Source organism: Chenopodium album, chromosome 4 (genome assembly GCF_948465745.1).
Source record: "Chenopodium album chromosome 4, dcCheAlbu1.1, whole genome shotgun sequence".
In the NCBI taxonomy this organism is placed as follows: domain Eukaryota; kingdom Viridiplantae; phylum Streptophyta; class Magnoliopsida; order Caryophyllales; family Amaranthaceae; genus Chenopodium; species Chenopodium album.
The window spans coordinates 75,479,630-75,543,460 of record NC_137837.1 but is presented as its reverse complement, the minus strand read 5'-3'; the positions used below and the strand labels follow the sequence as shown (position 1 = coordinate 75,543,460).

Here is a 63,831-nt window from a genome sequence, read left to right as displayed (position 1 = left end):
GAAAGCAGGTCATCTGTGCATCAGCAGCCTCTCACCTCCGCCTCACGTTCTTGAACAAAATTCCAGGCATAGTCGTTTCCTAAAGAGTCAGGTTCAGCAAGATTCCGTTAGCATTCAAGTTGGGAACAACATAATGTCAGTGTAACCCGGATAAAAGCCTTTCAATGGTCAAAGGAAAAAAAAAAAAAAAAAGACTCAGAATTCCAAATGAAATTGAACAGAGTGGTCCTTTGTTGTATTTACATAGTGTTTGTAGTCACCTACATGATAGATGGTAGTAGTACATTCTGGGCAAAAATGAATGGACTTTGAAAAATCAAAAATAAAATTGAGGTATGCAAACAATCATCTTGAAGAAAAAAAATTAAGTGGAGTATTAATTTAGATTCTTATACCTCAATTCCCTTTCTGATTATCCAAAGTCCATTCATTTTTGTCTTCACAAATTACACTTCTACTGTACTCGCTTGCTTAGTCACTAAGTCACTAGTCATCAACTGGACATATTTCATGCTTTAGCCACTTGTTTCCCCGCTTTTTCATCCTTTCTTTTCTTGCATTGTTTAGTGCGCAACTAGTGACCATAAAGAACATTAAAGAACAGAAGTAGTAATGATCAAGAAAACTACTCGAACCTCAATTATATATTTTGAACTCTAATACCACACATATCACAATACCATACATCAAATTACCATTATTAAACCTAACAGACAAGAGAGAATTTGCAATGAATCTATCAACAGGTATACCGACAGACATTAACTTAACAAGAAGCTTGTGTGATAATATAGAGATCATTAGAAATGCAGCATCCATACAAACTGAAAATGCTTTAAAAAAACGTTCTCAAGCTCAAAGGAAATAATGCTGGCCAACACAGGTTTAGAAAGCATGCCATCAATACAACTATAGTGACTATCACCGCAGCAACAGTATCCACCTTAGACCTTGCTACTCCAAACATTTTGAAACAATATAAAGTTTATCACCATGAAGACAGCGATATTAGCTTCAAAAATGTGCATTAGAATAGGGTCAACAACTTTGCATAAGCAAAAATAATGCAGTCTAAGCCTAATAGCTCTCCTTCAACAAAACATCAATGAAACACAACAAGTCCAGCGTTCGGTTTCAAATTTGAAGAATCAAACACTAACTAGGTAACACAACTAATTTCTGAGATAAACGTATTCGCCACATATATCTTAATCTACTTCTAATACTATTCTCCGATTAGTATAAGCAACCAATATAGCTTATTCATTTCTAATTTTCGAAACGATTAAGCTTATCCATTTCTAATTCTAGCAACAATTAAATTTTTTCGAACCTAATTGCAGCATATGAGCAGAAAATCATAGTCCAGATTCTAAAAATTAAAAACCCTAGCACTTTAATCTGAACTTCAATGTCAGGATTAATAGCCCTAATCAAAGAACAGTCATAAGAGATCGCACCAAATGATGATACTCTAGCAAAATTTCCAGACTTGTGCAAAAAGAAATTTCAAAAAAAAAAAAAAATAATAATAATAATAATAATAATAATAATAATCCAGCCAGGTTGTACTATGGGGACCATACCTTATGGTCATCTCAAGGGGTGCAGCAGGGTGATCCCCTTGGTCCTTTGCTTTTTTCTTTGGTTTTACAACCCCTGGTGTGTAAAATCAGAGAGACTTTTAATGTATGTCTTCAGGCTTGGTATTTAGATGACGGCACGATTATTGGTGACACTTTGGTGGTGGGGCAAGTTCTGCAGTTGATTATGGAGGAAGGACCTCGTTATGGGTTGTGTCTTAATGTGGAAAAAACTGAAGTTTTCTGGCCTACAGAAGACCCTCGAAGCAGGCTGGTGGGTGTCTTTCCACCTAATATTGCTCGACCTTTGCGTGGTGTAAGGTTGCTTTGAGGTCCCGCTAGTTCCGATTCTAGTTTTGGTGGTGAGCTTGTGATGCAGAGGGTGACCAAGACCATTGCCCTTATGGATAAGGTCGCTATACTCGATGATCCTCAGTGTGAGCTGTTGTTACTTAGGGCATGTACTGGAGTTTCAAAACTCTACTTTGCGTTACGTACTTGTCCTCATAGTACTTTTGAGGTGGCTCGGCGCACTTTTGATACTGCTCTTCGATCTTCCTTGGAGCGTATTGTTACTACTTCGGGGCCTGGGTTTGGTGATTGGCGGTGGCGACTTCCCACCTTACCATTTGCGTTTGGAGGGCTTGGTGTTTATTCTGCAGGTGATGTTCGTCACTATGTTTTTCTTGCTTCTCGGTTACAGTCAGCTGGGTTGCAGACACAACTTCTTCGGCATGCTGGCATTGTTGGTCTATTACGAGCCTTTGAGGATGCGTTGAGTCTGTTTAATGGAGCAGTGGAGTCTGACATTTTGAGTAATCCTAGTGAGGTCGCTGCCCCTAAACTCATGAAGAAATTGGCAGATATATATTTCACAAAGGTTACCGCTTCTGCAGAATCTGCTTATTCTTTAACTCCTCGACAATCAGCATTATGGAAATCACAGCAGGGTGATCACACCTCTGCTTGGCTTCGGGCGGTTCCTATTTCAGGGTTGGGTCAGACGATGAACGCCAAGACTTATCGCTGTGTGTTGTCCTATCGGTTGGGTGTTCCATTGTTCTCTATCTCAACGTTGTGCTCTGCTTGTTCGAGAGTTTTTGCTGGAGATATTTTCGGTGATCACGCGGTGTCTTGTGCTGGTATTGTGGGTATTAAACATCGGCATAATGTTGTTCGGGATACCCTTGTTGATGTTTGCTATCGTTCTGGGATTTCAGCGAGAAAAAAGGTTGACATTGGGTTGGCCGGAGGGAACGACGAGGCCCTCAGACCCACGGATGTGTTACTTTATTCATGGGATCGTGGTCGTGATGTCTGTGTTGATTTGACAGGGTCTTCTCCTTTGACACAGTCAGGGCTATCTGACTTCATTCCTGGGTGGGTTGTTGCTGCATCGGAAACGGGTTAAGTATTAAGCTCGATGTCAGGCGATTGGATATGGTTTCATTCCCTTCTCCTTTTCTTCGCTTGGGGAATTAGAGAAAGAGGTTGTTGCGTTACTAAAGCGGGTTCAGAGGTTCTCGACGACGCAAGACATTGGGGCTCGTGCTGCAGCTCATATCTTCACTAGGGTAGGATTTGCAATAGCTAGAGGAGTGGGGGCCCATATTGTATCTCGGCTTCCCACTAATTTATTGTAGGTTGTATGACTTTTGTTTTTGAGATAATAATAATAATAATAATAATAATAATAATAATAATAATAATAATAATAATAATAATAATAATAATAATAATAATAATAATATAATTTGAACAAAAAAAAACCGCAAATTATAAAAAAAAAAATGTATAATTAAAGGATAAATTGAATGCATACGGCATACCAGAAGATGTTTATGAGCTACACTAGACGACGATAATCTGCCGAAATGAGTAGCCGGCGATGGCGGTGAGAAAGAGCAGAAATGGAGTTCTAGTGGAAAAACAGGAGAGTTGAGAAGAGAGAGAAGCGCCAATTTTATTTTCTCTGAGCGCCAAAATGAAAATGCATTTTAAGGATTCCGTAATCCGTATAGACATTTTAAAATTGAACGGAATTAACAAAATATGGTGCGTTCTATTCACCTGATTTTTAGTTATCTGAACTTAGTAGAACAATTTTTAGTTATAAATTGAATTTGGGTACTGAACTTATCTTTTCTAAACTTATCTTATTTGAACTTATTAACCCTGATCTGAACTTATTTTTTCTTAAATGAGTGAAAATAAGGTGAATAGAACAAGGTCTTAGTTTCAGGCTTTATTCCAGTCCGGTTAAAAACTCTTATATAAATAAATTATATAAAAATTATTATTGGTATATACAAACATAATGTGTAAGTACATTTTTCTCATTTATGTGCGAAATATTTTACATGGTATACTCTTTTTTCAAACAATTTATTTTGTTGGCATTTTTTGCAGATTTTAATGTAATATTGTTACATGTATATGGATTTGATTCCTCAATTCGGATGATCCCCATGAAAGTCGTTCCAATGTTCAACATTCACCAATTCTAGATTCTTCCACAATTCTCCGTCAATTTCTCAACGTACTAAAATTTTCGAGAAATTTTTAGTCCTTAAAACCTAATTTATTGGGCTTATGCAATTAGGGCACTTCATTGGTGATACGCACAATAGAAGCCACTTACTTGTCTTAGCTTTCTACCTATTACACCTCTTTGTACTATTCATCTTCTATTTGTAAATTTTCTATTTCTAATTTTGTACTACTCCCTCATAAGTTCATATAGTGAGAGTTTTCTTATACTACTTATCCTTTCAAGGTTCTTATATTCTCTTATTTTCATATAGTGGATTATTTGAGATAATTTTGTAGACCACATTATCATATAGTGGATTATTTCGATGCTCGTCATTTGTGGGTTTTTTTTGTCTTAGTTGAGACTTTTTCCGATGTTAAATATTGTGTGTCTATTTGTATTTACCATTTATCTTATTATATAGTATATACTACTATTCAATCTCTACACCTTAAATATGTTTTTGCTACGCACTTACCAACCCTAACAAGTGATATCAGAGTCAAGGTTGATTATTTGAGTGTCTGCACATTAAAGATGTCTTCACTTACGAAGTTCAAGATTGATAAGTTTGATGCAAGATTAGTTTCAACATTTGGAGAGTCCAAATAAAGGTCTTTCTCACACAAAATGAATAAAAACAGGTACTTTATGGCAAGTAAAAAAAAAAACCCATATAAGCTATGATGGACAAACAATGTCAATAGTTGGATGAAAAAGCATTGTCCACGATCCAACTATGTTTAATGAAAGAGGTTTTACGCGAGTCATAAAGAGACAGTAGTCGGTTTATGGTTAAAGTAGATAGGAGTCTCTCTACATGACTAAAAGTCTCGCCAACAAACTTCGTCTCAATGAAAGGCTTTATATAACTTGGATGGGCGAAGACATGTACTTATGTTCGATCTCATCTCAAATAATTAAATTCTATTATAATTGGTCCGGAAAATCTAGATGTTAAGATTGAATGTTAGGATAAGGTTGTATTGTGTTATTAATTGTCTCTAGCTTTCGCCTTCATAAAAGCCCTTCAAGGATATCATGTTACATGGTAGCAATGATTCTTTTCCTTTTAGGGCTGCTAAATCAAATTCACGCTTGAAAGAAAAATTTGACCTTGAAGTAGATTATGATGAAAATAAATGAGGTTATATGTAAGAGGGAGATTACACGAAAAAATTAGTACCAATAATCAGGCCATATCTAATGGGCATATAAATCCAAGGATTTGAGGCATGGGCACAATGTTTTTAATTGCCGAAAGTTAAAGAAAAAGCTCGAAAGAGAATAAAATGAGAAGAATGCCAAGGATTAGCATTCTTCTCATTTTCTGATGATGTTCTTTTGGCTACTTCTCTACAAAGAAGTAAGACTTTTTACGGGGTACTTGATTTCGGTTGTGCCTACCATATATGTTCGACTTTATTGACAACCGACTAGTAAAGAACATATTTGTTTCTACGGGAAATAGGTCTAGTCGCAAAGTTCATGGCACCGGCTTAGTGCAGATCAAGACATTGATGGTAAGATCAGGACTTATCTAATGCTCAACATGTTCCTAATTTAAATCTTAGACTTAATAAAGGAAAACATATTTAATGTGTAAACACTCTAATTAATCTTGGCTCTGATATCACTTGTGTAGGGTTGGTGAATGCACACCAAAAGCAAATTAAAAATCGAGAAAGTGAAAAGTATAATTAGGGAATTAAACAAAGGCAAAATAAATAGTAGAAGAAAAATGGGCGTGGTAACAAGGATATGCACCTTGTAAATTCGTTCCCTTTGAACCTTGTAAAAACCACACCATATAAATGTCTTACTAGTTCGATGAATATCACCCACCATCCATCTAAGATTGATATCAATAACTTTTTCCTCCTTGAGCATCCTAACCAAAAAAAGTAGAGTATGAGTTAGATACTGATCACATGCAATCCATTGTGACATTGGGTCTTGGGTATATATAATTCTGTCAATCCATTAGTAGCTCAACTTAGTTACCAATTGTTAGGGTTTATATTAAAGTACACTACAAGATGTTGGTAAAATATCTGTTGATTCCAATAACAAAATAAAGAAAATGAGAGGGAAAATACTTGATTGAAGATCTCAATAATACAGTTGTGTTGCAGAACAAAATCTACTACATTAGAAGTGAAATTCACCACCGCTAGTACATGTTTCCAGATGACGCCCGCGCCCCCAATGTTAGCACAACTCTCCCGTAATTCATGTACCCGAACCCAAAGAGTGGAGTTATTAAAGAATTGTTCAGATCTCAAAGGATAGGTTTGTGTTTAGGGTTTCATAGTTAACAAAATTGTATGTCCCAATTTTGGGTTAAGAGGGTATATATATTAGTAAACAAGAAAAGGAAATAAAAGAAATATCTTTTCTCATACTCCACGCGAACACGAGCAACCGAGTTATCGCTCGCATGATAGATCGGCCCTTACGCACACACACATACACCTGAGCTATAGCTCGGCCGCCTTGCCGCAACTTTGTGTGCAATTGACCTATCGCTAGCTCGTCTGTGAGCTATAGCTCGACCTTGTTCTCATGTGTCATCACCAAGAGAATGATAACTCTCTAGGTAGCGCGGTGATAACTTATTCCAATTTGCATTATACTTGTCATAACTCCAACACAACATGATAAACAATTTGCTGCTCCTCAGCTAAGTAATGTTCAATCGCAAAAATAAAGTAACAATTATTGGAGTAGTAACCAGTGTTTGAAAAAGTGAGCGCAAGACGATATGGGGTAAGTACCTTTTTTGGCCCGGGCGAGGCAGATTTAACGAGGCACGCATGAGGCGCACCTGAAGAAAAACTCTGCCAATTTTTTCCAACTGTTTATATTTATATAGTGCACCTCACTTCAAAGAGGCGTTGCATAACCCTTATCGCTTCAGCGTGCCTTGAGCTTTTTTATACATTGGTAGTAACTCGCAAACCTATACTTTTGTTACCATTTTACCAATTTGTTTTTTGATGTGGGCTAATATTCCTCTCATATACATATGAGAATTTCCTAATAAATGCAATTTGATCCGGCCAACAAGAATTGAAAGTTATGTTATAAGCAATCTACAAGAAAATTAAAAAATCCAATTAAAAGGATGATTAAAGTCACCTTATGTCCTTTGTTGTTCACCTTTCTTTAGGAAAACTTAATTATAATAAGGGTTAATCTCTAAATAAGATACAATAAATAAATTTAGAAAACATAAACTCGGATAAGTTTTGATAAGGGTAGTTAATCACGTAAATAAAATACTCTGTACATGTTTTTTTTTTTTTACGGTTTTTTCACCATATACATCTGATTTTTTTATTTATTCACCATCATGAAAATTTTAAAATGTACCATATACTTCTGATTTGATACTAAAATTCACTATATAACCCAAATGACAATAAAATGAGTGAATTTTGATTAGTTAGGCATCAAAACCACCTTACACCTATCCTTTCATCTCCAAAACCACTTGTCCAATCCCTGAAACTACACTAAATCTCCATACTCATATTTGTATGATCGATTTTGAGAATGAGAAAAAAGAAATTTGGGGTGGGGAAATGAAATGGGGGTGATTTCAGAGGTAAAAGAATATATTTAGGGCCTGTTCTCATACGTTAAAATTCAGTTCAGTTCAGTTCAATTCAGTTCCTAATTTCCTTCTCTTATAAAATATTCATTTTCTTTCAATTCAGCTGAGTTCAGTCAATGAAAACAGACCCTTAGGGTGGTTTATGTATAGCATTTTGTAAAAATGAAAATAGGTTTTTATTTATTTATTTATTTATTTTTTTTTAATGGGATTCACGAATCATAAAAATGCTCGTAGACTTTTTTTTTTGAGATAAAAATGCTCGTAGACTTGTGAGTTATAGGGACCAGCACAAAAAGCACAGAAAAACATATTCTCTCCCAAAAAAAATAAAATAAAAAAAAAGGTCGGCTAAGCTCGCATCTCATTGGTCCAAATAAAAGCACACGGATCACCACCAAAACTGTCATAAACCCATCCAAATCCGTCGATTTTCATCAAATCTAACGGTTAAAAATCTCTGAAAAAAGTAAAGCCCACTATAAAAACAACAATTTCACAATTAACCACCCCATCACACTCGAAAATCTTACACATTTCATTTCAATCTTCTTGTTCATCTTCATAAATTAGGAGAGAGAAAGTAAGAGAGAGAAAATGGATACAGGAGGAAAAGCGAAGAAGGGAGCCGGAGGAAGGAAAGGAGGTGGGCCGAAGAAGAAGCCAGTTACAAGATCAGTTAGAGCTGGGTTACAATTTCCAGTTGGTAGAATTGGAAGGTATTTGAAGAAAGGAAGGTATGCTCAACGTGTTGGTACTGGTGCCCCTGTTTACTTGGCTGCTGTTCTTGAGTACCTTGCTGCTGAGGTATCATTCAATTCTCTCTCTTTTGACCGTTTCATTTCATTTGACCTTTTGTTTTTGGGATTTTGGAGGTTTGATATGATGGGGTTGTGATGATTTGGAGGTTTTGATTTGGGGGTTTTTTTAGGTTGTTGATTTTGTTTATCTGGGTTTTGTTTGATTTTGATGGGGGTTGGATTTTGGTGATGAGATTTGGGATGGGAAATGTTAGGGTTTGGGTTGAATTGTATCATATAATTTGGGGTTTTTTTTTGTTGGTTTTGCATTCTATTGCCTGATCATGGATTCAATTTCATTTTGATTTGACTTTTGTAATTTGGTGTGAAATGAGGTTGGGGTTGATTCTGGAGGTTGTGATTTGGGGGTTTTTGGTTTGATAATCTGTATTTTGCTGGCTGAATTTGGGAATTGGTTTGTTGATTTAGGCGCGATGATATCTGGAATGCTTAATGTTAGGGTTTGTTTTGTGGTATAAATATTGTGAATTTGGGATTTTGTTTGTTGAAATTTCATGAGTGTAGCCTGATTTTGGAATCAATATGCTTTTTTTTTGTTGCTTTCATTTTTGAGATTTGATTGCATGTGTTAGGGTTTCATGATTTTAGATCCATATCATTATTTTCTCTGATTAGCCTTGCGATTTAGTTCGATTAATCTCGTGTAATGAAATTCAGCTACAATTTGAGCTCTATTCATGTCAATCACGCCAATTCAGACAAAATCCCCAATTCAGTTATTTCATAAATAGCAATTTTGTTCAATATTAGAAAACATAGAATGGATGATTGAATAATTAAAATTGAAAGCTAAATACATCTTGTTTTTCAAATTGTAAAGGTGTTGGAATTGGCCGGAAACGCTGCAAGAGACAACAAGAAGAACAGAATCATCCCAAGGCATGTTCTACTTGCTGTGAGGAACGACGATGAGCTTGGAAAGCTTCTTGCTGGAGTCACCATTGCACACGGAGGAGTTCTTCCGAACATAAACCCAGTGTTGTTGCCAAAGAAGACTGCTGAGAAGTCTCCAAAGGAGCCGAAATCTCCCAAGGCTACCAAGTCCCCTAAGAAGGCTTAGAATTATTAGTGGGTTTGGGCTTTCCCATCTCTAGTTTGTGTTTTCTGGAATCTCTGTATGTAATGTCAGTAGATGTTTTTAATTAGGTTTTCTTTCTTTTTATTTGAAAAAAATGGGATGATGGGAGGGTTGTAGTTGAGGGTTTCATCTGTGAATTAAATCAGGATAATTTGATTAGATTCACTGTTCTTTGTAATGTTGTTGGTATCAATGACATATTCTAAATTTCATATCCTTTTGTCTCTAATTTGCAAGTTTGTGCAATCCAAATCTTACAAATATGAGTATCTCAAGCTGAATGTGTTGGTGATTTTTGTTCTGAATTCAACTTAAACATGTCTGAGAGAAATGTGTGTTTGGAACTCAATCCCTTTGTTGAGTGCAGCTTGAATTGGTGAAGATATCATGTTTATCTGATGGTTTTTTAGCAGTTTGCCTGTCTAAATGATAAGTTATACGAGTAATACAGTAGCCATTTTCGAGCAGCATTTCTTTGATGAATATAGTTTCAAATTTGTTTCATCTGCTAGGCAAGAATGTCACTGGTATAGTACAAGTGAAAAGTTAATTACTTTTGTTGCATTGAAGTAGAATATGTAAAGGACTCTTGAAGGGCAGCTGCAGGAGTATGAATATGAAGAGTACTCTTGGCACTTCTTGTGTCGTTAGGGGTAAAGTTTGTATAAATTTTGAGTATACTTGACTTGCACCCACTTGCACCTTGTAAACTAATTATAACTATTTGTATTTCGTTAGGGGCTTTTAGTAAACAAATTACATACTGTATTGTTTGTATATTGCTTACCTCTATGGCTCTTTTAGGTGCTGCTTTTTGTTAATGTCAGGACTGAGGGCAATGAAATTCAAGGTAAAGCATTGCTCCGTTAATAGATACAAGGAACGTGGTGTATCTGAACTTTTGAAGTCGGTAGATTTTTAGAGCATCAAGTCTTTAGACTGTGAAGCTGTCTGGTAATTTGAGCAAGTACATAAAAGTTGAGTTGAAATGTTTGGGTTTTTGACTTTGTAGTAAGATAATTCTGTGTCGGGTGTTTTCATTTGCATGATTTTATAACTTTCTTACACATCTTGTTTCCTGGCCAGAAGCAATTATGGTTATGCCATTATGAAGGATTGGAGGTCCTGGCCAGAGGATAGCGAATGACCAGCTTGCAGACTTGATTATTGATGGTGAAGAAGATGCCGATACAGTATGTCTTATTAACCATCTGCTTCACTGATTGTGTTAAAAACTTTTATCTCTTGGGTTGTTCAACATTTCTTATGGACTTGAGGTTATGTTCTAGGATGAATGTTGTCCATGCCAATGTTGATTCAGCCTGGTGTTTTGTCCAATGTAGCATTTCAAGGCTGAAGTTAGATTTTTTGCATTTAAGATCATGCTTTTGTTCTAAAGTGATGAATGCTGTATGAATTGTCTGCTAATTGTCAATATCTGAAAACTCAAACTAATATTCCTGCTGCGTATTGTTGGGGTTTAGAACTTTGATGCTGCAAGATGTCTCTGCTTTGGGATGAATGTTGCTGACATATCCATACCTTGATATTTTTTTTCTTCTTTTTCATATTTGAACGTGCTAGATAGCAGTGCTCATAATTTGATGGTGAATTGGTGATGAACTGATAGCCCTTTCACAGTCTCACTAGGGTCCCCTCAATGGGCCTATTTGCTTCGATGAATGAAGGAATCAGTTCAATTTAGGAAGTTCTATTCTTTTTGTTTGATTTCGTCTTCGGTCTTCCATATCATGAAGACAAGAACAGCCTTCTTGTCAGTCCTTTTCAAGTCATCCCACTTTCTCAAAACCATTTTGCTTTCATAAAAATTGCCAAGCATGGATCAGATTTGTTGATGACCTTTCTGATTTCTTAAGAGACTACTCTTGTATCCCACTGAACACTGCATTTTTTCTTAGATTGAAAAGGTTACTCTTGCTTGTTACAATATTAGAAGTGAGTAAGCTGAATCCTTATTGCTTGTTCAAGGGGTACTCAGATAGTCTGATTGCTCCAATTAGGCCGGTCCCATCCATTTGTCTCTGCTCAATTCCTTTCTGATTGCTCTGCAACTCGAGTTATAGCCCTTACAGGTATTCAGAATTTTTTAAAGCCTTTTGAGTTGTGGAAACTTATGCATAGTATAGATAATTTCAGATCAAGGCTAATTTGTTCAGTTATCATCATTAATATCAAGATTATCAACAAGATCAAAAGTTTGTTTAGCCAAGGATAAGTTAGTTTAGATAAATTTACACAAGGAGTTTTCAGCTTAACTGTAAGAAGCCTTATCGGCAAATACTATATCTCTATTTACAAAGCGAATTAGGGATTATATGACGGTATATAGCACATTAGCACTATAGCAGTATAGCTAGAGAGATTTTCAATGACCCCCTTCTCGTGCTCTGCTCGGGTTTCTCTACAACACTGCAACTTATCAGCTCATCAGTTGTATAGAGATTTTACATAGGCAATACTCAAGGGAATTGTAGACTGCAATCTCTTGAAGAATTATTGGTACATCTTAAGGGAACTGTAGACTTTATAGTACAGGTATTAAAAAGGAAGCAAGAAAACACTGATTTTAAAAGCCAAAAGTTCAGGTATGATGAAAACTTTTTCACGTGAGATTTACATATCCATTGGGTGTTCTTCATATTATCGTATGCATTTAATTGTAGTTTTTAATGCTTAAGATTTTTAACAAAAACTACTGAGTACAAATTTTTAATGACAGTCTAGCAGATGACCAAGTTATTTCCATGCTCGCGGATCTTGGCCGAAAACAGTAGAGGGGCCGGAATTTAAAAATATTTAACCTCTTCCTCAAAACTAATCACTATGTCCCAATATTTTATAAGTAAATATAGGTTATTTTAGTTTATTTACTAATTAATTATAATAATTTATGGGGGCAAGGCTCCGAATAGCTCCGGTGGAAGGTCTTCCTTTCTCTGGCCTGCATCACTGCGTTTTTCATTATCTTTCTTAGGATTTGACTTCCTCTATTCTGAATTTTTCAGCTACATTTGATCTTTTGTAGTTTTGTTGATCATAAAAAAATTTTGAACCCTGATTAATTTCTCAAATTGCAATATTTTGCTGTGATTTTTTCTTTTTCTTTTTTTTTTTTTTTTTTGAATTGGGTTTCTGATTTATAATTGTGCTCAAAACAAAAATTATACTGTAATTAAATTCAATTAATTGTTTGTATCAAAATTTCTGAACCTTCAGACACAAAAATTAGATGATTTGCCTAATCTAAAATTGCTGTTGAAGCGGACAGAGTAGCAGTCCAGTTTAACCTTTCACAAAATTTGGCCCCTAAGATAAAAATATTTTAAACCGTGTTTTCTAGAACTTCTGTATTTTCCTGTCAAAAAAGAAATTCTGTATTTCGGTAAAAACAAAAATTAATAATAATAAACCTTCTGTCATTCTGTATTTTCTCTGTAAATACTAGTATTTCCTAATCTTATTGGGTTTATTAGGACTAGTATCATCTGAAGTTCGTAACTCAATAAATACTCAACGACATAGATTTCACAATTTAACACGTATTAATATCATTGATTGTCTTTTTTCTCAAAAAATAATTTTGATTCTGACTTTGTGACATATCTCAATTCCCTGTTAATCTAAAAAAAATCTCATTATTAATCAATACCATAGTCTTATTGGTTTGTCAAGAATGGGTACATCAACAGCTGTGAGCGAGGTGAAGGTGGAGGATTACGTGTTCCCGGCAACGGTGAAAGCTCCCGGCTCTGTTAAGTCATTTTTTCTTGCTGGCGCAGGTTAGTTATCCTACGTTAATTACAAGTTTATGATATATTTGTACTTTATGATCAATCAATTGGTTAATCAATGACCGCTGTCACAATGTCACACTTTTTGATCATTTTCCATTATTTCTCTGGTTTGGTTTGATTTCTATATGGGATGATCCTTTCTTCAACAATTTTGTTGAATGAATAAAAAACTTTTAAAACGCTACTATGTTCGTTGTTAACAACACAAGGCTATGATTATTAACACTATATACTTATACATATACAATGGAATTTTTTTTAATTTAAACTTAGAAATTGTAGATATGACGATTATATCAGGTTCTTTCTTTACATTTACGATTGATTATGTTCAGAACACTTTAGTGATGTTTATGTGCTTAATATGTTCTCGTGCAGGGGTGAGAGGTTTAGAGATACAAGGGGATTTTGTAAAGTTTACGGCAATTGGAGTGTATTTGGAGGAGAGTGCAGTTTCTGCGTTGGCTAGTAAGTGGAAGGGTAAAACCTCTACTGAGTTGGTGGAATCTGTTGAATTTTACCGTGATATAATAACAGGTATTATATGCTAATGTTCATATTACATTCGAGTGTAAAATTACATGATTTTTACAACCTTCTCGACTTTTAATTATAAGTTGTACATAAGCCATGAGGAATATGAAAAGATGTAAAATTACAAATGATGATTTAATAAATCAGTAATGTTCCCCTATATGGCTGATATTGTGATTTCGTGAGACTGATGTTAATTAAGGTTATAAAATTTGTGCTTGAGGTAGATTGACTAGTAGGTAGCATAGGTATGTATGCATAATTAAAACAAAAAAGGAACGGTGAAGTACGTTTAATTTCTATTATTTTTAAGTTGGAGTCTAAAACTTGAAGTTTGGTTCATGATTCAATATTTTATAACCTTATGACTTCAATAATGGTTTAATAACGTCTTATTGTCAAATGTAGTTGTTAACTTGATGCTTGCAAACAATTTGTAGGTCCATTTGAAAAATTTACACAGGTTACCATGATCGTCCCATTAACAGGACAACAATATTCAGATAAACTGACAGAAAATTGCATTGCATTCTGGAAGGCCATCGGAATCTACACTGATGAAGAAGCAAAGGCGGTTGAAAAATTCCTTGACATCTTTAAGGACAAGAAGTTTCCACAAGGGCATTCTATTTTGTTTACACAATCACCTCTGGGATCACTAACGGTTAGTAACATATATTATGTTCGATAAAATTAATTTAAGTTCATGCAATGTGGATGTTTTAGTCTAAGAATTTAGAACTAAATTTGGTGTGTATCTTGAATTTCGTGTGTTTAACAGATAGGATTTTCCAAGCATGATAGCATTCCAATTGTTGGAAATGCTGTGATAGAGAACAAAAACTTGGCAGAGGCTGTACTAGAATCCATCATCGGCAAACATGGTGTTTCTCCTGCAGCAAATCAAAGTATTGCTGCTAGAGTTGCAGGATTATTGAGTCCAGAAAAATCAGAAGCAACTGCAACGATTGGAGTCGGGAATGAGATGAGTGCAAAATCGGTTTCTGCAAAATTTTCTGGACAAGAGTTACGAAGAGAGGTCAATTATCTGGACAAGAGTGTCAATCTCCCAAATATCCCACAACAATGCAAGGAGGTTTTTTGAAGTTGAGCGCTGTCAGGAAGCAATTTAGATTCACTCATACAAGACTAACACTTTGTTTGGATAGGAAGAAATGGAAGGAAAAGAAGAGAAGAGAAATGGAGGGGACAAAATCTCTTGTTTGGGTAAAAGATTGGGGGAAGGAAGGGGAAGGAGAGGGAGGGATCCATTTTCCCTCTCTCTTTAATAACCATAATCTCTCCAAAATTGGAGAGATTTGGAGGGAAAATGGAGCTCACCTCCCCCTCCCTTTCTTTTCCCTTCCCTTCCTCCATTTTCCCTCCCCTTCTTTTCCTTCCTTCTTTGCTATCCAAACAAAGCGTAAGGGATCATATCATCTGCTAAACACACATGATTTAGTTTTATTGGCAAGAAAGTAATCTAAGGCGAAAATGGAACTCAGGTTCTCTCCCACCACTTCTAGAGTCCTGGAAAGATACCATATTGCAGCAAGCAGTGAACAAGCATAGCACTTAAGGACAGACATATTGGCTATACGAAACTGTTACATTACATTTTCAACGTAAGTTAGGCTCTCTGATCCACAGCTTAGCCGCAACAAGTTAATCCTCTTCTGTGAGCAACTATCAAGGTTCTAAAGGCCTGAAACTGTCCATTTTACTTGTGTCCACTTGTTAATGAGTGCAGCTTAGCAGAGTTCTCATCAGTTAAAATGGTAAAGAAAGTTTAGAGACTACTCGTATAATCATATTACTGTGACCAGATATACACACGAGTACTACAGAAGAACAAGAAGGTCAAATGCTCAAAGCCTATTTTACAAACTACGCCTTTGTAGTGATTTAATTTTTGAAGTTGAAGTTTGCACCAGATGTCTGCTTTTGCTCATAGCAGGGCACTGAATTTCTTTGCAGTTTAGTCAAGTTTGGAGTATATTACTTCATTATTTTTTTAGTTAGGAATATTGCTAGTAGATGTTTCATCCTTTTACAAAGGAAAATGCATCACAATGTAAAATTTTAGATGTAGCTATTGTATTTTAACCAATTAAATAATAATATGTAGTAGTTTATTACAAAGTAATTGCAAATAAATAAACATATCCAATTTTTTACTAACTTAATACAGCTACTTACCTCTCACTTTTACACACTTGTACTTAACAATCACTATATGACAACTTGGGTGCTAATTCTCTGTTTATAATACCACAACAACTACTTTTGCCGAACATGCTCTAAATTGGCCTAAAAAGTTGTCCACCACTTGTTCTAATGAGCAAATCAAGGGGACATCGGTATTGCTAATTTCACAAAAAATGCTGCCCCTATCACAGTATTGCCTTTGGAATCACTCTTACAGGCCACAGTGCCACACCACTACAGCATAGCATGCTCTGAAAGGATTCAAAAGATTGTTGGAAGATGCATGATCCCCTATCAGCTATCACTGTGTTGGACTCACAATGTCACTTTGATAATCCGGGCCGGGAGGACCTGTGAGAGGTTCTGAATCGGTAGGGCCCTTCTCCTTACCCAACAAAAAAAAAATGTCACTTTGATATGAATGAACATTGTATATGCCGCTAGCTAACCACTCGTCCACCTTAAATATCTATTGCAACAAAATTGTACATAATAATAGTAGTGTCTTACGCAACTTAAATTTTTGCCTTGGTGTGCTATAGGCGTTATGTACTGCCTTAATGCAAAATGCATGCTACCACCAACTGACTTAAAGATACCTATTGAAATTCAAATACTAATGGCATCACCAATTCATTTCAATTACAAAATATCTATGTTGATTAATTAAGAGATGTATTTTGGTTAATAAGTTCTGCTTGTTAAAATTACCTTCAATACTATATCAAATTCCAACTATAAAGGGTACCCAACACCACATGATTTCGTACGTTTATTGTACTCTGTATATAGTAACGAGTGACATATTCATGTAGGTAATTTTTTGCATAGCTGAAAAATGAAAACAAGTTAAAATTGTAATTTACGTGTATATAAGAGTTTATCCTAATTTTGTGCCTTTGTAATTGTATTATGTAATTTTTTATTTTTTTTTTGAGAGAATTGTATTATATAATATGATTGTGGGATGTTGTGCATTTTGCCATTTGTTCTGTTTTGCCTATTTTATGATTTACTTGGTGGATGGGGTTAGGGGTTGTTGTGTAACGAGTGGAGCAGAAGAAACCAAGCATCAATTCACGAATTCATTAAATTTTGCATATGATAAAGCTAACTTTACCACAATTGCAGGAACTACTACGTATTAAAAAAAAATTATTGGCCCAAAAAGATCATTTTATACAAAGATATAATAGGAGGGAATAATCGGGAATCTCGTTTTTAAACACTTTTATTTTTATGATCATAGCGTTAAAAGTTCTAAAAATTAGAATTAAATCATTAATTTAAAGTCGACTCTTAATCATATATACAAAATGGTGTATCATTAAAATCTACTTAAACTAACATATAAATTCCTTGGTGTTGACCATCTAGAATTTGAAATGAAAAGAATATCAAATTAATTTATACGGAGTAGTAATTACTCAAATAGAATTAGATTAGATATATTATAATTGAAATGTTTTATAGCTTACTTTATTTTATACACATGCTAAAAATTAATTTATTTTTGTAAGATTCCAAAATGGAGTGCTAGTCGTATATGGACGAAATAATAAAAAGACAGTAAAAACGTAATAGCATTGACTGTGACTTTCTTCCCATCACCACCCTCCTAGCTATAAATGCGGTTCTACTCCATATTGCTCTACTTAGGAAGTTAGAAATATCACAAATCTATCTCATCTCACCCTTGATAATATCAATAATCTTATTGGTCTGTCAAAAATGGCTACATCAACGCCTGTCACCGAAGTCAAGGTGGAGGATTACGTCTTCCCGCCAACGGTGAAGGCTCCGGGCTCCGACAAGTCATTTTTCCTCGGTGGCGCAGGTTAGTTATCCTACGCCTGTAATATCGATATTTAGTTTTTGTTAGAGATATGAGATATAATCAATATTTGTATTGAGTTTTGACTTTGTTGTAATCTTGCTTTTTTTATCAAATTATGGATGTAGCTAAAAATAATATAAAATGGCTAGCATATACTTTGAGTTTAATTTGATTTTAAGCTTATTAAAAGCTAGAGAAATGTTGCTTATAGAATGCACTTTACCAAATATATCAAAGCTAACTTATTGATCCAATAATAAAACCAATAAGTTAATTGTGAAGTGTGGTCAAGAAAGCCTATTGCATCACGTTTAAGAGTTTTAACTCGGAAATATAATTGATCAACCCAAAATCGACCATTGTGTTTGGTATCAATCGAGTTGGGCAGTGTTTAGCGGATTGATGGCAAATTAGAGATTTGACCACTCAACCCGCTAATATGAGGTGTTTGATAATTAGCATTTAGTAGTTTGAAAGGGGGGATTTGGCCCAATCCATTGGTTTAGAAAAAACTCCTTATACCTTCTTTTTCAAAAGAAAAGACTTTTATTTACAGATAAAATTACATTTTTGTCCATATTTTATACACTCTCCAAACTTGAAAAATTGACACATTTAATTTCATTATAACTAAGCTACTACGGCTATAAATTTAACTACTAACTATTTTTGTAACTAACAATTATATTTGAATCAACATGTAACTACTTCCTAATGCGGAATTATAATTTATAATACTTGTAATTTTTTTTTTTTTAAAAAAAAACAAACTTGTGATGTTTATATGGTTAATAATTTAATATAAACTTGTGTAGGGGTTAGAGGATTAGAAATCCAAGGGAATTTTGTGAAGTTCACAGCAATTGGAGTATACTTGGAGGAGACTGCAATTTCAGCTTTGGCTACTAAGTGGAAGGGTAAAACTTCGAGTGAGTTGGTCGAATCTGTTGAATTTTTCCGTGATATTGTTACAGGTAAATTGTATTTCACTCTATTTACTGAATCTTATGAGAAAATTTTGCTACACAATTATGCTATAAATAATCATCCATAGACAAACATATTGATTAAATTTGTTAAATATAAAAATTTAATCTTCTTAAACCCTTTTGTAATTAAAAATTAATGTTCAATACATATGTCCTTATTTAATAAACGCATATTAATAGTAATCTCACACTTGGGTACAAAATTTTAAAATTAACTAGCCTTTTGGCCCGTTCGATGCACGGGTTCTTATCTAGGTTATTTCATATGTAGGTATATTTTTCAATAGTTGAAACTTTTGATATGAAATACGAAGTAATTGTTTCATTGCTAAAACCTAAAAGGAAAAAAAGAATGAGGAGGGAACTGTAGAAAAAGATAAAGGAATTTAGATACGTATATATACATGAAGATTGTAGGATATGAAATGACATATTGGTTTAAGTTATATTTTAAGTTTATTAGTTGAAAAGACAATTTTTATATAATTAAATTCATATGTTTTTTTTTTTTATGTATATTAATTGGTTCAACTTTATTTTATTATGATGGAAATGAAACACTTCATTTTCTTAATTGAATTTGCAAGTTATAGAATGTATAAAGACTTAAACAAAAAGATCAAAAGGGGTGACATGTGTCATATGTGATTGTGAGTGACTTGTGATGACATGTGTCATATGAAAAATTATGGTTTGTGTTTTTAAATACTAAGTATAGATAGATATATATATAGATGTTCACACTCGCGATGAAATTAATTAAGGTTATCAAAAATGTGCTATGGATCTATTGTGTTTGAGGATTGATTGACTAGTAGGTGGTTTGTATATTGTTATTGGTTGTTGGCGCAAGAGGCAAGTCTTACGAATCTTCAACCTTGTTTAAGGTTGACTACTTGATTGGTAAGTTCAATGAATTGTAGCTCACGACAACCACCGTTTATTCCAAGTTCACTTAAACTTGAATTAGGGAATTCACATACGTTGAAATTCAGTTCATTTCAGCTCAGCTCAATTCAACTCCTAATTTTCTTCTCTTATAAAATATTCATTTCAGTTCAGTTCAGCTCAGCTCAGCTCAGTTCAGCTAAATTCAGCCAATGAGAACAAACCCTTAGATTGTTTTAACATGCACCCAATAATTAGGCCATAACAAATTGCACCTTTAGTCATTTAAAGATTAAAGATTTGATTTCTTGTCTCTTCAATCAGTAAAATCATCTTACTCTGTATTTTAAATTAATGGGTGCACTTTAGTGATTTGACTTTTTATATTTCAGAATGATACAAAATTGATTATGTTTTATAGGAATTTAATAATGTGCTTTTAAAACTTTGTACTCCATATCTTTCTAGATTCAAATATTTGAATTTTAATTTTTAAAAAATTCTTTGTTTTTGGCATTGTTCACATTTTCTGAACTAAGGGTCTGTTCATATTTACTGAACTGAGCTGAACTGAACTGAATTGAACTAAACTGAACTGATTGGAGTTGAACTGAACTGAACTGATTGGAGCTGAATTGAACTGAACTAAGCTGAAATGAATATTTTATGACAGAGGGAAATTAAGAGCTGAACTGAACTTATTGGAGCTGAACTGAACTGAACTGAAAATAAGTAAATATGAACAGGCCCTAAGTTGAAATGAAATAAACTAAACTGATTGGAGATGAACTGAACTAAACTGAACTGAACTGATAGGAGGTGAATTTAACTGAACTGAATTGGGCTGAAATGAATATTTTATGAGAGAAGGAAATTAGGAACTGAAATAAATTGAACTGAACTGATTGGAGCTTATAACGCTTGTAAACATTCCGCCGCCTTATCTTGGTGTTGGCGATTTTATTACACCTTAATAGTGTAGAGTTTGACCCGATGCTTGCAATTAATTTGTAGGTCCATTTGAGAAATTTACTCAGGTTACCATGATTTTGCCATTAACGGGACAACAATATTCAGAAAAGGTGACTGAAAACTGCGTTGCATTTTGGAAGGCCATCGGTATCTATACCGACGAAGAAGCCAAGGCCGTCGAAAAGTTCCTTGAGACCTTTAAGGATGAGAAATTCCCACCAGGACACTCTATTTTGTTTACACAATCACCTCATGGATCTCTTACGGTTAGTATCAAATCCTATGTTCGATAAAAATAATTTAAGTTCAAACAAGTAAATATCAAATTGTCTATCATTTACTCTAATAAGTTTTATAACTCACATTGGTGTGTGCTTCGAATATCTTGTGTTAAACAGATAGGATTTTCCAAGCATGATAGCATTCCAACTGCCGGAAGTGTTGTGATAGAGAACAAGAACTTGTCGGAGGCTATATTAGAATCCATTATTGGCAAACATGGTGTTTCTCCTGAAGCGAAGCAATGTATCGCTGCTAGAGTTTCAGGATTATTGAATCCAGATAATGTAGAAGCAAATGCAACGAATGGAGTCGAAAATGAGAAGAGTGCAAAGGTGGATACTGAAAAATTGTCCGGACAAGATGCATAAAATCATAAAGCTAAGAGATGTATCTTATGCTACATATTGGATATAACATCATTGTAGTGTCCATGAAGTTGTACTTGAGTTGCTAAATAAAATAAAACGTTTTCATCTCTGAATCCTTATACTCTGTTTTGTCAAAGTTTCAAACAAGTTTTTTAAAATCGCTAAAAGGGTAAGAAAAATAGTCAATATGCAACTATAATCCTAACTTTTGCATTTTTTAAAAAAAATATTTTTATGTATTTGCAAGAAAGAATTTTTTTATCAATGAATCAATCTATTGTGAAAATAAAAATTGCTATAAGGGTCAACATCACCAAAACTAGTCTACTCCAAAGTCCAATTTGTTATTGTCAAAAGAGCTCTAAGAACTTAAGAAGTGCATGAAGGGTTAGATAAGTGGATCCAATCATATTGAACAAACTCCAAAGTGCATGAAGGGTTAGATAAGATATGAACTCATAAACCACACGAATTCTAGATTAGAGATCCCATGCCTTGTTAAACCAAAATTACCTTTCAGACTAATCAACATTGTGTAACCACATAGTATGTTTTAGGTCAAGTTTTATTATTAGGCCATTAAACTGAAATAATCCCACTTAACATGAAGTGTCCAAATACAAATTGGGTTATAAAATTTTGGGGCCACTCCATAATAAAATCAAATAAATCATGTTAAGACTTAAGACTTTCAAGTAACGTAAAATATGGCCAATCACAAATCGACCTAGCCCAATAAGAGGATTTTCCTCTCCTGTAAGGCTGTAAACACTTCTCTTCTCCTCAAATCGATCTAGCTCATAAAATGTTCATTGAAGGTTGTCAATAAGCATATAAAATTTACACCGAATGCTTAGATACATTTAATCATATTTGTACGAAAACAAGATGCACTTAAATTCTTGAATATTATATCTCTAGGCGTTTTCAACCATCAACTTAGGGCTTGTTTGACATTATTTTTTGAAAATTTTGTCTAGAACTACCCTAAAGATAGGGTCATTTGTGAACAACTACCCATTTTTTTTCTATTTGTTTAGAACTACCCGAAAGTTACAAAACGTTTGGGTTGCACTACCCATTAACGTTTTCCGTCCAATTAGGACGTAATTAGGCCTAATTTTTCACTTTTCCGCTTAATTAACTCCCCTAAATACCCTAATTACCTTCTCTCTCATCCCTAATTAACTTCCCTCAATTCTCACTCAAAAAATCCAAGAGCATATACTCAATCAATTGAACACAAATTCTCAATTATTCATGTTATGTTTCACACTTACCTTTTAATTCATTGTTTGTTGTATTTGTTTACAAGTTTTAATTGAGCGCAATTAACATAATTACAGTGTAAATTAGTGATTCGGATTAGGGTTTATGGGTTCAAAAAAATTGGGGGTTTTGATTTTTAAGGTTTAGGGGTTCAATTGAGTTGTAGGTTTTGATTATTTTGACTTTAAGATTGATTTAATTGCATTTTAATAACTAATTGGCCATTGTAATTGGTAAGATGTCTAAATTTGAGGGTTTTGATTTCTATGGTTTAGGGGGAGTTAATTAGGGAGGAGAGAAAAGTAATTAGGGGAGTTAATTAAGTGGGAAAAGTGAAAAAGTGGGTCCCATTAACGTTTTTTTGACGGAAAACATTAATGGGTAGTGTTACCCAAACGTTTTGTAACTTTCGGGTAGTTCTAAACAAATAGAAAAAAATTGGTAGTTATTCACAAATGGCCCTATCTTTAGGGTAGTTTTAGACAAAATTCCTTATTTTTTATTTTTAGATTTCTGTTTTTTTGAAAATAAAAAACCAAAAACAAGAAACAAGAAAAAGGTGTTTCCACTTTTCTGTTGTCAGTTTTCAAAATTATGATTTTAATAAGTTTGTCGAATTTTTGTTTTATTATATGACATAAATCATATGAGTTTAAAAATAAAAAAACAAAAAACTACAGCGATCCCAAACTAACTCTTAAGTTTTTTTGGTTGAATAGGTCCTCTAAGGTACACTGTGGTTGAAGAAAAGAGAGTCAAACACTTAATAAAGATAAGGGGCTAAACTTCCTATTGTTATATGGTTTTGAAATGGGCCTTTCTTTGGACTTATGGAGCTGGCCAATAATGAGTCACCCTTCAAAAATTTCAGGATAACAATTAGCTCTTGGGTTGAGCTTAGCTATTCTCAAAGTGCTTGTATCAATAATCATATAACTAATCTATAAAGCTAAACTTTTAGCCAGTTCACGAGGCATCGACACTTGGCGTTTCAACTTTTCGCCAAGTGTCGCGCCAGCTTATATGGATTTAAATAGATGATTAAAAAGTTAATTTAAAATTCTATTTAGATATATAATTTTATGATAAAATTGTTAGTTTAGAGTTTTATTTTCAATAAAATACCAATATTTTAGAGGTACAAATTGAATTATAATTTTGTTAAATTTTTTTTGATAAAATATAGCAAATCGTCACATCAATTCCTAACTAATTTTGTATCAATGATATATTTAAAATTTTGACATATAGATTAAAAATTTATCTTCAATAAACAACCCGTGCATCGCACGGGATACAAAACTAGTCAGTCAATCAATCAATAACTATATACTAAAAGACACACCAGCAATGACACGTGTCATCTCCTGGTGTGTCCTTAGTTTTTTATTTCTTTTTATTTTTTAAGAAACAAATCTTATACAAATATAGCTCTCTAAATTTATACAATATAATTACTTAAAATAAAAAAAATTTTTGACATATCTTTAACACAAAATATTTTTATAGCTATAAAAAAGGCATTATTAACATAAGTTTGATAACTTTTTATACATTTTATACCTGTAATCCCTTATTTTGATCAAAATTTGTCAACTATATTTTTAGATTTTATTTTATTTGATTATAAATTATAACAATAGTTTAAAAATGATTATTAAAAATTTCCATATAAGGCACGGGAACTAACCTAGTTTTTACATAAGGCACAATCCAATACCATTTACAACCATTTTTATTGATTTTTTTTTGGAATAAGAGGAGTAGAAGGCAAACAACTAAATTAATGGGCCCAACAATATAATGTTAATTCGTGGAAGATTAGGGAAGTTACCAAACAATACTCCTTTCTTCATCAAAGCTTTATTCTTTTCCTATTTTGGACCTTTCCTTTTCATAATAGAAAAATAAGGAAAAGTAGAGATATGGATAAGCATATAAGCTTAGAAAATCTATATCTAATCCCACAAATTTTTTTTAATGGATGGCTAATAATTATCTATTTTATTTTAATTTTTTAATCCTCGAAAGTCACGGCAACGGCATTATTATTATTGGGTCCCACGGGCCACCTATCAACTTGCAAACTATCGTCACACCTACTGTTTGATTAGACGGCCCAACTAACGGCAACCTATAGTATGACCAATAATCATATACTACGTACTAGTATACTACCAATACCAATTCAACTAAACAAGCAACTCTTTAATCACCGTCAGATCCTCCAACCTCATGATCTCCGTTTGATCGAAATATCTTGGAACTGAAATTCTTTTGTAGTGCTTGATTGATAGATACGTTAGACCTTAATATTGTCATCACCTAGATTGACACATTTGTGGAGGTATAACTTGATTATTAATATATTTAATTGTCGTACATTTGTACAAAGTACATTTTAAGTGTTTTTACTACTTATATTTATACTACATTCGTTACATATTATTTGCAACGATTAGGCATTTTTACTCTATATTTTATGTCAAACCGTTGCAAATAATAAAAAGAAGGGTAATTATGTAAAATATTACTCTCTCCATCCCTAAATTACATTACTCCTTTATATTTTGGATATTACAAAATTACATTCCACCTTTTTATTTTAAGTAAGTTTTTTTTTCTATATATTCCAAATACGCTCTCTTTTTCAGTTGTACTTTTAATGTATAATTAATGTATTTACATTCCACTTTTATTGTTTGGTTGACCAATGTACTTTTTCTGCCTTTAATTTTTCAGAATCCTTGTGCCAGATTACAATGAATATGATTGGTTAAAAAATTTCAATTAGGAGCATGTAATTGGTCCTTTTTTTTTTTTTTTGCAAAGGATTGATGACACGTCATGAGCAATCACTAATCTATCTTTGTTTTATGGAAAATTTGTCAAGAATAAGCCAACCTTTGTCCGGTTTGCTCAAAATAAGCCAACCTTTCAATTAACCCAAAATAATCCAACCTTTATAGGGTATCTACTTTAAATGAGTCAAGTGACCTGCAACCGGTTATTAACTGGTTATTAATGTTAATTGTGACACGTGTCAGAATGTGGTTTGTCATTTTTCTAATAATAATTAATTAGGAATTATTATATGCTTAATTATTAAAAAAATCTATTAATTACAAAAAAAAACCCAACCCAACCCCCCCTCACCCTCCCTTGCCAGCTCACCCCCTCCCCTGCGAGGCCGCCGGTGGCCGGCGACCACAAAATTCCCCGGCGCCGACACCGACGACCTCTCCCCCCACCCACGATGCTCCCACCCAACCCCTTCCCCTTTCCCCACTCTTTTCCCCACCCCACCCCGACACGGCACCACTCCCCTTCACCCCTTGCCGGAAACGCCCCCCTCCCCGTCTCCCTGCCGAAGTCGACCCCTCCCTCCCCTTCCCTACCGTCAGTCCACCCCCCAAACCCTTAAACCCACCCTAACGAAATCCTAACAAAATCAAAATCGGGGTTTAAGTGTTTTGGGGTGTCGATTGATGGTGGGGAAGGAAGGGGAGGGAGGGTCGACTCCGACAGGGGGTCGGGGTGGGAAAGGGGAACGGGAAGAAGTGGGGGTTGGGTGGGGGGCATCGTGGGCGGCGGTCTGGCAGGGGAGGGGGGTTGGGTTTTTTTTTTTTTTTTTTTTTTTTTAAATTTATAATTATTAGATTTTTTTTATAATTAATCATATGATAATTCCTAATTAACTATTATTAGAAAAATGACGAATCACATTCTGACACGTGTCACAATTAACATTAATAACCGGTTACAACAAGTTTTGACTCATTTAAAGTGGACACCCTATAAAGGTTGGATTATTCTGAGTTAATCGAAAGGTTGACTTATTTTAAGCGAACCGGGCAAAGGTTGGCTTATTCTTGACAAATTTTCCTTGTTTTATTCAAAAACATTATTTAATGTTTTGTACTTCCCATTGCATTATCTAATTATTGTTATTTGTCTTATTTTTTCCTCCTTAATTCCCGTTAATTTAGAGACGGAGGGAGTACAGAGTAGATAAGTATTAATAGAAATTTTCGTATTGGAACATGTAATTATTTATACTTAAGGTCAAAGTCAAGCAAACACATTAACTAATACGTCAAGTTTTTTTTTTTTTTTTTTTTTTTTTTTTTTTTTTCAAGTCATTATTCTACTCCATACTCGCTAGGGGTGAGCATGGGACGGGTACCCGTACCGTTAGTACTAACGGTTCGGGTACCCGATAACCAAAATCACTAAAAGTGATACCCATAACCGGAACCGATAAGTTCGGGTACCCGGACTTCGGGTATCCGGAATTTCGGATCGGTTATCGGGTACCCAATAAGATATCCAATAATTATGATTAAACTTGATTATGTAGTTATTATGATATAATTTACAACTAATTAACAACAATACCATATGATCTTGACCAAATTATTAATAATATTACTAATCATTGATATTATAAAGTGATTATGAAGTAAAGTAAAAGTTTAGATTTATATTAATAGATTTAAGTAGGGAAAAAAAGCAAAAAAAAATGCTTATCGGATCGGATCGGGTAACCGTTAATTTTATAATGATACCCATAACCATACCCGATAACAAATTATCGGAACGGGTACCCGAACCGTTATGGTTATCGGATCGGGTACCCTAATTTTCGGAACGGTTACGGATCGGTTTTTCGGGTTTTCGGTTTTTCGGGTACTTTTGCTCAGCCCTAATACTCGCTACATTTGAAATGCGAATATATAAAAATTTGATATTAAGAACAATTTTATTATGGATAATGCTATACATAGCCCTTAGGGCGATGTATAAGCATTAAAAATAGGTTTGAAAATGGTATAAAATTAGGAATTCGTGACAAAAACACGCGTAAATCAGTGTAATTAGTGTGATTTTGTCCTGATTTTCTAAATTAAAACAATTTTCAAGAGGTTTTTTTTTTCCTTTTATGTAACTCTAAAAGCTATGTATATAATTTTCCTTTACTTATATCTCCGTTCTTAAATAATGTACTCGTTTTTCAAATTTTATGATTATTAAGGAAAATAGAAGGAATATGAGAATATTGTAGGGTAAATATAAAATGTATGAAGTAGAAAATTAAAATAAAACACTTATGGAGTACTCTATCCATTTTAATATGATAGTCCCATATGAAATCAAACAATAAAAGAAGAAAAGGAGAATATTTGGAATGTATTATTAAAGTAAAAAAAAAAAAAAAAATCATAAATAGTTTCGCCTTATTTTATTGGAAAAATGGAATCTAAAAATCCAACCTTTGGCCGGTCTGACAATAAAAATCCAACCTTCGTTTAATCTCACAAAAATCCAACCTTTGCCCCCTACCTTCTTTGACAGATCCATTTGACCTTGAACCTGTTAAACAGGTTAAAAAAAAAAAAATTTCCTTTTTTTTCTTTCTCCTTCCTCCTTCCTCCTTCCTTTCTCTTTCCTTCCCCTCCATCTTTTCCGATCACCGACCCAAAACCACCCAACCACGACCACCCAACCCCCTCCCCTTCACAAACCGACCACCTAACCCCCTCCCCTTAAAAAACCGACCACCCTATTTTTTTTTCCTTTTTTTTCTTTCTCCTTCCTCCTTCCTTTCTCTTTCCTTCCCCTCCATGTTTTCCGGTCACCGACCCAAAACCACACAACCACGACCACCCAACCCCCTCCCCTTCAAAAACCGACCACCCAACCCCCTCCCCTTCAAAAACCGACCACCCTAACCCCCTCCCCTTCAAAATCCGACCACCCTACCCCCTCCCCTTCAAAAACCGACCACTCTAACGTGGTAGTGGTGGCAGGGTACGGTGGGGATGGGGGTTCTCTGTTTTTTTTTTTTTTTTTTTTTTTTTTTTTTTTTTTCTTTTAATTTTTTTTTTAAATAATTAAAAAAATAATTAACCAATTAATAGCTGACACGTGGCATGTAACTTACAAAAATCGGTCATCAACAGGTAATGGATCTGTCAAAGAAGGTAGGGGGCAAAGGTTGGATTTTTGTGAGATTAAACGAAGGTTGGATTTTTATTGTCAGACCGGCCAAAGGTTGGATTTTTATATTCCATTTTTCCTATTTTATTTTATTTTTTTAGGAAGCATTAGCATAATTGCATAAATCGAGGGGTAATTTCTATATTACGTATTTAGGGCCTGTTCTCTTACGTTGAAATTCAGTTCAGTTCAGCTCCGCTCCTAATTTCCTTCTCTTATAAAATATTCATTTCATTTCAGTTCAGCTCAATTCAGTTTAGTTCAGTTCAGTTCAGTTCAGCTGAGTTCAGTCAACGAGAACAGACCCTTGGAGTCATGTCATTAATTCACTATCAATTGATCTAACCAATCAGAATTTAATATGTACTCCGTATAAAATAAGAAATAAAAAATAAATTAAAAGTGAAATACATTCAATATGGGCAAGTTTTTTAAAACGCCCAAAATTGTATATGAGACTAAGGGCCTGTTCATATTTACTTATTTTCAGTTCAGTTCAGTTCAATTAAGTTCAGCTCCAATCAGTTCAGTTCAGTTCAGCTCTTAATTTCCCTCTCTCATAAAATATTCATTTCAGCTTAGTTCAATTCAGTTCAGTTCAGCTTTTAATTTCCCTCTCTCATAAAATATTCATTTCAGCTTAGTTCAATTCAGTTCAGTTCAGTTCAGCTCCAATCAGTTCAGTTCAGCTCAGTTTAGTAAATATGAAATGAGTTTAAAAAACGGAAGGTGTACAATCTAAAGCGTGTTATTGTTAAACAAGGGCCCACCAAGACCTCAGTCTAATTACCATAAGTCGGCATGTACAGGATCAAAACCCAATTTGTCAAGTGGTAGGAAACGTGAGAATCTCCGTTAATTGTTGAACCGCCTTTTAAAGAAAACAAAAAGTAGTGCAGCCGTGAGGGCTAGGTCAAGACACGTCATTACCCTAACACGTGGCATCTTATGATTGGGACTATTGAGGTGTATTTTCTTGATTAAGTCGGTCTCCTAATTCTTTAAATAGGCCTTCCTCTTCTCATAATCTTTCATCCTACAATTTCTTCTTCATTCAATCATCAATTCAATTTCTCTCTTCGATTCTCAACCTTTTTCAAGGTATTTTCCTTTATTTTCTCCTCTTTCGTTCTTTTTTATTGATCTGATTTTGTGGATTTTGCATTCAATTTGAGTTTTTGTTTAAAATATTTCAATCAATTGATCAATCGGTGATAATTCTCACGTTTTTCGATCAATTTCTTCAATCGAATCCAAATTTGTGGTTTAATTTATCGTTGTAAAAAATTATACAAATTAGGTTTTTAGATGTCGCGTAATTTTGAAATTAAAGTTTTCAATTTGCGATTAATTTTCATGTTGTCCGATTAGATCTGTGTTTTGTTGATAAATTTCTGATCGCTTTCGGTTTACGACTAGGCTTGTTTCTGCTCGATTAGATCTGAAATTGTGAATCAATTAATTTCTTCAATTAGGGATTAAGATCTGGTTGTAAATCATCTATAATTCTGCAATTAGGGATTGAGATCTGTCATAATTACTTGTAATTTTTGGTATTAATTTGGTTGAATAATTACTGATCTTTCTGAATTAATTTTTGATTATATAGATGCAAATCTTCGTTAAGACCCTTACTGGAAAGACCATCACTCTCGAGGTCGAGAGTTCCGACACCATTGACAATGTCAAGACTAAGATCCAAGACAAGGAAGGGATTCCCCCAGACCAGCAAAGGCTGATCTTCGCCGGAAAACAGCTAGAGGACGGCCGAACCCTAGCTGACTACAACATTCAAAAGGAGTCAACTCTTCACCTTGTGCTCCGTCTCAGGGGAGGAATGCAGATCTTTGTCAAAACCCTAACAGGAAAGACAATCACCCTCGAAGTCGAAAGCTCCGACACCATTGACAACGTCAAGGCCAAAATTCAAGACAAGGAAGGAATCCCCCCAGACCAGCAAAGGCTCATCTTTGCCGGAAAGCAGCTCGAGGATGGCCGAACCCTCGCCGACTACAACATCCAGAAGGAGTCCACTCTTCACCTTGTGCTCCGTCTTAGGGGAGGAATGCAAATCTTTGTGAAGACTCTCACAGGGAAGACCATTACCCTTGAAGTCGAGAGCTCCGATACCATTGACAATGTCAAGGCTAAGATTCAAGACAAGGAGGGTATTCCCCCAGACCAGCAGAGGTTGATCTTCGCCGGAAAGCAGCTTGAGGATGGCCGCACTCTTGCCGACTACAACATCCAGAAGGAGTCTACCCTTCACTTGGTGCTCCGTCTTCGTGGTGGTATGCAGATATTCGTCAAGACTCTTACTGGGAAGACCATTACTTTGGAGGTTGAGAGCTCCGACACCATTGACAATGTTAAGACCAAGATTCAGGACAAGGAAGGTATCCCCCCAGACCAGCAGAGGTTGATTTTCGCTGGTAAGCAGCTCGAGGATGGCCGTACTTTGGCTGACTACAACATCCAGAAGGAGTCCACTCTCCATTTGGTGCTCCGTTTGAGGGGAGGAATGCAGATTTTCGTCAAGACCTTGACCGGAAAGACCATCACCCTCGAGGTTGAGAGCTCGGACACCATTGACAATGTCAAGGCGAAGATTCAGGACAAGGAAGGCATCCCCCCAGACCAGCAGAGGTTGATTTTTGCCGGGAAGCAGCTGGAAGATGGAAGGACTCTTGCGGATTACAATATCCAGAAGGAGTCAACCCTTCACTTGGTGCTCCGTTTGAGGGGAGGAATGCAGATTTTTGTGAAGACCTTGACTGGCAAGACCATCACTTTGGAGGTTGAGAGCTCGGACACTATTGATAATGTGAAGGCTAAGATCCAGGACAAGGAGGGGATCCCCCCAGACCAGCAGAGGTTGATCTTTGCTGGTAAGCAGCTTGAGGATGGGCGTACCCTTGCTGATTACAACATTCAGAAGGAGTCTACCCTTCACCTTGTCCTCCGTCTCCGTGGTGGTTTCTAAGCTCATGGTGGTGTCTCTCTGGTCGTTGGCATGAAGTTTGTGTCGTCGATTTGGTTTCTATTCTATGAATTGTGAATGCATTAAGTACTTGTTGGAACAATTTCTATTTTAGTTGTTATGAATTAAGTTCTCTGGTATTGTGTTTCTTCTTAGTGTTTATGAACTCAATGAAGTTCTTATTCTGCTGTGAATAAAATATCTTCTGTTTGTGTCTACATTCTCTTGTTGCTATTTTTAATTGTTATCCTCTGGTTTCTTTATTGCTGCAAATGCTTTGTGCCATGTTTAATTGATTACTAAGCGATTTAATTTTTGTTTGGAATGTATTCAATTATTCATGGACCTAACAAATGTGTTGAGCATTTTAGTTGTTGCTGAGTGCTGTTGCTGGGATTAAGTGTGTGTCCTAATGCCATTGTTCATATTTAAGAAGTTTTCTAATCTTTGATTGCATGTCTTTGTCTATTATGCATTAGAATGTTGATGTGAATGTGATTTTTTCTGTGTGTGAAGTTAGTTATTGCCTGCCTTTGGAGAAGCTATCTATGGGCAACTATGATTAAGTGATCTTTCATTCGATATCTATTGACTATAGTTGATGTGTTTGTTTATGATTTTAACACATTTTCTTGTTGTCCGTGTCTTTTGCTAATTTCCAGTCTCCATGAGTTAGCAGCTATTAAGATGAATGTTCCTAGTTGGCTAGTTGTACTGATGTTAGTAGGCATTGATGGTGTGGTCATGACGCTTGATTTCATAAGCGTGTCAATGTTATTTTGCAGTACCAGGCATTTTAGAAGCATCAGCTCCTGAACTTTTGGCAGGGATTGTGGTTTAACTTTTCCCGCATTTGCTAGATTTGAATTTGAATGGGTTATTAGATGTATGAGGTTGGGGTTTGATGGGAAATCTGTTTCACTCTGGTATTATGTTCTGGTTAGTGTTTATGAATTCATGAAGTTCTGTGAATAATATATATCCTGTTTGTGTTTACCTTCTATTTGTTGGCTTGGTTTGTGTCATTGATTATTAATGATATTCATAGGCTTTTACAATGTGTTAGAGTGGTAAACTGGTAATGCTTGCACTTCTTATTATTCAAGTTATTTGTCACTGGATATGGAAATTGGGACTTTTGATTAGCTATTTCATCAGCGTAATTGTCTCATATTTGATGTTAGTTGTTGACAATAGCAGTGATGTTTGAGGTTGAGTAGAATTGTTGCCTACCGTGTGTGGTACACTGGTACTACTGAATGGACATCTTAACGGCTGCTGGATTCTTTGGGCTGTTGCTTCCAGATTTTCATCACCATTAATTGAACTTGGGGATGTAGGCAAAGATGATTGAGTTTTGTGTTATGTATCACTTGAGTGAAATTTGTGTTTGACTAGTGATGAGTTAGATTAGGGTTTTGTGAAATTGTCAGCACTTGGAACACCCTAAAAGTTTCAATTGTGAATCATACATTCATACGTTAAAGATAACATTTTGCTGTTTCTGTTACCCTGTTTTTATTCCCTTAGGCATACACTGCTGAAGGTTGGGACTTGAGAGCTATGAAAATTAATCAAACTGGAAAGTGAGTAAGTCTGTGCCCTAATGTCATTGGTCCTAAGTTCTAAATTAGCATTCTTTGGAACTAGTAGAAGACTGTAGAGTGTAGACTGTCATTCTTATTTAAGGCTATGTTAAGCTTAGTAGTTTAATCTTTGATCTGCAAAGGTTGCTTGCATGTTCCTTCTTGAGTATTATGCATTTTAGTATGGTACATCTCGCGGGCCTGTTGGACTTATTATAATGTCTTGAGATGTGAAAGTGGATGTGGTATTGCTGATTGTGTAAAAGTAGTTATTGCCTGTCTTTGGAGATACTACTGATGGCAACTATTTATGGATGGTATGAAGTGTTATGTGCATATATTAAGTTCGATTATCATTTTCTGAATGAATTATTTTTTGAACTTCTCTAGGTTATATCAGTGTGGCATTGTGATATGATAATTTTAGCGTTGGGAAAAAAACTATTTTTCATTTGATATCTATACTTGATTTTTCTTTCTCTTGTTCTTGTTGTCTTTGTGTCATTGCAAATTGGTAGTCTCCATGCAGCAAAGATGAATTTTTCTAGTTTTACTAATGTTAGTTGGCAGTGTTGATGTGGGCATGACTGTTAATCTTGTAAGTGTGTCAATCCTGGAGATGCTTTTATTGTGTGTGTGTGTGTTTTGGCGTGCTTGGTACTTTGAAGCATGTACTCCTGGGGACTGTGGTTTAATTTTCATTGGCAGTGTTGTTGAAATTGAGATGATGTTATCTTGCATTACTAGACATTTAAGGAGCATAATGTGAGTCATGACAATAAGCTCCTACGAGTCATGACAATAAGCTCCTACACTTTTGGGCCTTTGGCTGTTTGGTAGGGACTGTGGTTTATTTATTTCTCTCATATGCTAGATTTGAATTTGAATAGGTTATTAGAGCATAGCCAATGGATGCCCAAGCTAATGGTGGTCATCATATTTTTTATTACTTTCTCTCTCTTCCACCTCATTTATGCCCAACTCACATGCCCATACACTCACATTGGTTGCCCTCCAAATTTGTGGGTATTGATTCTCCTTTCCTTCCATTCCCACGTGATTCTTCATCAATTGAAAAAAAAAAAAAAAACTAAACCTCCTCTCTTTGTTGGACAAGTGGCGAAATACCACTAAGTGCCCACACTCAACAAATGGTCGTGGCCATGACCTGGTCATGAACCATTTCTCACCAAAAGTACAAATTTTTCATTTTTTAAGCTTTTTTTATTTTTCTCTCTCTTCATGCCCACCCAAAATGGGCAACCATTGGCTATACTCTTAGATGTTTGAGGTTCGGCTTCTCAATGATTGATGGGAATTCCGAGGACTTATTTTAATTAATAGTGGAAGAAGTACTGGCAGAAAATTAGTTTTGGTGGTGATTATGGATTTCTGCTGAAGACTGCTAAATTGGTTATGTTTCCCGGAGTGTACTTTGTTGTTGAGTTTGAGATAAATGGATAGACTACTGGACTTTTAAGCTTTGAGGATCTAGGCTGTTGCCTCCATTGTTTTTAAAGAGATGATGAATAGGCTTTTGAATGGAAGGAGTTATTCAATATACAACGAAATTGTTGGCATAATTAGTGATGCTGAGTGGTCATAGAGAATTAAGGCTTTAACCCATATATGCCTAGCTGAATTATTGATTTTGCTGTTGATTAGTGTGGCAATAGAAAGGATTTTAATTTATTACAGTTGAACCTGAATTAATTCAGATGAAGTTGTTTGATTCCCGTCCTCCTGTTTGTCTTTTGGGTGTTCAGTTGAAGCTTGTGTGCTTTGAATGTTAGTTGACGGGTTTGCTGTCTGCTAATCTTTGTTGATTTTGTGATCAGTTGCATAATATGCTCAGTCTGATAATGTTATTGACCCTGTTCACTTGCTCAGATTTGGAAAGTGGTTATTTTTTAGCTGTTTTTTTTTTTGGGGGGTTCTTAAGACGAATTCTCTTGGCCACGGCCTTGAAACAAAGACATTAACTGTGGCTTTTTTTTCTTCTGTTTTATACCCCGTAGTATTTTTCTCTCTGTTGTTATCTAGATCATGTGATTAATTGTAGGAAATTTTTTATAACTCATTTCATTTTTGTTACTCTGTTCCATGCATAGGGTTTTCCTTGTACTCATTGGGTGTAGTCTATATGGTATGCTTTGCAATCACTTAGAAGCAAGTTTGACCAGTGTTCATTATGTTTTGATATTTCTTTATGTAATTTGATCTGTTTGACAAAACCCTTTCTGATCCGTGGGTATATTAAGTTCCAATGAATTAAAAGATTTTATTTTACTACGTATTTTATTTTTTGTTATTGTTGATAAATTTTGAGGTCTGATTTACTCCCTTTGTCCGCAAAAAGAAACAATACTTTCATCTAGGAGTTTTAAGGCTACTGAAAGCAGTTTGTTTGTGTGGTATTTAGTTGAGTTGCTGACCATCTGTGGGTCGTCTGGTATCAGCCTGTACGTTTAACAGGTTGAGCTTTCTTTAACTGGAAGTCTGGAAGGGTCCATTTATTCTAATGCTTCTTTGGACTTCTTAGATTTGTTCCTCATCCTTAGGTTGGTGGTGATGAACATCTAATTGATGAGCTCTTTTGACTGTCTAGTCTAAGTACTGTGCTTGACAGCAAGGATGATGTATATTCTACTTTCCTAGATGTAAACGTGGGTTGATGTTTGCCTCTGCATTGTTGTCTTTGCATGTATGTCAATGATATAATTTTGCTGGATATGGATTGCTGTTATTCAGGGGTTCAGTATGGTTTGTTTTTTTGGTTGGTACTTAATGTGTAATAAATATTCAGAATTGTGTGAGGCTTGACTATTCAACCACGGAGTGAAAACTAACTAGACCTGCGTAATTATTTCTAGAATGCAGGTAATACTGGTTGGTAATGTTAGATCATCCTGTGTTGGATTTGTGAACAAGAATTAGATGTTTTGTTGAGTGTGTTATTGTTGCTGTTGTATGCTTCTCTTTGGTAACTGTGTATCATGTCATAAATCTGAGTTTTTTTTACACACTATAGCTAGCTTGGTGTTCATTGATGTGTGTTGGTAATTTTCTTGCATGATATACTAGCTGTTTCACTGTTTGACAGTAACATATCTTGATCTGGGAGTGTATTTAGTGCCTGGGATAGAGAGTTTTTGGTCATTGATCAACCTTTGCTGCACCTTCATGGTAACCCCATCATTGGAGAACTTCCCTGTACTCTATGATTTTATCTGTTGAAGCAGAGTTTTATCATTGAATGTGCATGTTTCAACTGGATCCAGAACTACTGGGGGTGTTGTCTTTGTTCCTCAAGTTAATTCTTGATAACTTTCTCCAATACATCATATATGTATGGTTTACTGTATTATTATTGGACTGTTCTGAGGGTTTTTATGTCTTCGTATTGTTGCTCTGTGTCATACTGTCATGCGTGGGTTTATTGTTGAGAGCAGTTGGGGAAGCCATCTTTTTATTATATCTAATCTGTTGATAGTGTGAGACTGAGCCTGCTTGATCTTCAAGACTTAGATATCTAAGATTTGGCTGGTTTTAATGTAACGAATAATTTGCAGAAACTTAGGCGAAACTTAGGTGATACGTGGGAATAATTTGCAGAAATTTGCAAGTCCTGCTGCTGTGTACTGATGCTTACAGACATCTGCTGGGTTGGGTTGGGTAAATTACTCCTGGTTAGATAGGCTACGGTTTCCCGTTCCCAGAGGCCAGTTTGCTTGGCTTAAACTAGCAATCGTCACGTCTACTAATGTTCTTAAATATAGAACAACGTTCTTAAATATAGAACTACCATGTGTAAATTCTGAGTTTGCTAATATACTCAAATAAGAGTTGTGAGGGCTACCATAGGATGCGTAACCCAATTCTCAAAACAAGCATAGCCCCACACGGCTAAGTGGTTTCTAGGTTCTATAATCTTAGTCTTGTTTCTGGTTATGTTCTTAGAAACCTACACGAAATCGGCTAATTCATAGAATGCCACGTGCAGTTTAGCTTTTCATTCTTTCCTGTTGATATGATTAATGATTAACCCAAAATAGAAAGTATGAAGAAAGTACCCATTTTATATTGAGTTTTATTTCATTTTTACATAGAAAATCACCTCCACTTATTTTATAAGAGTACTTATTGATAATGTATTTTTGTACTACCTCCGTTACAGGTTATGTGCAACGTTTTGACATAAAGCAGAGAGGGAAAATGTCTAATATAACCTGTAACGGAGGTAGTACTATTTTTTCATAGCATAAAAAATTATCTCCATTTTTTTTTTTGGTAATGTGCTTTTTATATAGGAGGATAAATCCCAAGTAAAGCTTGGTATAGTTAGTTGGGAATTCACTTTGACGTTGTAAGGTTGGATTCAGTTGTAAATACTTTGAGGTGAGAGTATTTGATTAAATAATTATGAGTCATGCACATGAAAGAAAGGAAAGCTAATAAGGGGACTTTTACTTATTAACTTGGCAACATTAAAACCCTCTAATTCTACTTTCAGAATCAGAAATAATAAGCTTTGAAATCTTTGTTGATTAGTATTGTGACTAATATTTTTGTGTTTGATTAAATTGCTTAGGCTAAGGGTGTTACAAGTCAATTAAACAAGTAATAGAGCAATTTGTATCTCGGTTTAGAGAAGTGTTCTTTCGTCCTGTAGTCTGACCGGTGGTGTGCCTGGCAGGGCGGGTCTTTGCCTAGTAGGGCGTGAGAGCGAAGAAAAATTAAGCGTTGTCACCGCTCAGCAGGGAGTGAGAGCACCCAAATTTTTCTGGGTTGCTTGGTTTCTCTCGCTCGACAGGGCGTGGGGGGCAATTTTGACGGTTATTTTCCAGTTTTGCTTGGTTTATTGCTCTTGATATGAATATGATAGTTCATATTGATGAAAGAAACTTCAAGAAATCAGTTTATTCTCATTTTCATGAAACCTTTTGCAAGTTATTGTTCATCATCACAAATCACAAAATCTTATTTACATTGTATTGTAATCATCCTATTTGTGATTGCAATTGTTTTTCGTTGTATAACCTGAGTAAATTTCTGTGATATCCGATTGTAGTATAGGGCCAGAATTATAATTTAGTACCGGTTGTAGTATAGGGCCAGAATTATAATTTTGGGAACATGATCCCGTTCACGCCTCAAAGATTTTTTCCCGCTAATTTCATTTGCAATTTCTTTGTGACCCTTGGAAACACAAAATCCCCAACAATCTTCAATTTTCATACTGTGTACATTACTTGATAATACACCATTACAATATTTTAATAAGATTGCTTTATTTTAAAATAATTGTCTCTTTTAACTTAGTACTCGTATTTTCATTTGAGACAATCTTAATAAGCGAAAAGAATATACCTTTCATCATCATTGATAAGGAGTGTACATTGTTACATACAAACATTGATACCACCACTAGGAAGTGTAGGACATACCTTCCGATTGTATATACTTAAGTGAGAATTCTAATTATTTTTTATTTTATTTATTTATTTATTTATTTTACAAGTCATGCACTTGTGAGTAGTAAAAGCGAAGTGAACTTCTACTCAAATGTAAACCGAAGTATTCACTTAGCAAGATTCCTATACTGATAAAATCCAAAATAATAATCTTTAAAATCTTTTTAACTTTCTAGGTTCATTACTTGATCATTCACTATTACACTATTTTACAAAAATTGTCATCTTTTAATTAATGAGACAATCTTAATGAATCGAATAGACTATACCGTTCAATCTTTCATCATCATTAATAAATGGAGTACTTTTGTTACATACAAACATTGATACCATTACTAGGGAGTGTAGGACATACTAGTCAAATTTAATATCCAAAAAGGCATAATTTTTTATGGCCCCCCAAATGGGTTTATATGATCCACAATTCCACACACAAACATAGGCTCCATCAAACTAAAAAAATTGCTAAATTAAACCGCGTTAATATTTTACATTCAAAGTCTCATTCTTCGTTGACTCATTGTAATTTACACGAACTCACCAATCAAAATTATATACTACAATACCACTCTATTCACTCTCACACTTTCTTCTCTTCAAATACCACTTCTTTCTCTTAATCTTACCGGAAAACCACTCAAAAACCCTCCGCAAAACCGCTTTTGAAAGGCGAAAACCACCCTTAAATGGCAGCCGAAGAAGGCAGCTGTTGCAGATGTTGTTGCAGTTTCATATTCACCCTTGGATTAACAGCTTTATTTATGTGGCTAAATCTTAAGCCTTCAAACCCAGTCTACTCCATTGAAAACTTTGACGTTTTTGCCCTCAACAAAACTGCCAATAATTCCATTTACTACAAAAACAACCACACAATCCGTTATGATTTTAAGCTCAATAACAAGGAGAATAAAGATAAGGGTGTTTACTATGATGCCCTTAATCTTACATTTTATTACTTTGATGCCCTTAATCTTAGCTTAGCTAATAAGACCCTTCTTGGAAATGACACTATTACCCCTTTCTACCAAGGGCATGGGAAGAATACTCATCGTATTCGTACCATTGATGCTAGAGGGGTAAAATGGGAAAATGCTACCGCGACAACGTCTTTTTTTAGGGTGGAGCTTAATACAACGGTTCGGTTTAAGATCGTGTTTTGGAAGACTAAACGTCGGCATCGTTTCGGGTTGTTTGCTGATTTGCACGTTGATGAACAAGGGATTTTGATTAAGAGGAAGAAGAAAGGGGTTAAGTTTAGGTCAGGAGCTAGGAATAGTAAGTGTTGCAACTTTCATTTCTTGGGTATTTTGGGAATTTTGACTTTTATTCTTTTGTGGTAGATTATTAATTCGATGGTATTCATCAATTATTGTTTTTGTTTTATTGTAGTTTTATTTTTCCTAGCTCAATGGTGTACTTAAGTAACTTGGTTTTACAAGTATTATTTGTTACAGAGCATTTTTGGTGTGTCACGAAATGATATGACGTTAGAAGTCGCAAATTTTAAGATGCATCATGGTGCACTAGGTGCACCACGCCTATACTTTTGAATAATCAGTAAAAAAATCTAAACAATTGAAAATTTTGAACATGTAGTAAAAACATCTGAAAATCGTAAATTTTGAACATTTAGTTAAAAAATCTGAACATCACAATTTTGAACATTTAGTAAAAGAAATACGAACAATCAAGAATTTTGAACATTTAGTTAAAAAATCTGAACATCACAATTTTGAACATTTAGTAAAAAAAATCTGAACAATCGCAATGCACCACGCCTATAATTTTGAACTTTTAGTAAAAAATATGAACAATAAAATATTTTGAACATTTAGTAAAAAAATCTGAACAATCGCAACTTTTGAATTATTACGAGTCAGACAAATTTTGAATTGACTCGTAATAATTCAATAGTTTTGTAATATAAACTGAACATTTAATGTATACAAAATGAACATTTCTTGATAAAATATGAACATTCAAATTGCATGTGTATGTTCAATTTTTGTGATGTGTTCATATTCTTTTTACTAAATGTTTATTTTTTGTAAAATGTTCAATTTTTTTTACTAAATGTTCAAAAGTATAGTCGTGGTGCACCTATTTCTAGGTGCACCATGGTGCACATAATACTAATTGGTTAGAAGTGATAAAAATATTGGGCTGGATTAGGCCTTAACATGATATCTCATGTCCAAACCCGCAATAAAGTAGTGGGCTTGTCGGGTTAAAATGGATTTTTGGGCTATTTTGGGCTGAATTTGGGCTTGTAATTAAAATGCATTTTTGAGCTTGTTTAAACTCGTCATATTTTTGGGTTGGATCCGACCAAGCTAGCGGGCCAGACCGATGATGATCACCTCTATATATTTGAGCAGAGTATTACATACAAGTATTAATCAAGTTAGACTTGGATGTACTTTGTTAGAAAAATATTACAAAAAGTTGAATTATCCTAATTACGTTCTTGCATAATGAGGATCCCTTATCTATTCCTCTAAAAAAGTTGAATGTTATTGGAAATAAAATTCCTAATTCTTCTCGCTTCCTCCTTTTCAAGGATCTAACATGAAGTAAAAGATTTGCAAGATTTGAAGTTGGCCCAAAATCTTACAAATTTTGCCAAAGTTGGCCCAAAAAATTACAAAGAAGGCCTAAACACTTAACCATTTCATAGCAGTCCTTAGAAGATTTTAGAATTAAAAGTCTACATTAATTAGTCTAGTTTACATTAGCAAATTCAATTCTACAATTTCTTTGAAGAATCGTTGTTGCAAAAATGTAATTCACTTCGATTGTAATGAAGGTAATTTCTATCTATTGCACATTATAGTTTGTGTTTTCTTGCCTTTGAGTTGAGTAATTATTATGTGACTTAATTCTCCTATTGTGTTTGTAATTAATCTTCATAATTATAGGCTGTTTGGTGATTGGTGCGTGACCTTTATTATGAGTTGGTACTACGGAGTATTAAGGGCATACCTTTGCCACACTCTAATCTCCAACAAATATGGTGTTAATTAGTTGTTAGTTCCTTGTTTGAATTTAATAAGCATCAACAATAATCTTTAATTTTTTTTAAAGTGCTCCGTTTATCTTTTTAATATAAGCTTTATACATAAACATTTTATACTCCCTCCGTCCCTTAATACAAAATCTCATTCTCTTTATTATGTGAGTAATAAATGCTACAAAAAAGAGGCTTTGTATTAAGGGACGGAGGGAGTAGTAATGTACGGAGTAACTATTTATTAGAATCGTATATATGTCAATGTATAATTTTCAAATATCAACTTTTTATAATTAATTTTCTATCAATATTAAAGCTATAATAAGCCAAAAACCTGCCTTGACATACTTTAAACATATGTGCCAGGTTAAACAGAAACATTTTGAAAAATTAGCGGAACTAACAAATTAAAATAAGCCCCATCACAATTGACTAGTTCATTATGGGGTGCATGGCAGTCGATCTCAACTTTCTATCCTAGATACTCCAAATTTAATCAATTTGTTTGACGAATGCTCGCATTTCTCCACGTTTATTTGACAAAAATGACAACTAATATGTGCAACACTCAAATATTTATATATGTAATTTATGTATAATCCTAGCATAAAATACTGAATTTATAGTAACTACTCCATTACATCTATTTTTGTAGGAGCTCAATTATTTATTTATTTATTTGTTTATTATATATTATTGCATGGACCTTTTCAAATTGACAAATTCACAAGTTGCACTTTCCTAATCATATACATTGTTATCATATATTGATGTCTCTACGAAACTATAAATACATGATTACACGATAACTAAGACATATATTCACTCACTTTTCTTAGCAAAGAACAATCAAAGTATACTACAATACAAATTCTCATCTAAACTAGAAATTAATCATTTTCTTTCCTTCTTAAACCATCCAAACAATTCAATGTCAAAGGCTAATCACGGTGGTTGTTGTGGCGGTATATTCTCATTAGGTTTAAGTGTCGCGGTCTTACTCTGCCTTCTCCTCCAACCCTCAACCGCTTTACCTGTGAGCTCGATTGAAGATTTTACCATTTATGCCCTTAAGGATGCAACCAATTCTTCTCATAACAACCACACTATCCATTATGACCTTAAGCTCAAAAACTCGGGTTCCAATGGAATTTACTACGATGCCCTTAAGCTCACATTTTATTACAAACCTAATAACCTAACAAATTTCATCATTGGAAATACCACTTTTATCCCTTTCTACCAACGTCGTTTAAGGGATAACCACTTTGTTGGTAACATAGAGACTAGAGGGGTAAATTGGGAAAATGCTACCGCCCCAGTGACACTTAGGGCGGAGCTAGCAACAACAATGAGGTACAAGTTTAGAAGGAATAGATTGTATCAACGGTTAAGTAATGTGGTTGGAGCTGACTTGAAAGTTGATAATGAGGGTAATTTGGTCAATAAGGGAATTCAGCTTACCTCTAGAGCTGGAATGAATATTATTGGCCGTTTTCAGTTCATGGGCATTTTGTTGTGTATTTTGTTTTTCTTTCAATCTTGGTAGACATGATTATTATTGTTTGTCAATTTTTTTATTTCTTGTTTGTTGATTTATTTATTTATTTTTTTTGAAAAATGATGTAAATGGTTATGTACTATGTTTCAAGTGATTAAATTGAATAAACAAAATAAATGATTATTTGATTTATTTCAATGTTGTAAAACGAGAGTGGATAAAAGTGCATTACAAGACTCAACACTTTTATGTACTTTAACGTTAATTTGTTTGTTTGCATCCTTTAATTAAAAATCCCGTTAGGTATGTGTGTGCCAAAATTACATGTAATAGTAATTATTCAATGAAGAAATTATGACAATTTTGTTCAAAACATAAACTCTGGTGAGAATACTGTACACAAAATTTTCTAATAAAGAGTGTATTATCATTGTTCATACTTCAATTCTTCTATTTTCCAATACATACATTGATACATGCATGGAATAAGCTGCCTTTTCATAAGTGTGGAGGAAGTGCATATTTATTTTTAGGTATGCAGTTTGCACGACGCAATAACTAGTGTAAAGGTTGGTGACACAATAAAAAAAATTATAATTTGTAGGTTGCAATAATTAGTGAATGAAATTACATAGGATTAACAACTTCTATCAAATATAATTGCAGGTTATGTTGAGTCGAGTAATCCCTTATTTATCCTCACCCTGCGTGATTTGGCGCTGGTTGATTTCAGCCCATGATCTAATCCACAAATTATGCGTTAGTTATAACATGATAAAATTTTATGACGATGGTTCACATAGTCAAAACTTATGATGTGCCACCGTGTCATACATGCGGCATGTATATGTCACTATGTATAAACAATTTATCATGTCATGCAATTTTTTGTGATGGTTTCAGCCGTAACATATATAGATTGTTAGCATCTTAGGTTCTTAGCCCCTTAGATTCTTAGCCCAATGATTATGCTATCTTTATTTATATATATATTTAACCAAATGAACAACATATTAATTTGAATTACATAGATTACAAATTTATTCAAGGTTATTGTTGCCTATCTAAAACTTGCCATTAAAAAAGTTGATTAGTGGTGTGAAAGGTAGTAATCAAACATTTTTCCTTATTTATAATTATATATATATACGTTCCATGTTGGATGACTAATCACAGTATTATAAAGTGTTTTAAGTGGCCCATCCTAACTTTAATTATTGATAATTTCAATTTGATTAAGTGATTAACACTTGACATAGTCTTGTTTAATTTCATAGGTATTCCAAGTTTGACTAGATTATTAGCTCTAGCTACTTGACATTGTTTAATGTAACAGATTCAAATACACAGCTGCTATCCCTACTACAAATACAAAAATAAACATCAACCATTTCATCATAATTTAGCATAAAAATTATTAATAACCAATGGAAAAGCCTACACACGGTGGTTGTTACGGCGGCATAGTCTCATTCGGCTTATTCGCCACCGTCCTCCTCTGCCTTCTCCTCCAGCCCTCAACCGCTCAACCCGAAATAACCATTGAAAAATTTACCGTTACTACCCTCAAGGAAGTTACAAATTCCTCAAACACTGTCAACTTTGAAATAAAGTTTTTAAATTTTGACCCCTATCCAATTGACTATAATACCCTCAACTTTACCTTTTATTACAAACCAAGTAACGCTACTATTTTACCTATTGGAAATGCAACATTTAAACCCTTCTACCTACGTAACAAGGGGCGCTCTACACGCCGTGTTGGGACTATTGAGGGTGGTGCTAGCGACTTCGGTAATAATGTTACCACCGCGCCACCGGTGGTGTTTAGGGTGGAGCTTGTAACTTCGATAAGGTACGAGTTTAGTCTCATTTTTAAGTCCAAATGGCAACGTTACGTGGTGGGAGCCGATTTGAACGTAGATGAGCAGGGTAATTTGATTAAGAGGAAGCACAATAGAGGAATTCCTCTTACATCCGGAGTTGGAAGGAACTATATGAATTGTTCTCAGTTGATGTTCATGTTACTTATCAGCTTGTTTTTAATTCTTTCATTGTAGATTCAATAATTACTGATGCTCACTTCAAGTATATTTTACGTAGTTCATTAATTAATTTGTTGATTCTTTTGATATGTACGAGGGTGTGATTTGTAAAAAATAAGTAAATTGGTTCAGTATGATTTACTTTATATAATGTTAATTTTGAACAGATGTGTAAATAAAAGTGGCAACTCCCCATATGTAAAGTTTTATTGTTAGATTTATTTTACAGAATTTTGTGAAAAAAGAAAGGTCTGTTCCAATTGACTGAACTCAGCTGAACTGAACTGAACTGAACTGAGCTGAACTGAACTGAACTGAACTTATTAATTAGTGATTTTTAACTACGGATTAGTGATCTTTGATTATTTATTACTATACATATATGTATATACAAATGTACATATTATTATTAATAACATTATTATTATTATTATTATTAATTATTGATGATTATTATTATTTATTTATTTATTTATTTTTTATTATTATTATTATTATTATTATTATTATTATTATTGATGATTATTATTATTAGTATTATTATTTCAATTATTATTGTTATTATTATTATTTATTGATGATTATTATTATTATTATTATTTATTACTTATTGATTATTATTATTATTGTTAATATTATTATTATTATTGTTGTTGTTGTTGTTGTTGTTGTTGTTGTTGTTGTTGTTGTCGTCGTCGTCGTCGTCGTCGTCGTTGTAATAAGAGCTTAAAAGAATGAAATTTGGCTTTATATATATCATTAGCAATATCATTAGACGTAAATTAAGAGCTGAACTGAACTGAATTTCAACAGAAGAGAACAGGCCCTAAGTGGTCGATTTTTTATAAAAGGACTTTTTAAGTGAAAAGTTGTGAAAAAGGAACTTTTTAAGTTGTATTATCTTTTTAGGGGGTACTTAGGTGGATTTTCTTGGTGGTTAACTTTTACGTGTTAGTGAGACGAGTTCAAAAAAACTCTCCACGTGACCGAAGTTATAGGTCGTTATGGACAAAGGACCGATAACAGAATTGATAAGAAAGTGATGCAATGACTTGGCCTGGCTTTTGTCCAACTCATACCGGTATCGACTCGATCCCATACAAGAGGGGCGGCTAGCCGACTATAAGCATTGGCGGATTTCATAAGAGGCCGGCTTTACATTAACGTTGTAGAATAAAAAAAGCAGAATGTAAAATGTGATATGCGTGGAATGGACAATTTATTAGAGTCGGCTTGGTTATATTTGTTAATATTGTATTTACGTTAAGTTTATCTTGTTAGGAGTTTTAGGCAAGTTGGGTTTCCGATTGTATTGGGTATATATTTGTGAGTATTATCAATGCAAATGGTTAAGCCGTTTTCTCCAATATTTCCCTAAGTTTAACACAATTAGTTCATGATTAATAATTTATAATTGAATATAACCATAACTGAAAAAAAATAAATAATACTTCCTCCGTTCCATAATATAGTTGTTGTTTGTGATTTTTCACGGTATTTAAGAAATAGGAGGAGAAAGTGAATAAAGTACATTAATAAAAGTGAAAAATACAGTCATAAACAAAAGTTAGAGAGAGAAAGTGAAAAAATGTACTCACTCCGTCTTTTTTAAGTGCATCACTTTGATTTTTGCACTATTCACATTCAATAATTGACTTAATTTTTTCACCTTTATAAAATAAATAATTGTTATTATATAATATACAATTAGATTCGTCATAACGTCTAGTTTCATAATATAATTTTTTTTTTTTATAATTGTAGGCACAAAAAAATTACATAAGTGCCACATTGGATATTGTATGGGTCAAAAATCAAATTATTGACTTAATGCTAATTTGACTATTAAAATTATTAAATTGGGTGAATAAATTAAATTAGCCCATTTTAGTTATTTTAATTAAATTGTTTATTTAATAGTTAAAAGCCATTAAAAATGGGTTATAATAATCAAGCAGGCCCACCACCATTGTACATCAAACCCTAACCCTAAGAGTCACTCACTCTATAAATAGAGGCTCTCTAATTCATTTGAAGGGAGAAAATGAAACAGAAAGAAAAACCTAGAGAGAAACTTAGAGAGAAAACTAAGAGAGAAACCTAGAGAAAACAAGGAGAATTCAAATACAAAAAAAAAGCCTCTCAAATACTCTAAACCTCTCTAAAGAAAATTTGTCATCAAATACTCTAAATCTCTCTAGAGAAAACCCCTCATCAAATACTCTAAACCATTTTAGAGAAAACATCTCAAAGCCTAGAAGAAGAACAACAAGCATTCGACGTGTCGTTCTACTCTAGAAGATCACCCGTGGAAGAGATCAAGCCTCGAAGGCCCTCAACACGAAGGAAAGAAGAACCTCAAATCATCAAGAACATCACCGGTTCAGCCTCTACATCAAAAATTCATTGATCGAGATCAAGCCTCGTCGGCCCTCAATCAAGAATACAAGTCAAAGGTCTTCCTCAACAACAAGTCAAAGGTCTATATCAACATAAGTCAAAGTTATGCATCAAATCTTTGATCGAGATCAAGCCTCGACGACCCTCGTTCAAGAATCAAGTCAATTTGTGAATTACGTAAAAGTCAAAGTGGAGATCGAATCAGAGGAGCAAATTAGAGATTTTACCCTAAATTATCAAATTAATAAAATTAATTTTTTGTTGCATTTGTTTTGAACCTATATTTTACAGATTTAAAATTTGTGTTTACAATAATTTTTACCAATTAACAATTAAAAATATTAATGTTCAAAGTTGTGGCTCGGCAAATGTACCGGTCAAAATGATGCAAATAAAAAAACAGAGGGAGTACAAAGCATGTGCAAAATTCAAGGGTAAATTAGGAAGTACAATGAATAAAGTTAAAATAGTGAGGGTATAATGGTATTTACATACTATCAAAAAATAAACATTTTGGTTCTCCAAAATAGAAAAATGAGAATTATATTATGGGACGGAGAGAGTAATTATATTATTATTAATTTTTATTAGCTCGTTTACAGTGTGGCTAACCATGTCATGTGGGCTGATATACACACCAAAATACTGGCCATGTAACGCCTATTGAGTAACACCTAACTGACCAAGCAATCCTTGATTGAGAAAATTATGACCGACTGAGTAACCCCTGACCAAAGAACCCCTGATCGATTGAGTAACCCATGAGTCCGTGATTGAGTAATCCCTGACCAAGTAACCCATTGCATGACTACTGATAAATTCAAGTAACCTCTAATCAATCGAATAACCCCTGATAAGTAACTCTAGGCACACAATATGGCCAACCATATATGAAACTTTTTTTTTTCTAATATTATATTACTATTATACATTACATTATTGTACTATTGATGGATCATAAAAATGTATATTACAAATATTTTTTTACGAAAATATTTGCCCTCTTATAGGTAATTTGCGACCAACAATCATATTCACAAAACACATATATATTAATAGATAAAAGTCTTTTAGTCAACTAAAAAAGCCAATACAAACTACGTACTGGTCAAACCAGTCAAGAGAAACAGCTAATAACCAATTACCAAACAAGGTTGCGCTATATACTAGCATATGATATTATTATGTAGCATCATCATGCTGGTACATGACTATATGAGGAGACTTTCGACATATGACTTATCTTTATTCTATTCCATGTAGCTTGGATATGAATCATATGATGGCTGCTATGATTCAAGTTGCTCTTATCATAGCTTATAATAAGGAATTCTACTTGTACAACTATCTTGTTTTAATTTGTTTTCACATAAACTCCAATGTTAATTAGCTTTTAATAATAACAATTTAATATTATCCACAAGTTGCTCTTTCCTACTCATATTCTTCATATCAATATAATCATATCATATTCATGTAGTTGTTTGATCACCTACGTGTTTATATCAATATAATCATATCATATTCTTCAAGAATTAATATAAATGCTAGATCAATAAGCTTGACATTTATTTCCATTCTCCATTAAAGGTATACCAAAATAATATACAAGCTAAGTACTTACAAAATTTTATTCGTATTTCTTTCCTAGAACAAAAAATAAACAAGTATAGTTTAAAAAAACCAATTCAATGACAACAAACGCTAAACAAGAAGGTGGTTGTTACGGGCACAATGTACCCTCGTTAGGCTTAATCGCCACTATCGTCGTAGTCTGCCTTGTTCTCCTACAACCCACGACCACAAACGCTTTTATGGTACCTTCAACTTACATGGAAGAGTTTACCGTTTTTGCAATCAAGGAAAACTCTACTACCAATTCCTCTCGTCACAACACTATCCATTTCGAATTATGGTTTAACAATAGAGAAAGAAAGAAAGGCGTTTACTATGATGCTTTAAACCTTACTTTCTATTATAAGCCTAATGATAACATTAGTAGCTTGATTCCAATTGGAAATGCTACTTTTAAAAGCTTTTACCAACTGTCGGATGGAAGTGATTGGCGTAAGGGTGATTTTGAGGTTAGAGGGGTAAAATGGGAAAGTATTACGGTGTCGCCAGTAATATTTAGGGTGGAGTTAGTAACAATGTTAAGGTACGATAAAATGTTTTTTAGAAAGTCCAAACGTGAGCTTTATGAAGTAGGAGCTGACCTCAAAGTCAATGATCAAGGTGATTTGATGATTAAGAAGTGGGCGATCTTTAAGTGGGGAATTGAACTTACGTCTAGTGTTGGAAGGAATTATATGGGAAGTGTTCAATTGGTTGGCATGTTTGTTTTGTTTGTCTTTTATTTTTGGTAAATTAGTTCTATTATTGATTTGTATTCTCTCTTTAAAGCAATACATTTGCGTCCTCCGTACTTTTCTACAACAATTCGTTCATACGTTTTGTTTTATTTTGACTTTTGACACTATTCACTTACTTACTTTGCCCATTATCATTTGATAATTATACATATGAAACAAACAGTTAAGTTGACGAGTCTTATAATCACATTCAAGGAATTGGTTGCAAACTCCCTAACATTTCACATCTAGCATTATTAATTTTATATACTATCTCATTTGTTTTTAATTAATTTTTTGCAACAAATGAATATTACATATCTTAGAAATAATACCCTTTTATTGTAAATAATAAAAAACAAGGGTATGGTAGTATTAATTTTGTTAAATTGTGACTCGAAATCTAGTGGTCTGACTTTGAACGCTTATATCTCTCAAACTACAACTGATTTTGAGGTGATTTAAGTTGCAGGTGATAGCTTGGTTCAAGAGTTTTCCAATGATAGGTTATATGCCCAAATCCGATAAGAAACGAGAAAGTTATGAGCGTTTTACAAAAACCTGATGAAGCTGGAAATTTGCAACGAGGCTGCGAGCTATAGCTCTAGGCGAGTGAGCTATAGCTCGGCCCTATGAGGACTTGCAGCAGGCATGAGCTAGCTGCCGAGCTATAGCTCGGTAGTTAGGTTATTCTAGGATAATTCATGGAATATTTCCTAAAATTATATCTTTTCTATGACGACTATTTGAGTATACTTGAGGAACAATCTTAGGGTTTCCTTGTGTTATAAAAGGACCCTTTAGTTGATCAATTAGATCATAACCTTTTTTTGAGCCATTAGATTTAGGACTCCTTGTATTATTCTCTTGTTTCTTTCTCCATTATAGTGAAGAAGCTCTTGAATCCCCCACCCGTGGATGTAGGTCTATTTTGACCGAACCACGTAAATCCTTGTGTTGTTTATTTATCTTCTTTATTGTTTCTCTTGTTCTTAATTTCATTGACTTGTTCCGCATTAATCAAACACAATTACACCCTTATTTCCTAACAAATTTCAAATTGTGTAAAGTCTGATTTTCATATCAGATTATTTAACATAATTTATTAATCCAAAGTAATAAAAAAGAATTTCTCCTGACATTAAAACTGTTTTAAATACTTGCAACAATTTCTAAAAATGAAAATGTCACAATACTAGATATAATTCAAGTGTATTTTTTTTGGGATAAAAATTGTACTATTATTCTTATATAAAGCTCATGGTTTGCCTCTCAAAAAAAAAAAAAAAAAAAAAAAAAAAAAAGGCTCATGGCCCTAATATAAGCATATACTCCTAATTCAAGTCTCCTAACAATCTCTAAGCTCATCCCCATTTAAGTATACTAAATTATATGAAGTCTAGCTTTTCTTAAATACCGTGAAAAAGTGTGTTATAATTTATAAGTATTAAAAACGGAAAAAGTATATTAATTACTTCGCCGTTGGGCCTCTGAAATCTCATAAACGGCCTTGGCAATCCTTTATGTGACATGGTCCTACATTTGACTTAATTTGGAGTTAATTCTTATTCAAATCCATGTAGCTAGCAAGGATATGATGGCTACGATTTAATTAAGTTGTTGTGATTGTAGCATATAATAAAATACGAGTAATAAAATAAAGCTTGCAACTCACTCAACTTGTTTTTTTGTTTAAATTTGTTCACATAAACTCCAATGTTAATTGTTCTTTCCTACTCATATTCATCATAATTATAATCATATTTGTAGTTTTGTATGGTGTTAAAATAAAATTTAATAATATTTATTGTGTGGTTGTTTGATCACCTAAAGTATCTTCACGAAAGAATAATAAATTCTAGATCGAAAAGCAAGATAGTTATGCACATGCATCGCGTATTACATGAATTTACGTAGCATAAATACCAAAAATAATATACAATGCAAGTATATCCATACATTTAATTTCTTTCATAGCATAAAATTAAACAAGCCTAGTTAAAAAAACCAATGACTAGGGTTCGTTTGACATTGCTGTGGTTTTCTGTTTTTTGACTTTTCGTTGTATAAAAGTATATGATATATGTCACATAATGAAACAAAAATTATTTAATTTTATTAAAATCATAATAATTTTGAAAATTGACAACAAAAAAGTGGAAACACCTTTTTCTTGTTTCTTGTTTTTGGTTTTTAGTTTTAAAAAAAACAGGAAACTAAAAACCAAAAATGATGCCAAACAAGCCCAAGTTTATACAAGGTGGTGCTTACGGGTGCTATGTATCCTCGCTAGGCATAATCGCTACTGTTGTCGTAGTCTGCCTACAACCCACAGCCACAGCGTTATGAGGTGGGAGCTGACCTCAAAGACAATGATCAAGGTAATTTGATAATAAAGAATTTTTTTGCAATTGATTTAGAATCTAGAGCGCTAGAAGGAATTATATGGGAAGTATCCAATTGATGGGCTTGTTAAGTTGTTTTTATTTTAATTTTGGTGAGAACTATTTTTACTATTGATTCGCATTCTTCCTTTTATGGAGTAATACTAATACATATCCGTTATTTGGTAATTGGTACACTCTTTCATAAACCACAAAAACTTTTCTTTCCCAAATGCTCATTAGATCAAGGGTAAATGAAGAGCTGAGGATGATGTCGTGACTAGGTGTATACTGAGAGTAGAGTCGATCAAAGATGACCCAACCCTAAGTCCGGTCTGAATTTGGGCGGGTATAACCAGGTTGGACTTGACCCGATTTTTCAAAAGTTTTGAACAGGCGTGGGAAGACATTTTTAAGCGAATTTAATTGTTATTTTTTGGTTAGGCCCGGGCATTTTGGCCGGGTATGGGCACAAACTTTTCAATCCGAAGTGTGGCTCGACCTGATGAATGGATGATTTTTTTTTTACCTTGAATCGGCCCGGCCCCAACCTGCCCAATGATCACCTCTAATTGAGAGTATGCAATATATAGCACGAATCAAATTTAATGACATCTCATTCAATACTTTTTAATCATTAACGTATAATTAAGATCAAAATGTTGTCAATCTAAAAATTAAATAAAAAAAATGAACGGAACATTATCTTTTAATATCAGAGGAATTTTATCAAAATATATAACTAATTTTCGCACATAAACATATATATATATATATAAAAAAAAAAAAAACTATTTAAAAAAATTCAAACAAACCGCGCATCTCACGGGCTTCATCTATTTCTTATTATTTACAACGAAGAAATATTTATGCCTCATAAGTCATAAATAATACTTTTTGTTGCATATATTAAGAAGAGAGTTAATAGTTATCTATCCAAAAGGACTAAAACTTGACAAGTTATCAAATCATTATAAATTTATATAAAAACGTGGTATATGAAAACTTCCAACATTTGACTTAATTCTTATTCAAATTCATGTATCTAGGATATGATGGCTAAAATTTAAGTTGCTGTAATAGTAGCAGCTTATAATTATATAATAAGGCTTGGCGGCTTGCAACTCGCTTAACTTATTTGTTTTCACATAAACTCCAATGTAAATTGCTCTTTCCTACCCATATTCATCATATTAATATAATCATATCATATTTGTGCGGTTGTTTGACCACCTAACTATTTTCACGATTAAGTAATAAATTCCAGATCAAAAAGCAAATGAACAATATGCATAGTGAATTATTATTAAATAAAATTTTCATAGCATAAATACCAAAAATAATATGCAAGCATATACCAACATTAATTTTATTTCTTTGCTCAAATAAAATTAAACAAGCCTAAGCTAACCACCAAAAACACCAATGTCAAAGGTTAAACAAGGTTGTTACGGCTGCTATGTATCCTCGTTAGGCTTAATCGCCGCTGTCGTCGCCGTCGTCGTCTGCCTTCTGCTACAACCCACAGCCACATACGCTTTTGTCCCAAAAACACATCCACCAGTAAGAACACCTAGTTATATGATGCCTACGATTACCTTACAAAAATTTACCGTTTTCGCCCTCAAGGAAAAGTCTACCAATTCTACCTCTCGTAATAACACCATTCAATTCCAAATAAGGCTAAGTAACAGCTTAGCGACCGTAGCTTATTACTACGATACTTTCAACCTTACTTTCTATTATAAACCTAACAGTATCGACAAACAACTCATTGGAAATGCCACTTTTAAAGGCTTCTATCTTGGGACGAGACGCAGTGATGCACTCAAGGGTAACTTTGAGGCTAAAGGGGTAAGATGGGGAAATATTACTGCGTCACCAGTAATATTTCGGGTCGAGTTAGTAACAAGGACAAGGCACGATACAACGTATTTTACCAAGTCTAAATGGAAGCGATATGAGGTGGGAACTAACTTCAAAGTCAATGATCAAGGTAATTTCATTAAGAAGAAATATGGTTTTAGTACTGAACTAGGATCTAGAGTTGGAAGGAATTTTACGGGACGTATTCAATTCATGGGCTTGATTAGTTTGTTTTTATTTTATTTTTGGTGAACTAAAGAGGTTTATGTGACGGGGTGTAATTTTTTACTCGGGTGTACAAAGGAATCTCTCTACCCCACTCTATTTATTGGTGTGTCTTTAGCATATTTGTAAGTAAATATCTAGTGATTTTATTCATTAATAGATCGAATCAGATCAATTCATATCAGATCATATTTTACAATTTATATTTACAAATTATTAATTATCATTTCTTCTGTAATTAATAAAATTAATTAATTATGAAATTTTCATATATTGAAAGTGTGCAATAATGTATGAATCTATCTAATGCCATACATCTCAATAATCAATAAAACAATCTTGTGGATTACTTGGTTTTCTCTCTTTGGTAACAATTGCCACACTTTTCTTTTACAATTGTTGAAGAATAATTGCAACGGTTTGTTATTTGGTATGGATCCACTACTATTTATTCTCTTTTTCTCTCACTTCTACTAACCTCATTTACACCACTTTTATTTTTTTATTTTTTAATATATAAATATATATAATTATTTATCTCTCTTACTAACAATTAAATATATCCTCACTATTTTGAAAATAGTATAGTGCACCCGGGTGCACCATGCGCATGGTGCACCCGGAAAGAACATTAGGCTTATTTTAAAGAACATGAGAAAAAAAAAAAGAACATACGAGTGTTTGAAAAAGAACATGCTAGTATTTGAAAAAGAACATGCATAATAGTGTTCAACACAAGAACATGTTTGTGTTTGACAAAGAACATGGCCTCCGAAAAGAACATTAGGCATATTTTAAAGAACATGGAATAAAAAGAATATGTTAGTGTTTGAAAAAGAACAAGCTAGTGTTTGAAAAATTAACCTTGCTTGGTTATCTTCCAGTTGGCTTCAATTCATTACTATTCTTCTTTCTCCTCTAATTGTTCTTTTTTAAACAACTTGTACTTTATAGTTTTAATTATTTTTTTTTAAAAAAAAAACCCCAAATTCACAAAATTAAACACTTTAACTTTAAAATTATTGAAGAAAAACAATTTGCACGTACAAAATTTATACTTACATTTTACTTGAATCCACCATTTGTCTAAGTTTGAAGGTTGAATTGTTGAAATAAGTTCAATTTTTTTCTTGGGTTTCACTTTGAAGATGAACAATTTTGCTATTTTGAATTTTTTTTGAAAAATAGAAAAAGATAGAGAGGAAAGTTATGGAGAGAGAAAATGAGTACTCTGGAAATAATTTTTACCCAAATTCATTGAAATTCTTAAATGAAAACGATGGTGTAAAGGAGAGTAAAAATTGGCAGCAAGAAATAGAGTGATAGGAAGGGAAAGAGGAGTGAGAAATTGCAGGAGAAGAGAGTGATGGATTTGCAGTTGCAAGAAGATAAAAATATGTTCATTTTTTACCCATGTTCTTTTAAATATACTAAATGTTCTTTTGGGTGCACCATGCGCATGGTGCACCCGGGTGCACCAACCACAAAACTCCTCTCTCTTTAAGTTTTATTATTATTAGTTCTATAAGCTAGAAAAAAAAATTAATCATGTCATTTAATAAAGATTTTTATCATGGAAATAATGCAGAACACTCGGACATTGCCCGGGATTTAAATGTGCAACTTATAGAAATAAACAAATGTGTCTCACTATATGATATTTACAATTTTATATGGAGTAAGTAAGATATAAGAAGTACATTTTATTTTATGAAATTAATAATCACATATTCTTATTTGTCAAATTATACTCTCAGATCATGCTAATAGTTGGATGTTCAAAATGTATGTACAATTATTTGAGTGTTTTATCTATACTCCGTATTTTATTAGGTGATATAAATTTAAGGATTTGAGAAAAAAATTCTAAAAAATAAAAATAAAAATAAAAATACACATGTAACATGTTGATCTTGTTGGAAGCGTAAAGACTATTAAAAATTCACTAACTACACTTTCTTCCTTTTGTCTTTCTTTATTTCTAAGTTTTCTTTTATTATAACATTAGCAAGATTGGTATCACCCTCTTTGTACGAAAGAATAAATATTTTATGTAACAAAAAAAGCAAAGTATATGACATTTTGAAGCTTATTATATTTCATCTTACCAAAAATAGTTGAAGCAAACCTAGAGAGTAAAAAACCTCTTCCCCTTCACAAATTAGATAGATAGCCTAGCCAAAAACCAATGGCAGCCCAAAATTTTTTTACTAGTAATAAAGGTGGTTGTTGTGGTGTAATTATCACCGTAACCATAAGCGCTATCTTATTTTGGTTTCTCATAATTAGGACCTCAAAACCCGTTTGTTCCATCGAGAAATTTGACGTTTTTACCCTTACAAAAAATACCAATAATGTCACCCGTCACAACAACACTAGCCACTACAACAACACTACTACTATCTCCTACGACCTAAAGCTTAATAATAAAAATCATAACAAGGGAATTTTCTATGATACCATTGATGTAACGTTTTATTACATGTCTAAGAATTATTCTATTAGAAATGACACTTTCCCGCCCTTCTACCAAGGTCGTCTTAAGAGTGCTCATCGTCATGGGAAGTTTGATGTAGGAGGGGTAAAATTGGAAAATGATACGACACCGGTCGTGTTTAAGGTGGAGTTAAAGACCGCGGTGAGGTTCAAGAACACGATTTGGAAGACACACCGTCATCAAGTGGTGGTAGAAGCTGACTTGAAAGTCAACAGTGAGGGTATTTTGATCAAGGGGAAGGGCAATAAAGGAATTGTCCTTAGGTCAAAGGCTGAAAAGAATAACGGTCGTTATGAGCTGGTGGGTATTTTGGGCATTTTGATTTTTATTATTTATTCTTGGTAATTTGGAATTTTGGATTTATCAATTATATATTCATATGATGGATTTCCCTCCCTTTTCTCATTTTGTTTGTCCTATAAGTAGCTATTAGAGGACGGGATCTAATTCCGGTCATCGATAAACTATCTTACTTAAATTAGTTGATATCCACAATTCAATCATTTTTTTTTATTTCATAGTGTGATGATAGTAGATAGTGTATTGTGTGTTTTTTTTTTTTGACAAAATTAATCATTATAATGTCCTCCTGAGATGATTAATTTGATTGTGTGTTATATATACTTATATGTACGAAGTACGTCTTTAACCAATTTTATGGAATAATTTGATGAGGTTGTTTAAAGTAATTGAGCTTCTTGAATTGTAGATTTTTTAGCTAAGTATGTGATGTCACCTAATAAAAGTCATTTTTCGATAAATTCATCATTTTTTTTTGAAAGTAAATACAATAACATACAAGTACATACATCCTAATTCCTAATAACATCATTTTTTCTTACTCATACAATGCTCTTTGCCCTTTCTCTTCAAACTCTCCAAGGTGATTTGAGTCTGGATAGAAAAACTAATCAAACTCTCACTACTGATTATTTGATTAGGGTTTTGACTCCCTTAGATTACTCCAAGTCAAAGTAATCAAGCAAAAATCATATCCTAATTCACTCTTGCATTTAAAATGTCAATCCTAATACATTAATACCCAATGAAATTTACCAGGAATCTTTTTATTGTATCAACTCTCTAACCTTTGACTAAAGTCAGATGTTATTTATTTATTTATTTATTGGATTCAAAAAAAAAAAAAAAAATACTACTATGTATATATTACAATGTGAAAATTTCATATCAGAACTATGAAGTGGGTCAGATGTTTTATATCCATTGAATTCAAAGACAAGCCCAACTGATCACCTGCACCATATAAAACCCACAACTTGAAGGGCAATATGGTAAATCACTGGGCTTATTTACTTGACAATAAAACGGACGATAGAGGCAAGATTGTAACATGCGTCTTTTTAATAAGCCAAGTAATACAACATAAAAACTCTTGTCTAGAATCTAGATGCAAATCAATTAAAGCCAAGGATATCAAGATTCAAGAACTAAAGTGAAAATGAGAGTGAGAGATGGCTCAAGTGGTTAAAGCTTCTCTTCAGATTTTAGGAAATTCTAGGATCAACTATCACCTCCACCCTTGTGACTCTCTAAATACATTTAATAACAAAAAGGGTGATAATTTCTTTCTTTGAAGGGTACCTTTGTTTCCACATTAAAAGGTTTTGTGACTACATGACTACACCTATCATCTGCCTAGTAAAATTATTCTACAACAATAGTATCGATTATGTCATTTACATAATATACTTTCTCTGTTCTTCTTGCTTGGTCCGCTTTAAATTTTACACTATTCATCACTCTTCTCTTGATCGTCTTTTGTGAATTATTTGTAAAAAAAACATATTCGTCTTAATAATTATTATCATAATATATACTTGTAACTTTTATAAATTTTTCTTAAACTTAATGAGAAATAAAATTATTAATAATTAAAATTATATATATGCATTGTCAAATATGATAAATGAAACATGTATGTCAAGTAAAAAAGAACGAAACAAGTAAGGACTGGTAGTTTACCTTAGCGTTTGGTCGTTCAAACTTGGGTCGTTGTGGCGGGTCCTAAACTCCTAATCATGTGTAATGGTCAATAGAAATATGCTAATTCGTACAATTATGGCCATGTGCAACTGTGCACTAGATGCGATGGTTGGTATCACTCACCCCATTTTCTATCAATTTTTGATTTTTTTTTTTTTTTTTGAAAGGATCAATTTTTGATTTTATTAAAGCAAGTCACCTCACAATATTATACAACTATTATCCAAACAAAATCGAACCCATTCCTTTCCTCATTCTCTCTCATAAACAACCTTAGCCTAAAAACCAATGTCTTCAACCAATAACGCGGAAAAACAAGGCAAAGGTTGCTGTGGCAGCTGCATATCATTAGCCATAACCGCTATATTAATCTGGCTTTTCCAATTTAAAACCTCAAGCCCCACTTTATCCATTGAGCAATTTGACGCATTTGCCCTCGAGGGAGTTACCAATAATACCACTCGTAACAACAACACTATTCACTACGACTTGAAGCTCAAAAACAAGGGTTCAAATGTCAATAAGGGAATTTATTACGATACCCTCGATCTCACCTTTTATTACAAACCCAATTTTAACGGCGTTTTGATTGGAAATGCCTCTTTTGCCCCTTTCTACCAAGGCCATGGAAAGGCTACCCACCGTGTTGGGGATATTGTGCCTAGAGAGGTACCATGGGAAAATGATACCGTGCCCGTGGTGTTTAGGGTGGAGCTAGCGACCGCGGTGAGGTACAAGAGCATGTTTTGGAAGACCAAAAGACATCATCTGGCAATGGGAGTTGACTTGGAAGTCAATGAGCAAGGTAGTCTAGTTAAGGGAAAGGACAATAAGGGAATTAAACTTATTAGCTCTAAAGGTGAAAAGAATAACAAGGGCCGTTTAGAAGTGGTGGGTCTTTTGAGTATTTTGATTTTCATTCATTCTTTGTAATACTTGGATAATTTGCATTTTTTATTTTAGCTCTAGAGTAGTACACGTATTTTGGGTAATTTAAATTTTTTCTTATTCCTTCAAGTCAAATTTTTGTATTATACGCATGCATCATGTATGTATACGTATGTGGCTACAGCAACTAGTAATGAGGGCTATAGCAACTAATTATGTCAGTTACTAAAAAGTCATTTTCGCTATACTTTATTTTATAATAAAATTCAGCTATTGGTCATCAACTCGACAACTCATCACCCTGTAATTGTGCAACAACTTATGTTGCAATTCTAATGAAATGGGGGCGAAGTTTTATATATATTTTTTTTAGGGCGGAGTATTAGTAAAATTGTAAAATATTATTGTATGAGTACATAACAAGATGGACTTTCACATATTAGAAAATTCTAGAATAATTCATTCACCGTACATAATCATTGTTGTGCACTACATGCTATGATTGGTATCATCAACCCCTTGATCACTACTATGGTACTACCCCATCATTTGTCATAAATTAATTATAAAAAGAAATTCACGTTGACAATTTATATACAAATAACTACCATCCAAACAAAATTGAACTCATCTCCTTTATTATTTCCCTTCATTCTCCTTTCCTAAATTAAAACCAATAATGCCTCCACAAGAAAAAAAAAGTTGTAAGGCCTGCATCAATTGCGCATCCAACTGCTTTGCAATAGCCTTAATCTCTATAACAATTTGGCTTCTCCTATTTAAAACCGTAAGCCCCACTTTATCCATTGAAGAATTTGACCTTTTTGCCCTTCACAGAGTTACCAATAATTTCTCTCGTTACAAAAATATTTTCCAATATGATCTCAAGCTCCAAAACAACAAAAATAATTTTAATAAGGGAATTTACTATGATGCCCTAGAACTTACCTTTTATTACAAACCTAATTTGAACATGTTTATTGGAAATGCCACTATTAGCCCTTTCTACCAAGGTCATCAAAAGGCTACGCATCGCGTTGGGGATATTAATATTGTACCTAGAGGGGTACAATGGGAAAATGCTACCGTGCCCTTGGTGTTTAGGGTGGAGCTAGCAACTAAGGTGAGGTACAAGAACATGATTTGGAAGACTAAAAGACACCATTTGGTGGTGGGCGTTGACTTTAAAGTCAACGATCAAGGTCGCCTACTTAAGGGGAAGGACAATATGGGAATGAAACTTATCTCTAAGGGTGAAAGGAATAACAAGGGTTGTTTTGAGTTGTTGGGGATTTTTAGTATTTTGATTTTCATTCATTCTTTGTAAAACTTGTTTAATTTGGATTTTAGCTACAAAGTGTAGTTTGGATATGATAGAGTTATGAGAAAAGAGAATGTTGGAAAGCTTAATTATATTGATGTGATTCCATGAGTATATATAGTACATGAGTAAGCAATATAATACGACTAGATACATTAGAGTACTTGTCTAGTTACATTAGCTAAGAATAAGGGATATCTTTGACTATCAATCTAAAGAGTAAATCAAGGGATTGCTAAATATAAACAATATCAATAAATATGATTTGATCAAATCCTTTACAGGATAAATTGCATTTTTCCTATTGTAATACTATTTCATTTCAGAAATATTATTGCACTATATATGTTGATTTCCAGGCTTGTTGACACTCGCACAACTTGACCGTTATTATTTTTTGAACACAAATTTCTGTATGCGGCTGGCCACATGGTGTGGCAAGGTAATTTGTAGGGTGTTACTGGTTTGGTCATGGATTACTTGTAGTGTGTTACTGGTTTTCGTCAGGGGTTACTTGTAAGGTGTTACTGATTTGGTATGGGGGTTTGGTATGGGGTTCCTTATTGGGGATTACTCGTTCGTTCAGGGTTACTTGTTCGGTCATAAGTTACTTATTCTGGTGTTACTTATTCGGTCAGGGGTTACTTGTAGGAGGTTATTCGTTTGGTCATGGATTACTAATTCTTAGATTACTTATCTGGGGTTACTTGTTTAGTCAAGGGTAAATTATAGGGGTTATTTATTCAAGAGTTACTCGGTCTGTCAGAGATTACTCTCACACGGTGTTGACCTCGATTAGTTTTGGTGATGACAAGCAAACTCGATTTGATAAAAGTGTATTAAGTGTGCAGGTTATTTAGGCAGGTTCTTATTAAGAACAAAGTTCCGGGGTTGGAACTAAGAGAAGTCCTTAATCTACATATGGCATACACAACAATTTGAAGTGAAGAAGGCAAAGAAGGTTTTATGCTTGGATGTTCTATTTGGCAAGATAGAGTTATCAAAGGTCCAATTGGAATATCATAAAAGCAACGAGTATTACATGAAGACTAAAAAGTATGAGTTATTATTTTTAGGCTTTATGTAAATGTTTGCTATTTTATGATTGGTTGGAACACAAGGAATACGAGAGTTAATTGGAATTAAAAGTGAAACGATCAATCTGTTTTATAAAATTGGTTTTTATCTTATTTTTGGTTTTTGTTAAAATTATAAAAAGATATTTCTTTATTATTTTTTTTAACAAAATAAATATCTTCTGTAAAAAGATTTTAACTGATTCCTTAAATTACTCTCCAAGGAAAGGATTTATTCAAACCTCATCCCACGTTCTATATTGAACGACTTTCCTGACTTCTCTACATTGCTTGAGTTAGTTCCTAAAGTTTAGGAACACCACCTCAAGTAGTGGAGAATGTAGGGAAGGTGGCTGGGTTGATGAAACAGTATAAAAAAGGAGTTGAGTTTCAGTTTTAAATGAATCCTGACAATCGTACAACATTTGAGTAAAATATATTTGTCAGTGAGAGTATTCCTATGTTCCAACTATTGTAAGATATCTAAACACGTAGAGTTCAAATTACTGAGTTGTAATTTGGGAAAGGGTTGAGTGATCCTTGTAAAGACTTAGAGTTAAGTCTTGAGTGTAGGCTTCGGAGCAGAAGCTAGAGTGAGCATTTGGGGTTGGCTTAGGTTCCAATTGGAACTTAAGTTTTGTCGAGTTCCTTATAGGTTGTAACGGAGTAGTTGCCCTATTTAGTGAAGTCGTGTTCGAAAATCCCAAGTGGTCGTGGTTTTCTCCTCGTTGGGCACAAGAAGTTTCCATATAAAAATCTCTTTGCATCTCTTTATTTCGTTCTACGTTTTTAATTTCCGCAAAATTTGGGAACACTAGTTCCTACACAATTCACCCCCTCTTGTGTGTTCCATCTAAGTTAACAAGTGGTATCAGAGCCGGTTACTCAAAGAAAGCAGGCAACCCTGTTGAGTTGTGTGATCCAAATAAAATGAACACACACGAGAAACTTGAAGAAGGTTACTCTACTCAGAGACCTCCAATGTTCAACGGCAAATTCTTTTCCTATTGGAAGAACCGCATGGAAATCTTCATCAAAGCAGAAAACTATCAAGTGTGGCGAGTTATTGAAGTGGGCGACTTTGAGGTAACAACTACCAATGACAAAAACGAGGTAATCCCTAAACCAATGTCCGAGTATGATAAAGATGATTTTGATAAAATGGAGGTTAATGCTAGAGCTGTAAAATTGCTCCACTGTGGTCTTGGACCTCATGAACATAATAGAGTCATGGGGTGCAAGAACGCAAAGCAAATTTGGGATTTGTTACAAGTCACACACGAAGGAACAAACGAAGTTAAGCGTTCTAAAATAGATCTTTTGATGTCTAAATATGAACGATTTAAAATGAATCCAAAAGAATCTATTCAAGAAATGTTTACTCGTTTTACTAACATAACTAATGAGTTAGTCTCTCTTGGAAGAAC

At 33.8% G+C, this 63,831-nt stretch overlaps 7 protein-coding genes across 7 annotated transcripts; all 7 read left to right on the top strand.

Annotated features, from left to right (window-relative positions):
• The first annotated feature begins 8,262 nt into the window (after positions 1 to 8,262).
• LOC145629355 (putative histone H2A.3) lies at positions 8,263 to 9,863 on the top strand. Its single transcript, XM_081681932.1, has 2 exons — positions 8,263 to 8,542; positions 9,377 to 9,863. Exons 1-2 carry the CDS (start codon positions 8,333 to 8,335, stop codon positions 9,614 to 9,616), a joined length of 450 nt encoding a protein of 149 aa, XP_081538058.1. The 5' UTR covers positions 8,263 to 8,332; the 3' UTR covers positions 9,617 to 9,863.
• Positions 9,864 to 13,027: 3,164 nt separating this feature from the next.
• Positions 13,028 to 16,119, top strand: LOC145627298 (chalcone--flavanone isomerase-like). Its single transcript, XM_081679692.1, has 4 exons — positions 13,028 to 13,434; positions 13,828 to 13,986; positions 14,424 to 14,647; positions 14,765 to 16,119. Exons 1-4 carry the CDS (start codon positions 13,329 to 13,331, stop codon positions 15,086 to 15,088), a joined length of 813 nt encoding a protein of 270 aa, XP_081535818.1. The 5' UTR covers positions 13,028 to 13,328; the 3' UTR covers positions 15,089 to 16,119.
• A 1,686-nt stretch (positions 16,120 to 17,805) lies between these two features.
• Positions 17,806 to 21,646, top strand: LOC145629354 (chalcone--flavanone isomerase-like). The gene is made up of 4 exons (XM_081681931.1): positions 17,806 to 18,028; positions 18,844 to 19,002; positions 20,920 to 21,143; positions 21,276 to 21,646. The coding sequence occupies exons 1-4, from the start codon at positions 17,923 to 17,925 to the stop codon at positions 21,525 to 21,527; spliced, it is 741 nt and encodes a 246-aa protein (XP_081538057.1). The 5' UTR covers positions 17,806 to 17,922; the 3' UTR covers positions 21,528 to 21,646.
• Positions 21,647 to 29,801: 8,155 nt separating this feature from the next.
• Positions 29,802 to 31,994, top strand: LOC145629353 (polyubiquitin). The gene is made up of 2 exons (XM_081681930.1): positions 29,802 to 29,897; positions 30,406 to 31,994. The coding sequence occupies exon 2, from the start codon at positions 30,406 to 30,408 to the stop codon at positions 31,777 to 31,779; it is 1,374 nt and encodes a 457-aa protein (XP_081538056.1). The 5' UTR covers positions 29,802 to 29,897; the 3' UTR covers positions 31,780 to 31,994.
• A 7,221-nt stretch (positions 31,995 to 39,215) lies between these two features.
• On the top strand, positions 39,216 to 40,289 carry LOC145627297 (protein NDR1-like). The gene has a single exon (XM_081679691.1). The coding sequence runs from the start codon at positions 39,523 to 39,525 to the stop codon at positions 40,174 to 40,176; it is 654 nt and encodes a 217-aa protein (XP_081535817.1). The 5' UTR covers positions 39,216 to 39,522; the 3' UTR covers positions 40,177 to 40,289.
• A 2,488-nt stretch (positions 40,290 to 42,777) lies between these two features.
• On the top strand, positions 42,778 to 44,087 carry LOC145628171 (uncharacterized). The gene is made up of 2 exons (XM_081680481.1): positions 42,778 to 43,279; positions 44,014 to 44,087. The coding sequence occupies exons 1-2, from the start codon at positions 42,778 to 42,780 to the stop codon at positions 44,085 to 44,087; spliced, it is 576 nt and encodes a 191-aa protein (XP_081536607.1).
• Positions 44,088 to 59,407: 15,320 nt separating this feature from the next.
• On the top strand, positions 59,408 to 60,052 carry LOC145628170 (protein NDR1-like). Its single transcript, XM_081680480.1, has one exon. It carries the CDS (start codon positions 59,408 to 59,410, stop codon positions 60,050 to 60,052), a length of 645 nt encoding a protein of 214 aa, XP_081536606.1.
• Positions 60,053 to 63,831: the final 3,779 nt, after the last annotated feature.

What these genes read in the sequence shown, in the direction of transcription:
- LOC145629355 (XM_081681932.1), top strand. Translation starts at nt 8,333, where the DNA reads ATGGATACAGGAGGAAAAGCGAAGAAGGGAGCCGGAGGAAGGAAAGGA. An exon ending in TTGAGTACCTTGCTGCTGAG is followed by an intron (nt 8,543 to 9,376) that starts GTATCATTCAAT and finishes CAAATTGTAAAG; the next exon opens with GTGTTGGAATTGGCCGGAAA.
- LOC145628171 (XM_081680481.1), top strand. Translation starts at nt 42,778, where the DNA reads ATGTCAAAGGCTAATCACGGTGGTTGTTGTGGCGGTATATTCTCATTA. An exon ending in CTTGAAAGTTGATAATGAGG is followed by an intron (nt 43,280 to 44,013) that starts GTAATTTGGTCA and finishes ATATAATTGCAG; the next exon opens with GTTATGTTGAGTCGAGTAAT.
- LOC145627297 (XM_081679691.1), top strand. Translation starts at nt 39,523, where the DNA reads ATGGCAGCCGAAGAAGGCAGCTGTTGCAGATGTTGTTGCAGTTTCATA.
- LOC145627298 (XM_081679692.1), top strand. Translation starts at nt 13,329, where the DNA reads ATGGGTACATCAACAGCTGTGAGCGAGGTGAAGGTGGAGGATTACGTG. An exon ending in ATTTTTTCTTGCTGGCGCAG is followed by an intron (nt 13,435 to 13,827) that starts GTTAGTTATCCT and finishes GTTCTCGTGCAG; the next exon opens with GGGTGAGAGGTTTAGAGATA. An exon ending in TTACCGTGATATAATAACAG is followed by an intron (nt 13,987 to 14,423) that starts GTATTATATGCT and finishes AACAATTTGTAG; the next exon opens with GTCCATTTGAAAAATTTACA.
- LOC145628170 (XM_081680480.1), top strand. Translation starts at nt 59,408, where the DNA reads ATGTCTTCAACCAATAACGCGGAAAAACAAGGCAAAGGTTGCTGTGGC.
- LOC145629354 (XM_081681931.1), top strand. Translation starts at nt 17,923, where the DNA reads ATGGCTACATCAACGCCTGTCACCGAAGTCAAGGTGGAGGATTACGTC. An exon ending in ATTTTTCCTCGGTGGCGCAG is followed by an intron (nt 18,029 to 18,843) that starts GTTAGTTATCCT and finishes AAACTTGTGTAG; the next exon opens with GGGTTAGAGGATTAGAAATC. An exon ending in CACCTCATGGATCTCTTACG is followed by an intron (nt 21,144 to 21,275) that starts GTTAGTATCAAA and finishes TGTGTTAAACAG; the next exon opens with ATAGGATTTTCCAAGCATGA.
- LOC145629353 (XM_081681930.1), top strand. Translation starts at nt 30,406, where the DNA reads ATGCAAATCTTCGTTAAGACCCTTACTGGAAAGACCATCACTCTCGAG.